General features: G+C 34.6%; 1 protein-coding gene, 2 long non-coding RNA genes and 1 pseudogene across 4 annotated transcripts; 2 read left to right on the top strand and 2 right to left on the bottom strand.

Annotated features, from left to right (window-relative positions):
- Window positions 1-31,495: 31,495 nt before the first annotated feature.
- On the bottom strand, window positions 31,496-32,710 carry LOC131631871 (1-aminocyclopropane-1-carboxylate oxidase homolog 3-like; annotated as a pseudogene).
- A 5,710-nt stretch (window positions 32,711-38,420) lies between these two features.
- LOC131631875 (uncharacterized) lies at window positions 38,421-40,995 on the top strand. Of its 2 annotated transcripts, none has more exons than XR_009292852.1 (6): window positions 38,421-38,521; window positions 38,637-38,905; window positions 39,001-39,163; window positions 39,900-40,246; window positions 40,349-40,415; window positions 40,626-40,995. It is a non-coding gene; the product is annotated as an uncharacterized LOC131631875 (long non-coding RNA). The 2 variants fall into 2 exon arrangements; XR_009292851.1 differs by having other exon boundaries at window positions 40,344-40,415.
- A 3,008-nt stretch (window positions 40,996-44,003) lies between these two features.
- LOC131631881 (uncharacterized) lies at window positions 44,004-47,549 on the bottom strand. The gene is made up of 3 exons (XM_058902649.1): window positions 47,384-47,549; window positions 45,857-46,792; window positions 44,004-44,464 (listed from the first exon to the last, which is right to left on the bottom strand). The coding sequence occupies exons 1-3, from the start codon at window positions 47,387-47,389 to the stop codon at window positions 44,183-44,185; spliced, it is 1,224 nt and encodes a 407-aa protein (XP_058758632.1). The 5' UTR covers window positions 47,390-47,549; the 3' UTR covers window positions 44,004-44,182.
- A 16,471-nt stretch (window positions 47,550-64,020) lies between these two features.
- On the top strand, window positions 64,021-64,717 carry LOC131631877 (uncharacterized). The gene is made up of 3 exons (XR_009292853.1): window positions 64,021-64,237; window positions 64,406-64,476; window positions 64,586-64,717. It is a non-coding gene; the product is annotated as an uncharacterized LOC131631877 (long non-coding RNA).
- Window positions 64,718-72,089: the final 7,372 nt, after the last annotated feature.

The following is a 72,089-nucleotide window of genomic DNA, read 5'->3' as shown; positions in this document are numbered from 1 at the left end:
GGATTACTGGGACCCTCGATAACAAAGGAGCAACAACAGTACTAATATCATTTCTATTTGTCATTTTCTTTTCACACCTTGTACATTCGCGGATTTAAGGCAATATCAATAAAAGCTTTCTTTTTTTTTTCATACCGTGCTTTCTCATCATTTCAATACCATTTGCAAAGGATAAATTATTTTCATAAACTTTAACTTGGATTTATTATGTGGAACTTACAAAATTTTTAATACAAAAGCGACGAAACGAAACTACGAAACCTCCGGAGGGTAACGTACGCCCCACGCCACGATCACTCTGATCTATCACGACTCTTTTACAAAGGATATTATTAGCGGGTCATTCAAATACAATCCGAACTCGGATTTATTCTGAATAAACATCCCACGCATTTCAAAACATCTAAGACAATTCAAAAGGTCAAAGGGTTCTAGTGGATTGGGTTAGGACTAATGGTGCAAAAGGAGACCAAAACCCGAAGCCCCGCTCGGAAACATTCTACGCATAAACATTACAAACCGGCACAAGCAAGGTCGTGGCGCAAGGCCAAGCAGGGTTAAACAAATTCAATGGGCTATGAGGAGATAAAACTTTGGGATCATCATACATACATACACATTAACATACATACGTGCAACATTTACACCCAAACATCGTGCATCTGCAATGATTATACATGCGTACGATCATCACACTATCAAACATTACTCATATACAAACGTTTCATACATCTACATTGTACAAACAACAGGATTACATGCATATACATGGTGTATATGAATTTACAATACAACTTTTACACAAGTGATCTTGCTAGCACTATAGCAAGTTAATCTTTGTTACACAGGTGATCTTGCTAGCACTATAGCAAGTTAATCTTTGTTACACAGGTGATCTTGCTAGCACTATAGCAAGTTAATCTTTCTTACACAGGTGATCTTGCTAGCACTATAGCAAGTCAATCCCTCTTACGCAGGTAAACTTGTCAGAACCATGGCAAGTAATCCCTTTTACGCAGGTAAACTTGTCAGAACCATGGCAAGTAATCCCTTTTACGCAGGTAAACTTGTCAGAACCATGGCAAGTAATCTCTTTTACGCAGGTAAACTTGCCAGAACCATGGCAAGTAATCCCTTTTACGCAGGTAAACTTGTCAGAACCATGGAAAGTAATCCCTTTTACGCAGGTAAACTTGTCAGAACCATGGCAAGTAATCCCTTTTACGCAGGTAAACTTGCTAGAACCATGGCAAGTAATCCCTTTTACGCAGGTAAAATTGTCAGAACCATGGCAAGTAATTCCTTTTATGAAGGTAAACTTGCTAGAACCATAGCAAGTGGATCCTTTTACACAGGTAAACTTGCTAGAACCATAGCAAGTGAATCCTTTTACGCAGGTGAATTTGCTAGAACTATAGCAAGTGAATCATTTTCACACAATGAACTGCAAGTCCTCGCTATGTAAGTCTCAGGCTTTAGCAGGACGATTCTCTGCTTCCACACGTGAGTACAAGGTAAACTTAGGGGTCTTCCATTATTTAATAACTCTTTGATCCGAAAAGCGTGAGACATACGTATTCTCACGCCATTCGATCCAAGATAATTAAATAGGGGCAGCTGTCATACCCCAGAATTTACCTGATCAATTTACGTCTGGTTAAAATTAATTCCTTAAGGATTTACCCAAAAAAAGGAGTCACGGGGTTTAACATATCTATTGTTAAACCCACCCTCTTATAAAACCTTTTTAGTTAAATTTAGATGTATAATTAACAAGTATTTTGGCCCAATCATTTGGCCCAATCCATCTAACTATAAGGTTTTGATCGTTTTAATAGTCTACTTTTATTTCGATTGTTATTATTATAATCATAATTAGATGTTGGGTTTAATTTATTTTTATTGGGGTGGTAGTATTGTTATTATTAATTGATGTTTAAATTAATATTATTTGTCTATTATTATTATTATCGGTTATTACATGATTAATTAGTTTATTAATTAAATTGATTAATTATATACTATTGATTTAATTAATTAAAGGGAAGGACTAAATTATGGTTGTTGGACCGGTAGTGGTATTGGGCCCAAAACAGTTTAACCAAGCATGTTGGGTCCAGGTCGTATGGATCAGGGGTAGTGAACCGGGTCAAACCCAACCTGGCCACTGTTCCCCTTCCCCAAAACTCCAATTAGGTTTGAATCTTACCGTTCACCCTTGAAAGCATAAACCTTACCTTAACATTTTTAAGTCACAAACATTACCCTAGAAAAAACCATAGGAAAGGGTTAAGGGTGCCTAACACCTTCCCTTGACCTAATTATAATAACTTGCTTAGATCTCTAAAACTTCGTAGGGTTTCCTATTCGCCCTGGTAGAATAGGTGGCGACTCTAAAATCTAAATTTTTAGGGCAGGTTGCTACATTAGGAATTGAAGTTGCCTACTCTCCTAGAGGCTATCTTCTCTCTCAATCCAAGCATATTGCCAAAATTCTTGAACAGACTCGTCTTTCTGATACTAGAATAGCAGATAGTCCTCATGAGTTGAATGTGAAATATGCTCCATCTGATGGTGTTTGTCATACCCCAAAATTTTCCAACCACATTTTTATACTCAAGCTCATCCAAGTATCACCAGCTCGATATCTAAGTGGATACACACTCTCGTAAACAAACAACCTACAACTAGTGTTTTTGCTTCTCTTCAAGAAAAATCAAGTTCTAACAATTCAAGTGGACCTCATAACCTCTCATATGCCTCAAAAATCCTCATGCCAATTTTCAAGCTCTGATTCAAAAGATTGCTCACCCAACGGCCCAAACGATCAATAATCGACTAGTTAACCTAAAAGTCAAACTATGGTCAAACCACAGTCAAAACTTCTGATTTTTTGTAAACATCCTCATTATGAAGTATCATTCATCATTTGACCAAGGATTGATCATGGTTCATCAAGAAAAGATCAGAAATCAACAAAATCAAAAGTTTCTAAATTAGGGTTTTCATAGGAGAAAGTTAACTGAACTTTGACCAGCCATAACTCCTACATGGAACATCATAAATTTCCCATCCAAAGCTGATTATGAAGGAAATTGAATTCTCTACAATTTTGTCTCTCATAAGCCAAGGCCGAAAATGCTTCATTTAAGATATATGGATCAAAATATTATAGGTCCTTTTTGAAAGTCAACCAAAAGCAGTTTTTTGTCAAAGCCAATATTATCAAGATAAAATCCTCAAATGGAAAAAATCTTCCAAAGTGGCTTGTAGAGGACATCTTGAGGTTTCCAAAGAGTCCTAGAACTCTTCCATACCTTAAAAATTGAGGGAGATATGCCTTGTCAAAGTTGGGAAATTTTGAGAAGAAAAATGTGAAATAAAAGGCCTCAAAATGGATTTTTTTTGCAAAGAGACCCAATCTTTCTTGGCCCAATCTCCATCCTCATGATATGTAGAGCCCAAAGTCCAATTGCCACGAATTTACTTGATTTATTATGGATTTTTATTCATTTAAAAAATGATGAAGATCAAATAAATCAAGGGAAAAATCAAAGATTTAATTTGGCTCATGGTTCTAATCAAATCCAATCAACATTAACTCCAAAAATCAATCAAATTTCGTGCTCCTCAAGCTTGCAAAGATTAAGATCATATTTGGCCAAATTTAGAAAGATTTAATGCATATTTTCAATCAAATTCCATTCACTCCAAATATATAAATTCCTTCCAAGTTCCTTGACCTAATTTAGTCTACTATATATAGGTGACTCATTGAAGGCCAAAGGGGACGAAAAATTGAGCAAGGGCTAGGGTTTCCAAAGGTGCAAAAAAAAATATTCAAGAGAGGTGCAAATTCTTTTTACAAGGTGCAGCTACTTTCAACGAGAGCCAACCATCTTAACTTATTCTTGAGGTGAGGAAGGGTAAGACTGCATCGTTCTCAAGTCTCTATAGTACCTATAATGCTTATATCACGTTCACCATGTTCATGCATAAATTGATTTTTCGTAGCTCTTACTGTATCATGGTTTAATGCTAACTAATCGTTTTAATGAGCTTTTGGTTTGATATAGAAGAGGTCTGGATCATTCATGTGAAGCTTTAGCGTCCAAAACGCAAAACACCATTGTTAGGGCAAGAACCACTATGCAACTCGTTTTCATGGTTCCAGATAGTTTCGTGCCAAACTAAGCACTCCATTGAACTCGCAGCCCTTGAATTAGGGGATCTGGGTTGCTTCTCGCTGTGTTTAATCTTTGTTTTGCAAGCTTCAAAATATAGCAATGGCTGCCTTTGAAATCGTGGGAAAAGTCGCAGGTAAAACCGCAACAGATTCCACAAGCAAATCCGCAGGAAACAAGGTGAGGGATGATGAATAGTATCCATGAATTGTTGATAGTGCGTTGGGTTGTCCTCATTGGCCAGTCTATCTTCATGCTCTCTCTCTTCCCACGCGCGTTGCTTCTCATTGGCTGGTCAAACCTTCAACTTCCTCTCTCCACCAATAATTGGCTGCAGCGTAATCACAGGGGGGCCCACACTTGACTTTTATTTTCAATTTCCCATTTGAATTAAACTTTATATATATTATTTGAAGAAGACTTGCAACCATTACAACCTGGGTTCGAACCAGGCATACGACATATAATTTTTTCTAATGATTCACTCTCAGATCCAGCGCATCCTTCCTACACATGGCTCACGATGCACTCTCAAATGTCAATCGTTGGATCTCCATGGTGCCAAATCGTACGCCCAAGAAACTGCAGTTCCACCATGGTCCATCATAAAGCCTTCACACAGGATCCAGAGCTAAGATTTCTAAACTTTTTTTTATATATAATTAATTGCATTTTTCTTATATCAATCGTTTTAAAAATTATAAATCATTATTAGTTATTTTATTTTTTTTCTAAAAATCATATAAATAAATAAAGATCATATAATTATGATATTTAATCGAATGTTCAACTTTTTTTTTTACAAAATAACTTTTAATTATTATTTAAACATTAAAATTATTTGTTTTACATAATTCTTTTTTTTTTTCAATTATTTCAAATTAGGATTTAGGTTTTTACTAGATTAATTTTGGTATAATTTTAAACCTTAGTCCGTAGGTATAACCTTAGGATTTCTTTGACCTTTGCCCCTAACTCTAAGAATCTCATTCTGGTAGGTGTTGCCCGTTAACCCTAGTCTAGCTTTTTACCTATTTCTTCTATTAACTCTGGTTAACTTTTAGCCCTTTCAGGGTTTGCCTTTTGCCTTGCCTGTTTATTTGTCTGCCTAAATTATTACCATTCTAATTTTTGATCTGTCACGTTATAATTGTTGAGGTTTTTAATGCACTAACATTTTTCTTCTTCGTGGCTAATTTTCAGGATTAATCAAGATCCTTCAGCCACGCGCCATCAGATCAAAAGCTAAGTTTCTAACTCTTTCTTTGTTTAAATATCATTTTAATTTCTATTTTGCTTTTTTGCCTAGAATAGGGTTTGCCCCAAATAGTCAATGATTCCCTCCTACACTAACCCATATTTTTTCCCTTTTAATTTTCAGAGTCAATCGAGAGTTCGAGGAAGATCAAGGAATTCAAGATTTTTACTAATTATTGTTTCCTCTTATTTTCTGCCTTTTATTCCCCTTCCCCGCAGGTGTTTATTGTAATAGCGTAGGACTTTATATTTTTCTGTTTTTAATTTCTGCAATTTTAAACTGCGTGGTTAGTAATCTTAGGGAGTGCAAGCCTTGAACTGAATCTAGATCACTAATTATAAGATAAAATATCTGAATTAACCACCTGATTGTGCCACACACGCACCTTTAGGGTAATCCCTCTGGTTGCCTTGTTGCCTTATTACTGTTGCCTTGTTGCCTTATTGATTATGCCTTAAAATAGTCAAGTCCCTCGATTCCGAGGATACCTAAAGCAAATGTTGCCTTTAAAGTTATTGAAACTCCCTCGAAGCTGCCTCGGAAATAAGATGATTGTCCCAATTGCTAAGGTATCCTCGCATGATGCCTAAAAAGTTAATGACTATTATATCCTTCCCTTAGGCTACTTGCCCTCTTTATGGCAAGGACAGTCTTATGGCGAACGATAACTTCGATGACCCTTCAACCTCCAATACAAGGACTTCCTACCCTCCTATGGTATGGATAGCCCTGAAAGGCTAAAAGACCTTTTTTTCTAATTTAAGGGTAGTTTCTATTAATTGCTTGCTCTTTTTCAAATTTAAATTCAAATCTATCTTTCCCACTCTTCTCAAATACTTTCCAAACAAGGATACGCTTATTTACAAGCTAAAGTCCTTAACGAATCTTTTTCTATTCACACCCTACTTTTCAAATAATTCAATCATTTTGAAAAACAAAAAGTGAGCTAAGAAATTAAGAGCCCATGGAAAACTGTGGATGCAAAGGGTGCCTTACACCTTCCCTTTGTATAACCTACCCCCCGAACTCAACATCTTATAAAAGTTCTTTTTCTGTTCTTTTAGCCTTTCTATTTAATTTGGATAAAATAAAAGTCGGTGGCGACTCTTGCTTACCGCGACATTTCGATAAAGTCAGTTCACCGTATTACAGAACTGGAGACTCTGCTAGGGATACTTTCGAAAAATAGGGGTTACCTTAAAGTTTAGGATCACTTTAATTGTTTGATTTGTTTGATTTATATTCTAAAAGTTGTTTTGGGTATTCTGTTGTGTGAAAGATCCTACACCCGAGTCTAGTGTACCTTAGGTATGTGGCAATAGACCAAGGAGACTATACGACATGTATCGTTATGGTTGATCTGATGGCCACCGTTAGTGCGACGCTTTGGTTTGTCCTGATGGCCCTTGAACATGATCGAGGAGACGTTTGGCTACCGTATGGTGTCATAAGCACTAATTCGCCCTTAGAACCTTAGTTGAACTTGACTTTGGCATATAGGAAGTAGCGAGATGGCTGGCTTTGGATTCCTGACTGAAGCCGGTTGATACTCGATGCTACACTCATTGAGATTGGACTCTAGGGATGTTTTTGGCTGGCCGATCGAGTGCCATGTTGAGATAATGCCCGCGAGAAAGATCAGGGATATGAGCACAATAGAACCCAATTACTATTCTAGGACAGGTTGAACCAACTAAACTTCAGTGGGGAGGATACTTACCTATGGACTTCACGCAAGCCTCTAAACCTAAGGACACTTGTGTGACTTGTTTGTGTTTTCTACTAACCTTTGTTTTCCTTGCAGGTTTCGTCTGTAGGATTTGTTTGTCCTTATTATCTTACGATATACCTGATGCATTGCACTCGCATAACATCATGACATCATAACATTGCATGTTAACTAACCCTTTCAAGGATCTTAGGAATTTAGGGTGCACAGCTTCAGGTGCTCTTATCAAGGACTGAATTCCTAATCAAGGGGCAAGAGGATTTACTTTCCTCTGGCCATTTGTCTTCCAAATTAGAGACATTGTACCTATCAAGGGGCAAGAAGATTTATTTTCCTCTAGCCATATACCTTCAAATTCAGAGGTATCCCGAATCAGAGGCGATGACCCACTCGATATGGTGAGCTTTATTCTCAAGGAATGACGTTCCAAGACGACAGTCAAAATTCTTCAGACAAAGTTGTGATTGATCTAATGTCTAAATGTTGCAAACTAAATTTCCTAAAGATCCTTGAAAATATTGCATTTGCATTCATAACATCGCATAGCAGGTTTCTTACAATAGGTCTTTCATCCTTCCTCGCTGTTTATTTCAGCATCATGGATCTCGAGCAATCAGTCAAAAATCTTCAGGCTCAGAACAACCAGTTCCAAGAGATGATCCTTAACTTGGCCAAGGGGCAAGAAGAATTAAAGACACTTCTGATCAAGAAAGAGAGGAGTCAACATAAGCTTCAAGGTAGTAAAGATAATCGGAAATCCAAACCTAAGCGATCATTTACTCCACTGCACATGCCGTTGTCTCAAGTTCTGCAACAACTGCTCAATCAGAACTTGATAACTCTATTGCCTCTATATTCATTTCCTGCTAATCCTACTCCTGGGTACAAGTACCATGCGAGATGTGCTTATCATTCAAATAGTCCTGGTCATGATACAGAAGATTGTTGGCAATTGAAGCACAAGATTCAAGACTTAATTGATGAAACGATCATTGGTTTCAACTCACCTGAGAAATCTCCTAGGGCTAATGTTGTGCACAACCCGAAAGGTCGTAATGAACGCAACCTATCCGCTGGGGCAGTTCCATAACAACAAAGGAAGTCAGACACTCCTAAGCGTCAATTCACCCAGATCAATATGTCATTGGCTCAGGCATTACGACACTTGTTAAAGTCAGAATTGATTACTTTGAAAAACCCTCCGAGGAATCCTAGTACTTCATCTTCTCGTTATAATCCTAATACAAGGTGTGCATATCACTCTAATAGTCCTGGACATGACACTAATAACTATTGGACACTGAAGAATAAGATCCAAGACATGATCGATGCTGGTGAAGTTGAGTTCAATCTTCCTAAGACTCTTGTGGTGGTTAGAGCTTCCAAGCCTAGTCATGACAAGCCTAATTAACGTCTAGAAGGATGCACTTTTGGATCATTAGTTCTACTTCAATTTGCAATTTCTTTCCTGTTTATTTAAACATTCGACTCATGATAGACATTATCTGTTTTAATAATCAACATCAGTGCATTGCATATGTTTGTCTTGAATAAATTATTTCGCTATCACTCATTTTAAATTGTGTATTTACTCTGCATATGTTTTGTGTTTATTCACCTCCTGCTAAGCTGTAAGCCTTTTGAGGGAGGATGACGAAAATGATACCGCAACCTCATACAGTATGCTTTTGAATGGACTATGCTGACGATGTACAGACATTGTTTCAATTCCTAAACAGTGGAGATATAAGGATGATAATCCCTCGTCAACCCCTTTTTAAGCCTAAGAAGCAGAAGTTTTCTTTCATGTGCAAATTGAAACTTTTAATCATAACCCGGGCAGGGTAGAATCTCAGTTAACTCAATTATACCAGTTGCCTTACACAAGTGATGATGGATTCCTGTAATTCTCAAGACAGGCCGTCAATATCCATAAAAAAGAAGAAAAAAGAGAAAGTTGTTAAGTCAAAACCTATTAAGGAGACTTATCAAAAATCGAAATATCCCGCTGACTGTAATCTCAAAATAAACAGTTCAAGAAAAAGTTAGGGATAACAAAATCAAAGTTAAAAAGGAGGTTGCTAAAAAAAAATTCTTTGACAAAAGAAAACATTTCAAAAGAGGTCACTACAAATCCTAGACAAAAAGAAAGTATTATAACAAAGGATGATTGCCTGTCCAAATTAAACCTTTGATACTTTAACCATCATCAAAATGTCAATGTTACGACTTCACGCTTCGCTAAAGACTTAAACGCAAAGTTAACTGAGCATAGGACCGAAGAACATCACGAAGATTGGGATGGGTGCAAATAAATTTTTGAGCCATTATCCTTTGTTTCTTAAACCGTGAACCAAGCCACGTTACAACCCTTGAAAGTCCTAACTGAAGCATGGTTAGTTCGAAAGCATACTGTCACCAAAAAAGGTATCCTGACTCCTTAAGGTATACCACAAATGCTGAGTTGATACTTCGTTTTTTACAAACATCACATTTTTATAAACATCATGCTTTTACATCTCCAGTTTTAATGTTTTTCAAAAAACAAGACAGACGTATGTATTGCATCTCATGAATTCATTATTAAACATATTCTGCTACATAATTTCAAATGTTAGCAACAGAAAGAATTTGCACAGGGTATGACTAATGACTCAAAGTTATCCCGACCAACAAAGATTACTCCAAGAAGCAATGTCTCCTACGTATACAAGGGGCATGGCACATTTTGCCCAATCAATTTGGGGAAATCAAGTCAAGATTCCAAGAATCTCTCAAATGCCAAACAGTCAAAGGCATACATCCCAAGTGGGTTTCAAACTATTTCCCGATAAATTTGGGGCAATCAAGTCAAGATTCCGAGAATCTCTCAAGGATGCCAAAACAATCAGGGGCATGCATCCAAGTAGACCTGAGGCTACTTCCCAATCAACATGGGACATGGTCCGGGGCCTATGATTACTAGGGGCATATCGCCCATAGTGCACATCTCATAAAGTCCTCGCGAGGCGAATCTTTCCAAAGTCCCTACTAGCAGGGGCAAATCTATGCAAGTACAGTTTGACATCTTGATCAATACTCAGTGGTGTGTCCTAATCAATATAAGTCCACGAATGACAAGAGCTGTAAATCACTGGGGGCAATATTCAAAGCATTCATGCCTTCCCACAAAGCCGGTTACACAGGATCATATCCCCACAGAGTAATTACTAAGAAGATATCTTCAAATGCTCTCGTCCCAACAAGGATTTAGTTCCCCAACGGAGTTTTACATCTTCGACACTGCTGATTCCCCGACTCTTTTCTCTTCTCCAAACGGGGTTATTCATCCTTCTTATCCCCAGTCAGGGTACATCAAGATCAATCATTCAAATGGCTCGCATCCCCAAGCAGAAATCATAAATCCCCAGCGGAGCATCTTCAAAACAAAATCAGACAACCAAATCACAATGACAACAGAGATTTATTTCTCAATTAAGACAGGATAAATCATATTCATACATCATATGTCATAAACATATTCATACATTGCATACATTACCTCATAATGAATTCATACATAACACGCAAGTTTCTCATTTATTTTGAGCGAGTCGTCGCATAATACATGCATCATGACATTACATAAAGGCTAACTTTACCTTTTTCAGGATACAAGTACAAGCAGATAAACAAAATCTCTAATTTTCAAAGATCTAATTCAGCTACTACGAACGGTACTGACACAGTCAACTCTCAAAGATCTAATTCCATCATCACGAACGGTGTGGACACGATCAACTTTTCCAAAGTCTAATTCAGTTACTACGAACGGTACTGACACGACAAAAGATCTAATTCAGTTACTACGAACAGTGCTGACACGATCATTTTCCAAGATCTAATTCATTTACCACGAACGGTGATGACACGGTCATTTTCAAAGATTTAATTCAGTTACTACGAACGGTACTGACACTGTCGACTCTCAGAGATCTAATTCCATCATCACGAACGGTGTGGACACGATTAATTCTCTCCTAAAGTCTAATTCAGTTACTACGAACGGTGCTGACACGACAATAGATCTAATTCTATCATCACGAACGGTGTAGACACGATCATGTTTCCAAGATCTAATTCAGTTATTACGAACGGTACTGACACGATCAACCTTCAAAGATATAACTCTATCATCACGAACGATGTAGACACAATCAACTGTCAAAGTCTAATTCAGTTACTACGAACGGTGCTGACACGACCAATTATCAAGGATCTAATTCATTTACTACGAACAGTAATGACACGATCAACATTCGAAGATCTAATTCTATCATCACAAACGATGTAGACACGATCATTTTCAAAGTAACGCGGTTACCACGAACGGTATTGACACGGTCAACGCTCAAAGATCTAATTCCATCATCACGAACGGTGTGGACACTATCAATCCTTTCCAAAGTCTAATTCAGCTACTACGAACGGTGCTGACACGACTAACATTCAACAACTACTTCCCAACACTTCAAATTCAGATATAGTCTAACGTATTTCATTATGACTTTCAAAACTTATCAAGATAGGTGGCATCTTAAAACCCACTTCATGTCCCCAACATCCGGATGGCATCTCTAAGCCCATCCCCCGACGGTACAAATTTCTGGGTATTCTAGTGTTCAATCCTCTTATACCTTCAGATTCCGACAAGCACACATGCGAATCTACATCTTCAGATATAAGAAGATTGAACAGGGGCAGCTGTCATACCCCAAAATTTGCCCACCATATTTTTATACTCAAGCTCATCCAAGTATCACCAGCTCGAGATCTAAGTGGATACACACTCTCCTAAACAAACAACCTACAACTAGGGTTTTTGCTTCTCTTCAAGAAAAATCAAGTTCTGAAAATTCAAGTGGACCTCATAACCTCTCATATGCCTCAAAGAATCCTCATCCCCCAAAAATGCTTCATTTGAGATATATGGATCAAAAGATTATAGGTCCTTTTTGAAAGTCAACCAAAAGCAGTTTTTTGTCAAAGCCAATATCATCAAGATAAAATACTCAAATGGAAAAAGCTTCCAAAGTGGCTTGTAGAGGACATCTTGAGGTTTCCAAAAAGTCCTAGAACTCTTCCATACCTTAAATATTGAGGGAGATATGCCTTGTCAAAGTTGGAAAATTTTGAGAAGAAAAATGTGAAATAAAAGGCCTCAAAATGGATTTTTTTTGCAAAGAGACCCAATCTTTCTTGGCCCAATCTCCATCCTCATGATATGTAGAGCCCAAAGTCCAATTGCCACGAATTTACTTGATTTATTATGGATTTTTATTCATTTAAAAAATGATGAAGATCAAATAAATCAAGGGAAAAATCAAAGATTTAATTTGGCTCATGGTTCTAATCAAATCCAATCAACATTAACTCCAAAAATCAATCAAATTTCGTGCTCCTCAAGCTTGCAAAGATTAAGATCATATTTGGCCAAATTTAGAAAGATTTAATGCATATTTTCAATCAAATTCCATTCACTCCAAATATATAAATTCCTTCCAAGTTCCTTGACCTAATTTAGTCTACTATATATAGGTGACTCATTGAAGGCCAAAGGGGACGAAAAATTGAGCAAGGGCTAGGGTTTCCAAAGGTGCAAAAAAATATATTCAAGAGAGGTGCAAATTCTTTTTACAAGGTGCAGCTACTTTCAACGAGAACCAACCATCTTAACTTATTCTTGAGGTGAGGAAGGGTAAGACTGCATCGTTCTCAAGTCTCTATAGTACCTATAATGCTTATATCACGTTCACCATGTTCATGCATAAATTGATTTTTCGTAGCTCTTACTGTATCATGGTTTAATGCTAACTAATCGTTTTAATGAGCTTTTGGTTTGATATAGAAGAGGTCTGGATCATTCATGTGAAGCTTTAGCGTCCAAAACGCAAAACACCATTGTTAGGGCAAGAACCACTATGCAACTCGTTTTCATGGTTCCAGATAGTTTCGTGCCAAACTAAGCACTCCATTGAACTCGCAGCCCTTGAATTAGGGGATCTGGGTTGCTTCTCGCTGTGTTTAATCTTTGTTTTGCAAGCTTCAAAATATAGCAATGGCTGCCTTTGAAATCGTGGGAAAAGTCGCAGGTAAAACCGCAACAGATTCCACAAGCAAATCCGCAGGAAACAAGGTGAGGGATGATGAATAGTATCCATGAATTGTTGATAGTGCGTTGGGTTGTCCTCATTGGCCAGTCTATCTTCATGCTCTCTCTCTTCCCACGCGCGTTGCTTCTCATTGGCTGGTCAAACCTTCAACTTCCTCTCTCCACCAATAATTGGCTGCAGCGTAATCACAGGGGGGCCCACACTTGACTTTTATTTTCAATTTCCCATTTGAATTAAACTTTATATATATTATTTGAAGAAGACTTGCAACCATTACAACCTGGGTTCGAACCAGGCATACGACATATAATTTTTTCTAATGATTCACTCTCAGATCCAGCGCATCCTTCCTACACATGGCTCACGATGCACTCTCAAATGTCAATCGTTGGATCTCCATGGTGCCAAATCGTACGCCCAAGAAACTGCAGTTCCACCATGGTCCATCATAAAGCCTTCACACAGGATCCAGAGCTAAGATTTCTAAACTTTTTTTTATATATAATTAATTGCATTTTTCTTATATCAATCGTTTTAAAAATTATAAATCATTATTAGTTATTTTATTTTTTTTCTAAAAATCATATAAATAAATAAAGATCATATAATTATGATATTTAATCGAATGTTCAACTTTTTTTTTTACAAAATAACTTTTAATTATTATTTAAACATTAAAATTATTTGTTTTACATAATTCTTTTTTTTTTTTCAATTATTTCAAATTAGGATTTAGGTTTTTACTAGATTAATTTTGGTATAATTTTAAACCTTAGTCCGTAGGTATAACCTTAGGATTTCTTTGACCTTTGCCCCTAACTCTAAGAATCTCATTCTGGTAGGTGTTGCCCGTTAACCCTAGTCTAGCTTTTTACCTATTTCTTCTATTAACTCTGGTTAACTTTTAGCCCTTTCAGGGTTTGCCTTTTGCCTTGCCTGTTTATTTGTCTGCCTAAATTATTACCATTCTAATTTTTGATCTGTCACGTTATAATTGTTGAGGTTTTTAATGCACTAACATTTTTCTTCTTCGTGGCTAATTTTCAGGATTAATCAAGATCCTTCAGCCACGCACCATCAGATCAAAAGCTAAGTTTCTAACTCTTTCTTTGTTTAAATATCATTTTAATTTCTATTTTGCTTTTTTGCCTAGAATAGGGTTTGCCCCAAATAGTCAATGATTCCCTCCTACACTAACCCATATTTTTTCCCTTTTAATTTTCAGAGTCAATCGAGAGTTCGAGGAAGATCAAGGAATTCAAGATTTTTACTAATTATTGTTTCCTCTTATTTTCTGCCTTTTATTCCCCTTCCCCGCAGGTGTTTATTGTAATAGCGTAGGACTTTATATTTTTCTGTTTTTAATTTCTGCAATTTTAAACTGCGTGGTTAGTAATCTTAGGGAGTGCAAGCCTTGAACTGAATCTAGATCACTAATTATAAGATAAAATATCTGAATTAACCACCTGATTGTGCCACACACGCACCTTTAGGGTAATCCCTCTGGTTGCCTTGTTGCCTTATTACTGTTGCCTTGTTGCCTTATTGATTATGCCTTAAAATAGTCAAGTCCCTCGATTCCGAGGATACCTAAAGCAAATGTTGCCTTTAAAGTTATTGAAACTCCCTCGAAGCTGCCTCGGAAATAAGATGATTGTCCCAATTGCTAAGGTATCCTCGCATGATGCCTAAAAAGTTAATGACTATTATATCCTTCCCTTAGGCTACTTGCCCTCTTTATGGCAAGGACAGTCTTATGGCGAACGATAACTTCGATGACCCTTCAACCTCCAATACAAGGACTTCCTACCCTCCTATGGTATGGATAGCCCTGAAAGGCTAAAAGACCTTTTTTTCTAATTTAAGGGTAGTTTCTATTAATTGCTTGCTCTTTTTCAAATTTAAATTCAAATCTATCTTTCCCACTCTTCTCAAATACTTTCCAAACAAGGATACGCTTATTTACAAGCTAAAGTCCTTAACGAATCTTTTTCTATTCACACCCTACTTTTCAAATAATTCAATCATTTTGAAAAACAAAAAGTGAGCTAAGAAATTAAGAGCCCATGGAAAACTGTGGATGCAAAGGGTGCCTTACACCTTCCCTTTGTATAACCTACCCCCCGAACTCAACATCTTATAAAAGTTCTTTTTCTGTTCTTTTAGCCTTTCTATTTAATTTGGATAAAATAAAATTCGGTGGCGACTCTTGCTTACCGCGACATTTCGATAAAGTCAGTTCACCGTATTACAGAACTGGAGACTCTGCTAGGGATACTTTCGAAAAATAGGGGTTACCTTAAAGTTTAGGATCACTTTAATTGTTTGATTTGTTTGATTTATATTCTAAAAGTTGTTTTGGGTATTCTGTTGTGTGAAAGATCCTACACCCGAGTCTAGTGTACCTTAGGTATGTGGCAATAGACCAAGGAGACTATACGACATGTATCGTTATGGTTGATCTGATGGCCACCGTTAGTGCGACGCTTTGGTTTGTCCTGATGGCCCTTGAACATGATCGAGGAGACGTTTGGCTACCGTATGGTGTCATAAGCACTAATTCGCCCTTAGAACCTTAGTTGAACTTGACTTTGGCATATAGGAAGTAGCGAGATGGCTGGCTTTGGATTCCTGACTGAAGCCGGTTGATACTCGATGCTACACTCATTGAGATTGGACTCTAGGGATGTTTTTGGCTGGCCGATCGAGTGCCATGTTGAGATAATGCCCGCGAGAAAGATCAGGGATATGAGCACAATAGAACCCAATTACTATTCTAGGACAGGTTGAACCAACTAAACTTCAGTGGGGAGGATACTTACCTATGGACTTCACGCAAGCCTCTAAACCTAAGGACACTTGTGTGACTTGTTTGTGTTTTCTACTAACCTTTGTTTTCCTTGCAGGTTTCGTCTGTAGGATTTGTTTGTCCTTATTATCTTACGATATACCTGATGCATTGCACTCGCATAACATCATGACATCATAACATTGCATGTTAACTAACCCTTTCAAGGATCTTAGGAATTTAGGGTGCACAGCTTCAGGTGCTCTTATCAAGGACTGAATTCCTAATCAAGGGGCAAGAGGATTTACTTTCCTCTGGCCATTTGTCTTCCAAATTAGAGACATTGTACCTATCAAGGGGCAAGAAGATTTATTTTCCTCTAGCCATATACCTTCAAATTCAGAGGTATCCCGAATCAGAGGCGATGACCCACTCGATATGGTGAGCTTTATTCTCAAGGAATGACGTTCCAAGACGACAGTCAAAATTCTTCAGACAAAGTTGTGATTGATCTAATGTCTAAATGTTGCAAACTAAATTTCCTAAAGATCCTTGAAAATATTGCATTTGCATTCATAACATCGCATAGCAGGTTTCTTACAATAGGTCTTTCATCCTTCCTCGCTGTTTATTTCAGCATCATGGATCTCGAGCAATCAGTCAAAAATCTTCAGGCTCAGAACAACCAGTTCCAAGAGATGATCCTTAACTTGGACAAGGGGCAAGAAGAATTAAAGACACTTCTGATCAAGAAAGAGAGGAGTCAACATAAGCTTCAAGGTAGTAAAGATAATCGGAAATCCAAACCTAAGCGATCATTTACTCCACTGCACATGCCGTTGTCTCAAGTTCTGCAACAACTGCTCAATCAGAACTTGATAACTCTATTGCCTCTATATTCATTTCCTGCTAATCCTACTCCTGGGTACAAGTACCATGCGAGATGTGCTTATCATTCAAATAGTCCTGGTCATGATACAGAAGATTGTTGGCAATTGAAGCACAAGATTCAAGACTTAATTGATGAAACGATCATTGGTTTCAACTCACCTGAGAAATCTCCTAGGGCTAATGTTGTGCACAACCCGAAAGGTCGTAATGAACGCAACCTATCCGCTGGGGCAGTTCCATAACAACAAAGGAAGTCAGACACTCCTAAGCGTCAATTCACCCAGATCAATATGTCATTGGCTCAGGCATTACGACACTTGTTAAAGTCAGAATTGATTACTTTGAAAAACCCTCCGAGGAATCCTAGTACTTCATCTTCTCGTTATAATCCTAATACAAGGTGTGCATATCACTCTAATAGTCCTGGACATGACACTAATAACTATTGGACACTGAAGAATAAGATCCAAGACATGATCGATGCTGGTGAAGTTGAGTTCAATCTTCCTAAGACTCTTGTGGTGGTTAGAGCTTCCAAGCCTAGTCATGACAAGACTAATTAACGTCTAGAAGGATGCACTTTTGGATCATTAGTTCTACTTCAATTTGCAATTTCTTTCCTGTTTATTTAAACATTCGACTCATGATAGACATTATCTGTTTTAATAATCAACATCAGTGCATTGCATATGTTTGTCTTGAATAAATTATTTCGCTATCACTCATTTTAAATTGTGTATTTACTCTGCATATGTTTTGTGTTTATTCACCTCCTGCTAAGCTGTAAGCCTTTTGAGGGAGGATGACGAAAATGATACCGCAACCTCATACAGTATGCTTTTGAATGGACTATGCTGACGATGTACAGGCATTGTTTCAATTCCTAAACAGTGGAGATATAAGGATGATAATCCCTCGTCAACCCCTTTTTAAGCCTAAGAAGCAGAAGTTTTCTTTCATGTGCAAATTGAAACTTTTAATCATAACCCGGGCAGGGTAGAATCTCAGTTAACTCAATTATACCAGTTGCCTTACACAAGTGATGATGGATTCCTGTAATTCTCAAGACAGGCCGTCAATATCCATAAAAAAGAAGAAAAAAGAGAAAGTTGTTAAGTCAAAACCTATTAAGGAGACTTATCAAAAATCGAAATATCCCGCTGACTGTAATCTCAAAATAAACAGTTCAAGAAAAAGTTAGGGATAACAAAATCAAAGTTAAAAAGGAGGTTGCTAAAAAAAAATTCTTTGACAAAAGAAAACATTTCAAAAGAGGTCACTACAAATCCTAGACAAAAAGAAAGTATTATAACAAAGGATGATTGCCTGTCCAAATTAAACCTTTGATACTTTAACCATCATCAAAATGTCAATGTTACGACTTCACGCTTCGCTAAAGACTTAAACGCAAAGTTAACTGAGCATAGGACCGAAGAACATCACGAAGATTGGGATGGGTGCAAATAAATTTTTGAGCCATTATCCTTTGTTTCTTAAACCGTGAACCAAGCCACGTTACAACCCTTGAAAGTCCTAACTGAAGCATGGTTAGTTCGAAAGCATACTGTCACCAAAAAAGGTATCCTGACTCCTTAAGGTATACCACAAATGCTGAGTTGATACTTCGTTTTTTACAAACATCACATTTTTATAAACATCATGCTTTTACATCTCCAGTTTTAATGTTTTTCAAAAAACAAGACAGACGTATGTATTGCATCTCATGAATTCATTATTAAACATATTCTGCTACATAATTTCAAATGTTAGCAACAGAAAGAATTTGCACAGGGTATGACTAATGACTCAAAGTTATCCCGACCAACAAAGATTACTCCAAGAAGCAATGTCTCCTACGTATACAAGGGGCATGGCACATTTTGCCCAATCAATTTGGGGAAATCAAGTCAAGATTCCAAGAATCTCTCAAATGCCAAACAGTCAAAGGCATACATCCCAAGTGGGTTTCAAACTATTTCCCGATAAATTTGGGGCAATCAAGTCAAGATTCCGAGAATCTCTCAAGGATGCCAAAACAATCAGGGGCATGCATCCAAGTAGACCTGAGGCTACTTCCCAATCAACATGGGACATGGTCCGGGGCCTATGATTACTAGGGGCATATCGCCCATAGTGCACATCTCATAAAGTCCTCGCGAGGCGAATCTTTCCAAAGTCCCTACTAGCAGGGGCAAATCTATGCAAGTCCAGTTTGACATCTTGATCAATACTCAGTGGTGTGTCCTAATCAATATAAGTCCACGAATGACAAGAGCTGTAAATCACTGGGGGCAATATTCAAAGCATTCATGCCTTCCCACAAAGCCGGTTACACAGGATCATATCCCCACAGAGTAATTACTAAGAAGATATCTTCAAATGCTCTCGTCCCAACAAGGATTTAGTTCCCCAACGGAGTTTTACATCTTCGACACTGCTGATTCCCCGACTCTTTTCTCTTCTCCAAACGGGGTTATTCATCCTTCTTATCCCCATTCAGGGTACATCAAGATCAATCATTCAAATGGCTCACATCCCCAAGCAGAAATCATAAATCCCCAGCGGAGCATCTTCAAAACAAAATCAGACAACCAAATCACAATGACAACAGAGATTTATTTCTCAATTAAGACAGGATAAATCATATTCATACATCATATGTCATAAACATATTCATACATTGCATACATTACCTCATAATGAATTCATACATAACACGCAAGTTTCTCATTTATTTTGAGCGAGTCGTCGCATAATACATGCATCATGACATTACATAAAGGCTAACTTTACCTTTTTCAGGATACAAGTACAAGCAGATAAACAAAATCTCTAATTTTCAAAGATCTAATTCAGCTACTATGAACGGTACTGACACAGTCAACTCTCAAAGATCTAATTCCATCATCACGAACGGTGTGGACACGATCAACTTTTCCAAAGTCTAATTCAGTTACTACGAACGGTACTGACACGACAAAAGATCTAATTCAGTTACTACGAACAGTGCTGACACGATCATTTTCCAAGATCTAATTCATTTACCACGAACGGTGATGACACGGTCATTTTCAAAGATTTAATTCAGTTACTACGAACGGTACTGACACTGTCGACTCTCAGAGATCTAATTCCATCATCACGAACGGTGTGGACACGATTAATTCTCTCCTAAAGTCTAATTCAGTTACTACGAACGGTGCTGACACGACAATAGATCTAATTCTATCATCACGAACGGTGTAGACACGATCATGTTTCCAAGATCTAATTCAGTTATTACGAACGGTACTGACACGATCAACCTTCAAAGATATAACTCTATCATCACGAACGATGTAGACGCAATCAACTGTCAAAGTCTAATTCAGTTACTACGAACGGTGCTGACACGACCAATTATCAAGGATCTAATTCATTTACTACGAACAGTAATGACACGATCAACATTCGAAGATCTAATTCTATCATCACGAACGATGTAGACACGATCATTTTCAAAGTAACGCGGTTACCACGAACGGTATTGACACGGTCAACGCTCAAAGATCTAATTCCATCATCACGAACGGTGTGGACACGATCAATCCTTTCCAAAGTCTAATTCAGCTACTACGAACGGTGCTGACACGACTAACATTCAACAACTACTTCCCAACACTTCAAATTCAGATATAGTCTAACGTATTTCATTATGACTTTCAAAACTTATCAAGATAGGTGGCATCTTAAAACCCACTTCATGTCCCCAACATCCGGATGGCATCTCTAAGCCCATCCCCCGACGGTACAAATTTCTGGGTATTCTAGTGTTCAATCCTCTTATACCTTCAGATTCCGACAGGCACACATGCGAATCTACATCTTCAGATATAAGAAGATTGAACAGGGGCAGCTGTCATACCCCAAAATTTGCCCACCATATTTTTATACTCAAGCTCATCCAAGTATCACCAGCTCGAGATCTAAGTGGATACACACTCTCCTAAACAAACAACCTACAACTAGGGTTTTTGCTTCTCTTCAAGAAAAATCAAGTTCTGAAAATTCAAGTGGACCTCATAACCTCTCATATGCCTCAAAGAATCCTCATCCCTCAAAAATGCTTCATTTGAGATATATGGATCAAAAGATTATAGGTCCTTTTTGAAAGTCAACCAAAAGCAGTTTTTTGTCAAAGCCAATATCATCAAGATAAAATACTCAAATGGAAAAAAGCTTCCAAAGTGGCTTGTAGAGGACATCTTGAGGTTTCCAAAAAGTCCTAGAACTCTTCCATACCTTAAATATTGAGGGAGATATGCCTTGTCAAAGTTGGAAAATTTTGAGAAGAAAAATGTGAAATAAAAGGCCTCAAAATGGATTTTTTTTGCAAAGAGACCCAATCTTTCTTGGCCCAATCTCCATCCTCATGATATGTAGAGCCCAAAGTCCAATTGCCACGAATTTACTTGATTTATTATGGATTTTTATTCATTTAAAAAATGATGAAGATCAAATAAATCAAGGGAAAAATCAAAGATTTAATTTGGCTCATGGTTCTAATCAAATCCAATCCACATTAACTCCAAAAATCAATCAAATTTCGTGCTCCTCAAGCTTGCAAAGATTAAGATCATATTTGGCCAAATTTAGAAAGATTTAATGCATATTTTCAATCAAATTCCATTCACTCCAAATATATAAATTCCTTCCAAGTTCCTTGACCTAATTTAGTCTACTATATATAGGTGACTCATTGAAGGCCAAATGGGACGAAAATTTGAAGGCTAGGGTTTCCAAAGGTGCAAAAAAAAATATTCAAGAGAGGTGCAAATTCTTTTTACAAGGTGCAGCTACTTTCAACGAGAACCAACCATCTTAACTTATTCTTGAGGTGAGGAAGGGTAAGACTGCATCGTTCTCAAGTCTCTTTAGTACCTATAATGCTTATATCATGTTCACCATGTTCATGCATAAATTGATTTTTCGTAGCTCTTACTGTATCATGGTTTAATGCTAACTAATCATTTTAATGAGCTTTTGGTTTGATATAGAAGAGGTCTGGATCATTCATGTGAAGCTTTAGCGTCCAAAACGCAAAACACCATTGTTAGGGCAAGAACCACTATGCAACTCGTTTTCATGGTTCCAGATAGTTTCGTGCCAAACTAAGCACTCCATTGAACTCGCAGCCCTTGAATTAGGGGATCTGGGTTGCTTCTCGTTGTGTTTAATCTTTGTTTTGTAGGCTTCAAAATATAGCAATGGCTGCCTTTGAAATCGTGGGAAAAGTCGCAGGTAAAACCACAACAGATTCCACAAGCAAATCCGCAGGAAACAAGGTGAGGGATGATGAATAGTATCCATGAGTTGTTGACCGGGCGTTGGGTTGTCCTCATTGGCCAGTCCATCTTCATGCTCTCTCTTCCCACGCGCGTTGCTTCTCATTGGCTGGTCAAACCTTCAACTTCCTCTCTCCACCAATAATTGGCTGCAGCGTAATCATAGGGGGGCCCACAGTTGAATTTTATTTTCAATTTCCCATTTGAATTAAACTTTATATATATTATTTTAGTTTTGTTTAATAAATGACTAAAACATACAACACACTTGGCATAAGAAGAAGACTTGCAACCACTAACCTGGGTTCGAACCAGGCATACGACATATAATTTTTTCTAATGATTTACTCTCAGATCCAACGCATCTTTCCTACACATGGCTCACGATGCACTCTCAAATGTCAATCGTTGGATCTCCATGGTGCCAAAACGTACGCCCAAGAAACTGTAGTTCCACCATGGTCTATCATAAAGCCTCCACACAGGATCCAGAGCTAAGATTTCTAAACTTTTTTATATATATAATTAATTGCATTTTTCTTATATCAATTGTTTTAATATTTATAAATCATTATTAGTTATTTTATTTTTTTCTAAAAATCATATAAATAAATAAAGATCATATAATTATGATATTTAATCGAATGTTCGACTTTTTTTTTACAAAATAACTTTTAATTATTATTTAAACATTAAAATTATTTGTTTTACATAATTCTTTTTTTTTCAATTATTTCAAATTAGGATTTAAGTTTTTACTAGATTAATTTTGGTATAATTTTAAACCTTAGTCCGTAGGTATAACCTTAGGATTTCTTTGACCTTTGCCTCTAACTCTAAGAATCTCATTCTGGTAGGTGTTGCCTGTTAACCCTAGTCTAGCTTTTTACCTATTTTTTCTATTAACTCTGGTTAACTTTTAGCCCTTTCAGGGTTTGCCTTTTGCCTTGCCTGTTTATTTGTCTGCCTAAATTATTACCATTCTAATTTTTGATCTGTCACGTTATAATTGTTGAGGTTTTTAATGCACTAACATTTTTCTTCTTCGTGGCTAATTTTCAGGATTAATCAAGATCCTTCAGCCACGCGCCATCAGATCAAAATCTAAGTTTCTAACTCTTTCTTTGTTTAAATATCATTTTAATTTCTATTTTGCTTTTTTGCCTAGAATAGGGTTTGCCCCAAATAGTCAATGATTCCCTCCTACACTAACCCATATTATTTCCCTTTTAATTTTCAGAGTCATTCGAGAGTTCGAGGAAGATCAAGGAATTCAAGATTTTTACTAATTATTGTTCCCTCTTATTTTCTGCCTTTTATTCCCCTTCCCCGCAGGTGTTTATTGTAATAGCGTAGGACTTTATATTTTTCTGTTTTTAATTTCTGCAATTTTAAACTGCGTGGTTAATAATCTTAGGGAGTGAAAGCCTTGAACTGAATCTAGATCACTAATTATAAGATAAAATATATGAATTAACCACCTGATTGTGCCACACACGCACCTTTAGGGTAATCCCTCTGGTTGCCTTGTTGCCTTATTACTGTTGCCTTGTTGCCTTATTGATTATGCCTTAAAATAGTCAAGTCCCTCGATTCCGAGAATACCTAAAGAAAATGTTGCCTTTAAAGTTATTGAAACTCCCTCGAAGTTGCCTCGGAAATAAGATGATTGTCCCAATTGCTAAGGTATCCTCGCATGATGCCTAAAAAATTAATGACTATTATATCCTTCCCTTAGACTACATGCCCTCTTTATGGCAAGGACAGTCTTATGGCAAACGATAACTTCGATGACCCTTCAACCTCCAATACAAGGACTTCCTACCCTCCTATGGTATGGATAGCCCTGAAAGGCTAAAATACTTTTTTTTCTAATTTAAGGGTAGTTTCTATTAATTGCTTGCTCTTTTTCAAATTTAAATTCAAATCTATCTTTCCCACTCTTCTCAAATACTTTCCAAACAAGGATACGCTTATTTACAAGCTAAAGTCCTTAACGAATCTTTTTCTATTCACACCCTTCTCTTTCTCTCATCGTCTTCATTGGAACTTCGTGCTTATTCTAATGCGGATTGGGCTGGCGACCTCACAGATCGTAAGTCTACCACGGGCCTTTGTGTCTTTCTTGGAGATTCTCTTATTTCGTAGAAGAGTAAGAAACAAGATATTGTCTCTCGTTCTTCTACAGAAGCTGATTATCGTGCTATGGCATCCACCACTACAGAAATCGTTTGGTTGCGTTAGTTACTTTCTGATATGGGCATCACTCTTTCTGAACCAACTCCTATTTATTTTGACAACAAAGGTGCAACTCAAATTGCCCACAACTCGGTCTTTCATGAACTTTATTCGTCATCATCTTCTGCATGGGGCAATTACTCTACTGTTTGTCTCCTCCATTTTGTAGATTGTTGATTTGTTTACGAAGACGCATTCCATTAAACGTTTTCGTTTTCTAATTGACAAAATCTCGATGCTCTCTGCTAATGCATCTTGAGTTTGAAGGGAGATGTTAGATATTACTATTAATAAAATTATCATATTATTTTATTGTATCTTTTAAGGGAGTTTAGTCTTTTCTAGCATTTAATATTTATACTCTGGTGTAACTCTTATTCTTCAATTTTGTGTTCATTCTATTTTGGAACACTAAATCAACAGGTCTTTCTCATTCTCTATGTTTGTTTACGTTTACTATTTTTAACCATGATGACCACCATGGTGTTCACCATGCAGGTAGCCACGAGTGGTCCACCTCTCAACAGTCAAAAGACCTAGTCTTGCCCACTTTGTGAGCATTGCGTTCGGCATGAAGTTGTATAGGTCGCCACAAGCTAAAAGGTGCTTCAGTTGAATTGGGCCTGGACTGGTCCTCCCACTCCCTTTTTTCTCTCAAAAAAATAACACACGAATCCAGCAGTTGGTTCTTCATATTTAGGTCTTAGTTTCTTTAAAAATAGGACATTATTTTCTCACTTTGAGGTATCCAAGCTTAGTACCATAAGCCATATACTTTCACACTTGTAATATTTAAGCCTTCACATTTGAGGTTTAGAGCAATTGATCGTGTACCAAAGCTTGGAGCATTTTATTTCCAGTATTTTATTTCAGATGCATTTACTTTGAAGCCAATTTAATCTTCTCGCATTTACATTCCCAAAGTTATTTCCTTTGTACCAGATTCAAGCCTCCGTTTGGAGCAAGTTCTTATTATATTCCGTATTTATTTATTTTATTATCGCCTTGCTTTATTTGTTGTACTTTTACTTTCCTCGCACGTTCTTCGTCTTAATCAAACCGCTTAACATGTTTAATCTCAATTGCAAATCAACCGCTTTGTTAATTGTTATAATCATGTTAAGCTAATTTATATTTGTTGGAATGTGAGGAGAGTCGATTTGACGGTATTCTAAATAGTTGTTAATTAAGGAACTCTATTGAGATTGTTTTGGTTTTAATTAGAACTTTTTTAAACCATAATTTTGTCGATTGCTATGAAAGTATAAACCTTTATAAGTCAGGTAAGATCAAAATTCGTTCGGTACAAAAGATCCAAGTTAATTTGTAATTAATTAATTAATAAATACTGTGAAAGTCATTTGTTATTCAATTAGGAAGATGATTATTTTGATAAAATACTATTAAACCTATTTTCGGATGCATTTGTAAGTTTAAGGTATGGTTTGCTGATGCTAATATCGGAAACACTTTAAGGTATCATTTTCCAATCATAAGCACTTTTCAATCAAATTAAGAATCAAATTACTTAAAAAAGATTTATTTCTTTAACGCAATATGCATCATCCACCGTGACAATGGATGGTATAATTTATAGGGTAAAATCTGATTCTGAATACGTAGAAGCTATAGTTCCCGTTCAATTAGTTCTTTTCAAAATAGAAAATATTATCCCATAGATACTTAGTTTACGAACACCAAGAGTATCAACTAATTGATGAGATCCATATTCTATCATTTATTTTCCTAATATTAAATTAAGTCTTTTTATTTACTTTATTTTGTGCAACTTCAAATCCTATTTTATCAGTCTTAAATAAACACCATACGATAGAAACGATAGATTGACTATTAGGTCTTTGTGAGTTCAAAACTCTTTATATTACTCTGATACGATCCGTATACTTTCAAAAAGCACCGGTCAAGTTTTTCTATATCAAATGGAACTATATCAAATGGATGTTAAGAGTGTTTTCTTAAATGGAGTCATTTCTAACAAAGTGTATGTCAGACAACCTCGTAGATTTGGGGATTCTGTCCACCCATACTTTGTTTTTAAAATTAAGAAATCACTCTATGGACTCAAACAAGCTCAAAGAGCTTGGTATGAGAGACTGAATAACTTCCTGCTGGAAAATAGTTTTAAAGAAGGTCACATTGACACTACATTATTCAGAAAGACTCTGAATAAGGATATCTTAATTGTCCAAGTTTATGTTGATGACATAATTTTTTGTTCTAATAATGCCTCTCTTTGCCATGATTGTACTAAACAATCGTTGTTGTATGTCTTTTAATAAAATAAAAATGCAGCAGTAAAACAACAACAAGAAGAAGAAGAACAACTAGAACAACAACAAGAACAACAACAAGAACGACAACAAGAACGACAACAACAACAAGAACAACAACAAGAACGACAACAACAACAACAACAACAAGAATAATAAGAACAACAACAACAACAACAACAACAACAATAACAACAACAACAACAACAACAACAACAACAACAAAATAAATATAATCGTTAAACATTATATCTCAACAACAACAAAATCATTAAATATTTTACCTGACACAACAACTAACATTGTTAGCTTGAATCCATGTTTTCCTTGTCTCATTCAAGTTTGAGAAGAAATAATGGAGTTATGAAATTTATTAATGAAAGAAATTATGTTTTTGAGTTTTGTTTATGGAACAAATAATATTTTTGAGCTTGGTTTAGTGGATAAATAGAGTCTCGTAAATGGAAGATGATGTTTGGAGGTAGAAGATGAAATTCTTCTAAGTTCGTCTAACTTTGTCTAGGGCAAAAAGAATGAATATAAACCATTATATATATGGGAAAAGTGGATAGTGTACTCCATACAACCACACTTGTATTAAACAACCGTTATTGTACGTTTTTTAATAAAATAAAAAAATGCAGCAGTAGAACATCATCAACAACAACAATAACAAGACTCAAACTCATGATCATGCGCCACTTTTTACCACGAATGAATTCCAATCGTGGTGAAAAGTAGGGGTGGCAAAGCGGGCAGCCCGCCCCGCCCGTCATATGCCCGCCAAGTTAAAATGGGCATAAAAACCTAGCCCGCCCCGCCAAGGTGGCGGGTTGGCGGGCGGCGGACTTGTCCGCCTATTTATTTATTTATTTCTTTATCATTTTTTTTAATAGATAATTATACTTTTTACATTTTAATTAAATTTTTCACATAGTTTTTAGAATAATTTTTTATAGAGTATCTTTTAAACAAATTTTATTTAAAAAATATTAGATATATTCACAAATAAATGTATAAAATAAAATTATCAAGAATTAAAAATACTAGAATTAACTAAAAAAGAGTGGATTTTGACGGAGCGGCGGACTTTGGCGTGCGACAGACTTTGGCGGGGCGGGCTATGGCGGGCGGCGGGCTTAGGTGAGGGAGGGCCTAAAATCTCAACCCAACCCGCCATCTTTTGGCGGGTGCGCGGGCCGGTCCGGCGGGCGACAGTCCGTTTTGCCATCCCTAGTGAAAAGTGGTCTAAAATTTAAAAAAAAAAAACAAATATGTAGGCGCCAGGATTCGAACTTATGACCAGGCGGCACTTTTCACCACAGTTAAAAAATTTTACTGTGGTGAAAAAGTGGTTTAAAATTAAAATAAAAGAAAAACGCTTAATTAAATAGATTCTACTACGTTGAATCCTTTAGCTGATGTGAAATGGCGTTACGAAATATACTTATAGTATTGTTATTAATATAGGCATTTAAAAATATGTGTTAAAGAAAAGGCTCCTCAACTTCTTCATCGTCTTCCTTATGTTGGCAACTTTCAGTCCATTTCATATCTTTCGTGTACACTACTTTTGCTCAGATTTGAGTGTTCTTGAATTTTTTTTAATGCTCTTGCTTCATCCTTTCAACCATTCTTATCTAATAGATCATTTTCATCATGTTCACAAACTTTCAAATTCTGAAAAATCCTAAACGCATGGGTAAAGCTGTTTTACATAGAGAGAGAAAACATTGGGTCATTGTTTTACCTAGATTCATTTTCATCATTGTTTTACCTATATATAAATAATGTGATGGTCAAAACTTCACCCTTTTAAAAATAAATAAGTAAAATGTTGCAATTTCAAACTTGCAATAATTATATATATGAATGGTGAATGATGTGTACGAAAATAATATAAGTTTTATAAACTTGTGATGGTGAAAACTTCACCCTTTTAAAAAATTGATTTCTTAGAATAAATAAAAATAACATTTTATTATTTTTATAGAATGAATAAAAATGTATAAAGAGTTTTTTTTTACATTTGAATTATAGTAGATGCAATGTTGGGGTCTATGTCAATTGTCATTGGCCTTATTCATCAAACAACCCTGGTGTGAGTGAGTGGAAACACATATATTGATGCATGAGAGAATCACATTTTTATAAATTTATATGATAGTATATTGTTCAAACTATAAATCCAGTAATAGCCAACAAATACAACAACAAAATCTCATATCTCATTGTGTAAGATTAAAGATGATCTATAGCTACACCTGCAATATAACAAAGAAATCTCATTTCATCATTGAGTTTAGAAATAGAAGGAATAATTAGCTTTTCACGAGCTAAGTTGTCATCACAGTAGTTAGGTCCCCAGAAGGCAGATGTGGCATCCCAATTTGCACCGTCTTGTCTTGTAGCTAACTGAGGTATTGCAACCCTAAATCCACTTATCAAAAAATTGTAATTATTATTTGCACATTTTTTGATGGCTTCGGAAGAAGGGTATTCTTTGATCAAACTTTTGATATAATTTTGGGCTTTTGTGGCTTTTTCTAATGCCATCTCTAGGTATAATGTGCAAAGGGTAAGATAGTTATTTGATGAAGTTATTCTAGGGTTTGGTTCTAGAAGTTCCAAACATTTTTGTTCATTCTCCTTTGATCTAGAATCTGCACATACAATTTTATATAATTTGGGGCTGGAATTTGGAATAGGTGAAGGTGATGGTGATGGTGAAATGGCATGAGAAATAAAGATGATTGAAATGGAGAGTAACAAGAACAAATGTGTTGAGGCTGTCATTTTTACGTTTGTGATGGATGATGTAAATTACTCTATGGTTCTTAATTTATAGCAATTGGTCAAAATAAATAAACTTATTGCCATTAAAACTTTTTCTATATTTAATTAAATTATCATTTTAAAATTATATAAAATCAGTAAAAAATAATAACTTGTAATAAAGAGATGGATATGTCAGTTTCAATGTATTAAAAAGTCAATTTTTCTGACTAGGTTATTAAACAAAAAAAAAAAAGTTGACTATGTCCCATATTTGAAAAATATCAATATAGCTATTTTTATCTTTTTTAAGTACATATAACACATTTATATTATTATTATTTTAGAAAATAGGATATGCAATGTAAAATAAATTTACACGGACAACCAATTACTGACGTGTTTTTTGGTAAATGACATTTAAATTTTAAAGGTGAATTCTTATCTACCCAACTCAAAAAGTTGGATAAAGTTACATTCAGTGTAAAATGTCTTGAAAATAACAAATAATTGTATTATTTTATAATTAATTAAATATATTAAACTTAAATGGGATCTTTTCATTGGTTGAAGGTACACTACCAAACTTTTAGTAATGGATAGAGAAGTTGTCCCCAATTTTAAAACATTTTAATGATATAATAGGCGATTATTTTTTATTGAACGACGGTCACAATTAAAATATATTTGTTAAACTCTATTTTTTAAATAAATTAATTATGTTCTCTAATACAAGCAACTGTAGAGTCAAATCTTTCTAGTAGGAAATGAATAATAATGAATGATAAAACTCTTTCATAAAAAATGTAACAATATTGTCAATTATATTGAGTCTATGTGTTGAAAGAGAATTATTTTATCTATTTTAAGCGCTCTTAAATATTTAATAATTATAGATACAATTAATCAGCACTTTAATTAATTTTATAATATAGTTTTTATATAAAAGGAAATTTCTCAATAAAATTGTAAATTTGATGTAATTTTCTAAACAGCTTTTTAGATATATTAAATAATTAATATATTTAATTTATATATAATCAAATATGTTAATTATTAAATATATTTTTTAAAAAATTCTTACAATAAATGTTAAAGGTTGTACAATGTATCTGCTCCTAACTTACAAATTGTACATTGATTTTAAAAATTAAAAGAATTATATCAAATAGAATATTATTAAATATATTTAAATATTTTTTTTTATATAAGAATTACTTGAGGATGAATTTATAAAAATAGCTTGTACAAAACAACATATTTCATAATAAATGTTTTTATATAATATTTTTTTCTCATATTAGGTATCCTCTTATAGATTTTTATACTTTTTAAAGCAATGGTTAATTGTGTTGTTTCAATGATAAAATAAATGTAATTTAAAATAACATTATTAATAATAGATACTGTGATAATGAAGGGAATATAATACTATACATTACTAGTCAGAGATCTGTGTCGTCTCAAATTATTTTTCCATTTTGAATATAAATATAGTACATTTTAATTTGAGAGTTTAACAATAGAGTTTAACAAACATTATTAATAATAGAAAGAAATAATAAATGCTATATTTATATTCAAAATGGAAAAATAATTTGAGATAAATAAAAATAGAAAAGATGTCACATATTGTGAGACTGGAGGGAGTATAATACTATACATTACTAGTCAGAGACCCGTGCTGTCGCTCGGGTGCATTAATTGTGGTGTAGTATTTTTTGAACGATACGAAAAAATGTGAAGTAAAGAAGTTTGACCAAATTGCATATATAAAATGAAAATTAACCATTTAAAAAAAGTTTTACTAATAAGATATTAGTAGTATGAAAATTAGGTTCTAAGTTAAAATAATGATTCACAATTCAAATCTTGTAATGTGTAAGAGCAAAAGTACCATCCAATCTCTTTATCATAGTATGTTGCATAATCAGCAACTATGGTTTTTCTGTATTTGGGAGGATTTTCTTCTGATAAAAGCTCCTTCATAGGTCCATAGACTTTTGAGGATGACCTATAACCTATTTGGAAAAAACATACAACATATATTCTTAGACCAACATGATTCTTCAAGTACTCTGTGTTCAACACTCTTGGATCTGTCATTTGTTATAAGCTACATTTCAAACCAACAAATAGTTAGTATTGACTATACCTCAATTTGGAAATAAACACAAAAGTATGCAGGAAACTTGCCTGCATAAGATCTCCAACATTAACTATGAGAGCCTCTGGTACACGTTTAACATCAATCCAGTTATCTTGATAAAGAACTTGCAGGCCACCAATATGGTCTTGTAGAAGCACTGTGAAAAAATTATTATCATAATATTTTGGTGTTCCAATAGCCAATTCTGGTTGAGGACATGGAGGATAGTAGTGGCAAAGAGCAATTATTCCTTTAGCACATTCCATATCATTCAAATGGTTTCGGTTTAAACCTAAACCCTCTGATAATAGTTCAAACAGTATAGTCCATAAATTCGTCATGTACTTCCCATATTCAAGTAGTATATCTCTGCAATGCAAGAATAAGTAAGCAATTAGAAGAAAATAATATGCGGCAAGATATTGTAAGTAGTAGATTAACTTCACACTGCAGGAAAATGTGGCATACAAACATACCTGCACACTGCAGGCAGATCTTGTGGTTTGGGAGTATCAGGAGCCAAGTAACAATTGAAAGTATCTCTCCAATTAAGTGCTAATGAACTATAGATATCAAAATTGCTAATATAAATAAAAGATCTACTATGATATCTTGTATAAAAACCTTTTTTGACTTCAATGTCTTGCTCATGAAACCTCTTAACACCATCTTTCATTTCTTCAAGAACAGTCAAAGGAATTCCATGATTAGCAACCTGAAAAAAACCACAAGTTTCGCATGCTTCCTTGATTCTGTCAGCAATACCTTGGTGAATAATTGGATCTTTAATATCAACATCTGCAAGGTATATGACAGGAATAACATGGTTTTTGTTGTTTGATTTTTGATATTTGTCAGGTTGGTGATGGAATAAGCTTGGAATCTTGTTAATACCTATCATTCCATGAGATGTGAGTTTATTGCAGTTCATATTGAGTTGTTAATGCAATCAAATATATATGAAATACATATGCATCAAACATTTTATAAAACACAATGAATAGAAAATTATCAAAACTGATTGAGATACAAGTTTATAATGATTGAGAGAATGCAGTCGTTTGAAAATGAAATGAAGTGAGTGCTAGGAATAAAACTATAAACTAAACAATTCCAAAGATATCATTTAGAGAAAATAATATTTAAGAAACAAAGAAAAAAATTATGAACTATGAACAACATTACAACATCATCTCAATTCTCATCTAACAGTAGAAGCAACAGTGTGTCCCCACAATCTAAGACTATTTTTCATGTAAATTTCATTCTTCATAGCAGGAACTTTGCAATCAACTCAACACTTACTTACTCTCTCTCCTCATTAGCAAATATGGTCACCACATGTAAATCCTGTGAAAACAACAAACAATAAGCAAAATAAATATGGTCACCATAAATAATAAGAATAGATCTAAGAATATTAAATACTAATTCAAGATATATTCTCATAAACTCTTTCCCATAAACTCTTTTCAAGATCTAAGAATAGATCTAAGTTGTATCCAACTATGAACAGAGTAAGAAATAGTGTTCTTAGAAGTTTCAGATGCTACGTTTTTCAAAGCCCGTGTAACCTCAAACTAAACAACAAGCAATAAGCAAAATAAATATGAAAAAACACTTGGTATATAATATTGGTGAAATTTGATGATTTTGAGTCAAAAAACCTTCCCCAATATAAGATTCAAAACCTACTGATATAACACAATCAAAATAAAGTTAGCGAAAATTCATTAAAATCAGAAGATCTTAAAAGGGGAAGATTGGAAAATGGTAGGGAAAGAGAAAAGAAAATGTCTTCGATTCTTCCCCGTGCTCCATCACTTTGATCTTCTACCTCTCGTGCTCCATGTCTTAAATATCTAAGTGGTGTACCTTCACCATTTTCTTGTTGGAAACCCTAATTTTTTTCATATCATATTACATGTCTATGGTATGAACATCTAACACAGAAAAATGCATAAGAAATAATGTAATCTAGAGGAAAGAACAATATAATAGGAAAAAATATACCTTTTGAGAGTAGTAGAGGAAAGAGAAATAGAGACAAGGGAGAAAAAAGGCGACAACGGTAAGAAAGAGAAGACAGAGAGAAAGAGAAAGAAGAAGAAGAAGAAGAAGGAGAGAGAGAGAGAGAGAGAGAGAGAGAGAGAGAGAGAGAGAGAGAGAGGAGAGAGAGAGAGAGAGAGAGAGAGAGAGAGAGAGAGAGAGAGAGAGAGAGAGAGAGAGAGAGAGAGAGAGAGAGAGAGAGAGAGAGAGAGAAATTTGAAATTGGACCAATGGGAATCTAACACTTGTTGAAAAAGGTAAAAAACTTTGTGTTGTATTTAGTTGTTTACGAAAATGCCATTTTTCCTTTTTAAATACAATTTGTGCGAGGAACAAATTGGTCAATTTGGTCCATTGATTAGTAAATGTTAGATAATAGAAACCTACAAGTTCAATTTTTTTAATATTATTATTATTATATTAATCAATGATAATAAGGAGAAATGTTTTATTTTTTTATTTTCAATCTTTCTTTATTTTAATCAATAACCAACCAATTGACTCAAATTTTGTAATGAAAGAATCTCTTGGGAATTTCCGGTGGAGATTAAAATAGTTAGAGGATATCTATTAAACTCTATTTTTTTTATAAATTAATTATGCCTTATACATGCAGCCAAATCTTTCGAGTCCGAGATGAATCACAATAGATAATAAAAAATTTATATAAAATAATTAACATTGTTGTATATTAAAAATTAGATTTGAAAAAGAGATTTATTTTTATCTTATTCAAGTGCTCTTAAATATTTATGTAACTCATGATTATAATTAATAAGCACTCTAATTAATTAATATAATATAGTTTATACATAAAAGGAAAATTCCCAATAAAATTGTAAATTTGATGTGATTGTCTAAATAATAAAATTTATTTTATATATATTCAATAATTAATGTATTTAATTCATATATAATTAAACATATTAATTATTAAATATATTTAAAAATATAGTCTTCTTTTACCATAAAAGTGAGGGGCTGTCAACGGAACTGGTGAAACACTTCCAAAGGGTCAGCAAGGACGACACCTGGGGAATTCGGTTCGACCGTAGACAAGTTTTGATAAAATGACGGCAAGAGGAGTTTTCAAACTACGAGTCATGAAGCAGAACGTGGGGAAAGTTTGGGGAAGAGCTTCACAAGAATTCCCAACGTGGGATATTAGTAACCGTCGACGGTTACTTTTATGCTTTATCTATTTAAGAAAATTATTGTAATCAGTTTAAAGGGTCGCAAATTTATTAAATTGAAACATTCACTCAAAGGAGGTGGGGAATGGATGAGACAAATAGAATGGAGAAAAAGAAGTATATGAGACAGTGTGTACACAGTATGTAATAGGTGCACATTTTTAGGGTTGAGTACTTGGATAGTGAAACAATACATTATACAATAAAACAAAAATAAAATATCCACGGATGGCTCTTCATTTCCTAATATATTAAATTTCTTTCATAAAAAACATGCAAAATTATATAATTATATATAAAGTTAAATAATATGGTTGGGATCGGGGAATCCACAGGGCGGAGGATACTTCCCCAATCCCCGCCCTAAAGTATCATAAGGGGAACTTTTTCCTCGATCTCCATCCCTACGTGCAAAAAAATCATCAACTTCGAAACTTCGAACAGATAATTTTTTCACAGTAATCTCCGTTAACAGATGCAAATTGACACCCCTACTCCTAGACCTTCACAAAAATATACCGATACAATTTTCATTACCGCATATCAAACATCACATTCAATTATTGAAAATACATAAAACTCAGTGCCACAAGTTAATGATTTTTGTAATGAAACCCAAAAATATATTAGAAGACTCTTTTTCTAAAACCATTGGTTTCAAAAGGAGATTTTGACTTAAATTTAGTTTAAAAAAAAATGTATAAAAATTTTTTTTATAAAAGTTTCAAATGAAAATTTTATTTGAATAGTTATTCTTAAAATGTGATTTTAGGTATTAGATTTATGGGAAAAAAATTGGATATCAAAATTTCAAAAAATCACTTAATTTGGAAGTTATTTCAAATAAATTTTCATAAAGACCATTTTTAAAATACAACTTTTTAAAAAAAAATAGCGATTATGACTAAAGTTTGGTCTTCAATAATGTATTTTATGTTATAAGAGGTTAAAATTAGTGTTTCATTTTAGAAAAAACGAATATAAAAAAAGTTGTAATATTTTGAAAAATAATTTTAAAAAATCTATTAAAAATTACAAAAAAAAAATCTATTTTTTTTAAACTGAAACAAACATGCCAATTATGGTCTTCTAAAAGTTACTTTTAGAAGGATCGCTACTAAACTCTAATATGTAAGATTGTATAAAGAAGAAAATACTTAGGCCCTGTTTGAATTAGTTTTAGTTTTTAGTTTTGAAAACTCTCCTTTAAAAATTGTTTTTAAGAATAAAAATGTTTGGCAATCTAATTCTTGAGAACTCTTTTAGAGAATAGAAAATAAGAAAACTTATTTGATAATATAATTTTTAATACTTTATCGGAGAAGTTTCCTCAAATCCTATGGCATCAGCGTCCCTCTTTGATGGATGAGTAAAGCATTCCAAAATAAAATGATAGATGCAAAGCCATGGCAACATCCATGTAATAGATGTATGATGGAACTTAAAGTTTGAACCTTTGAACTATAAGTTCAAGCAAAGAAAGTAACAAAAACTTTTTAACATGAAAAGCATATAACAGAAAGTTTGAACATGAAAAGAATATACCAGAAAGTTTAGGGCAAATGAACTATAACTTAAAGTTTGAACCTTTGAGCTATAAGTTCAAGCAAAGGAACTATAACTTCTTGATGTTCATAAAAAATAATGTTCATGAAACAATAAGGTTAAACCAAACAAAATGATGTTAATAAAAAAGTTTAAACGAAAAGCTTCAATCTTTGATGTCATATAGGTGCCATGGAACATAAAGCTTCAACCTTTGATGTCATATAGGTGCCATGGAACATAAAGCTTCAACCTTTGATGTCATATAGGTGTCATGGAACGTAAAGCTTCAACCTTTAATATCATATAGGTGCCATGGAACATAAAGCTTCAACCTTTGAAAATGAAGTTCATGAAACAAAAGGTTAAACCAAACAAAATGATGTTCATAAAAAAGTTTCAACAAAAAGCTTCAACCTTTGATGTCATATAGGTGTCATGGAACATAAAGCTTCAACCTTTGAAAATGAAGTTGAAGCAAAGGAAGTTACAGAAACGTTAAACCAAATAAAATGATGTTGTTGGAAAGGTCAAGAACACTCATTATCAAACCAAAACAAAAACGAAAACGTCAAGAAAACACATGTGTAAAAGGAAAAACGAAGAGAGAGAGCATAGAGATAGTTTACCTTGGTTTTTCAGAGAGAGTGCTGCTTAGAGTGAGCTTCAAGAGAGAGAGAGAGTTATGGTTAGAGAGTGAGCTTCAAGAGAGAGAGAGAGTTTTGGTTAGAGAGTGAGCTTGTGTTTGAGAGAAAGAGAGAGAGTGAGCTTCGTGAGAGAGAGAAAGAGAGAGAGTTGAAAAGACAAAGTTGGTAAAAGATCTCCAACTTTGGGTGTTTTACAAAACAAAAGATAGGTAAAAATATTCTAAAATCTATTGGGTAATACAGGTGGCAAGGTGAGAAATGTTGTGGGAGGTGGAATAAATCAATGTTTATGAAAAGACAAAATTATCCTTTTTGTAGTGTATTTTTTTAAAAGTAGATGGGCAATATTGTAAGTGTGCTTGCCTTTTCTAATAATTGCTTGATAGTTGATAGTTGAAGAATGCAAATCTACAATATAAGAAAGTTAAATGTTCTGGAAAAGACCGAACTGTCCCTTTGCTTTGTTAGTGAACCACGTGGATGCCTTAACCATTTTTCTTTTCTTTTGCTTCTACTTTATGTGCCTAGGGTTGCTTCTATTTTGAAAAACGTTCTCTCTCTTTCTCTACCTCTCTCTTCCTCTTCCTCTTCCTCTTTCTTTTGTCTCTCTTTCTCTGATATCGTTCTTCTGATGATTTCCGAGCAGATGAACATGATGTTGATGACGATGATGAACACGTTTGCTGATGATATCATGATGTTGATTTTGAACCGTTGATGGTTGTTGCTAACTGTTACGGTCGAGAAATTGATGATGATGTTGGTGACGCTCAAAGTCACAGCAAATCGGTGAGATCTTTCTTTGTTTATCGTGTTTTAAGTTCTCTAATCTCTCTTCTTCTCTCAATATTTTCTGAAGGGTTTGTGTAAAAAATGAGGAAGATGATGATAAAATAGGGTTTCATGAATGTTTGTGTTGTATCCTATTTACTGAATATGAACTGAGTTCTTTTTCTTTCTTCTCATTGTTTTTGGAAAATTTATATACATGAGGATGATGATGATGGAATTTTAGGGTTTTGGTTATGTATTCTGCTGCAGTGAAAAAATGTGAATCAGGTTCTCTTTACTGTGAACCAAAGTTTATTTGTGATTTGTAGTAAAGATTAGGCCCATGATTTGAATCATTCACCTTAAAAATTCTGATTCCTTTACATAAACCCTAATGATGAATTGTGAATCTTCTATTGTTGTTGTTTGGAACTTAATTGAATTTCATGTTTGTGTTTTTTTTTGCAGAGTGACTGTGGATAATTCTTCAAGTAGAACAACCACTTTGATAAAGCTTTGAAATTTAAACGTTATAAGGTCTTAATCTTTCGTTAATTTCTGAAGGGTCAATTTGGTTTACCGATTAATAAGTTTCACACTGTTCAATATTTTTTCTATGTAATACTATGGGGTGTTTGTATGATTTGTTCAGGAATACGAAGCTGCAAAAAATACGAAACAAATTGTTTCGGTAGCTTCTGTTAGCTTTTTGAAGGTCTTCACTTCATTTGAAACATAAAGAGATGTGTTGCATTGCAGGTTATAAATAATTTTTTGAAGGTTTACTTTTCATCTTATGTTGGTTGTGAATTATACTAATATAATCAATGTCGAATTCCGTCTTCGACAATTAACTCAATGCCACCCTTTAAGGTAACAGCACCTTCATTAGGGCTTCAAGCCCACTTCCTATGAAATCAGGTAAGTGTTTCATTCATTTTTACAATGCTGCAAAATTGAATATCAAGGTTTATGGTGTTTAATTATTTTTTACATTATGAATTATTTTTAAACAGATTTTAGATTTTTCAATCAACTTAAGATTGGTGAAAGAAAAGATTAAGATAATACTACTGTAAGAGAACTCAGCAGAGAGTGGCCTGGAAGTGCATATGATATGTTGTCCCAAATCTGCAACCACTTTTGTGGTGAATTGTGTGAAATGTCTTTCTGATGCTGGTAACTTCATAAACGTTTACAAATTTTATCACATATACCTTATAGGCTTTGATACAATTGAATATTAAAAGCTTACAAGTTGATACACATGTTTTGGAAACTTATGCTGACATTTTGTCGATTTTTCCTACTCTTCACTTTCATGTTTTCCCTACTGGATTTTGAATTTTGCTACTAATCATTTTTAATTTAAATTTAAGTTACTCCTTTTGCTGGCTGTTTAATTTATTAATATACGCATTAAGGTGAGTCAAAAATGTATTGTCATGGCAACTAATGTACGCATGACCCGTGAACTAAGTTAGCCTGAGTTGCTTTGTATATTGTCATGGTTTTTTTAACTGTTTGAGTCATGATGTGTCTATTTTTTAACATTGCTTTGTGAACATTCATTGAATTGCCTTGCATTTGGAGCTGAATATTTGGATTTGTTCCATTGTGTGTTTTTTAAGCTTTTAACCACATTACATGACTTTTCCAACTTGACACACTTACACTGCATAATCTTTGAATTTCATTGATGTGTATTGAAACTTGGTGATTACATGAACAACATGTCTGACCAACACTTTTCTTTGCACCTTGATATTTTGGTTTCAATCTTAGCCCATAGTGTAGACTCATGAAGTTACTTGGATAAGTTTGATATTGGTGCTTGGCTTATTTTTTTAGGAGAGTTTTGTACGCATGATGATGAGGTATTGATCTGGTTGCAATTTGCATTTGTCCTATATAGGTTGGAGATGGTTGTATGCTGATGTGGGACTTGATCTTGCTTTTGGCATATGAAAATGACATGGATGTGTGGCTGTTGCCTGTTTGTAGGTTGTGAACATTCTTAGTGGTGCATTGAAATTATGAAGGCAACCCAATTATGAATCTAGAATTGGATTTAATATCAACTTGAAATTTAAATTATAAATCTAGAACTAGCTCATGTCTATCAAACAGACTTGTGAAGTGAGGTTGTGAAAAGCAGTTTAGAAATCAACCAAGTTACTATCGCAATGTAGGATCAACTTTGCAGCAATAAGGACATTTGCATGACCTTATATACTGTTAAAATTTGTCAAACAAATCCGGGTAAGCTAGTGAGATTACGTTGGGGTGTTCTACTCTGCCACTGATATACTGTTAAACCATGTTCATGTTGTTTTGATCTAATTTTTTTCTTTTTTAGTTCAGGAGATTTAGAGGTAACTATGTACAAATGTGGAAAGTCCATTAAGGAGAGATAGAGGTAGCTATGCAGGTATGTCAAGTAGTGCAATTTTGTTTTGAGCTGCGATACTTTTTTATTGACGAAGATGATCAATCGATGTTTTTTTCATTACTTTATATCATATTTCAATACTTTATATCGTCTAAGAAGCATCAAGATATCAAATACGGTGGCGTTTTCAACGTCTCCGGAGAATTAGCATCACAACCCATCAAACTAAGAGACGCATCTCTCATGCAGGCAACCGAGAATCAAACCTTAGGACAAACCCAGAAAGGAAATCCCGCCTCTGTCATGCAATCAACAGCCGCAGTAAACACAGCTGTCGATCTTCTCAACTACGACGACATCTCAGACATTTCCAGAAACCAAGGTGTGAGCATCTCCGAAACTGAAGTTCGTGGAAACCGTGTGATCACTGAGTCGGTTGGGTCACAAGTTGTATGACAGTTTGTTGAACCTGATGTGCCAATGAACGGTCTTGGTTTCTTGGATTGTGACTATATTCCTACTGGTACATCATGTACTTGAATTGTGGTTTAATCAATTATTTGTTACTAAAAAAAGGCATTACCTGCCTATTCTAGATAAAATCTTGGAATTATTTGAATTGTGGTTTAATCAATTATTAGATAAAATGAAGTGATAAATAATAACTTCTAATATTATTGATAATAATAACTTGATAAGTTGATACTGACTTGATGTAAAAGACTAAACATTAATCCCTATTTGCAGAGGTACAAGACTTATCCTAAATAAATAGAGATAAATCATGACAATAACTATAAAATTTGAAAATTAATCTTAGAAGATACTCTAACATTAAAAACTGACCATGGAAGATATACCAACATGTTCTAAAATATTATTATGAGATGTTATCTCATATAAATTACTAACAATAATCATGCAAATAAAAAGCTATATAGTTTCATTTAGGTTAGGGGAGCAAGCCATTCCATTCTCTTCCGGCGATCAATTTATTCCAACTGAAAAATGAAATGGCACTAATCACAAAGGCATTGAGAATGAGATATGGAAAAGCATGAGATCTAGATCAATCAATTGTTGCTTTACTTGCATGATTTACAGGACCAAATTTCTCATTGAAAAAGCACATTCACAATAAAAATGATCTTGACTGTGTTAGATAAAGTTTAAGATATCTAACTTAGACTCTCATTACATCAAATCCACTTTAAAATACAAATTCAACAATATCTCTTACATTTTAATGAAAACAAATACATAAAGAATAAACTTGACATTTACTAAACTTATAAGTTTTTACAGCCGAACAAATCCAATAAGCTAATTGATTTTAGGTTAAATATGTTTTTAATTCTTATAAAATTACTAAAAACTACTTTTAGTCCCTATAAAAAAAAGTCTATTTTTGGTTTCTATAAAATTACTTTTGCACTCACTTTTAGTCCCTCTACAGGAACTAAAAGTGAGTACAAAAGTAATTTTATATGGACGAAAAGTCGACTTTTTTTATAGAGACTAAAAACTAAATTTGAGATATTTATAGGAACTAAAAATTTATTTAACCGTTAATTTTACAAAACAATAGTAAATGGCACATATAAGATCACTTCGAGTTTACTTAAGTATTTTTTAAAAATATGTGGAGAACTATTTTGCTAAAACAATTTGATGAATAGTTGAATTATATATTATTGATGTAAAGTTTGGTAAAACAATTTTATGAAAAGTTAAAATATATATTTATATATTAAGAAAATATTGAAACCAATTTATTATTTCTTTTAAGAATAATAAATTGTTTTTGGGTGGCAATTTTCCTTTTTATTTTATTTTATTTTTTTAAAATTATTTTATTACGTTGAAAAGAAAAGTGTGCGTAACACACCAATACTCGTGTGAACACGCGTGTAATACACAAACACCCGTGCGCCCACACGGGTAACAATAAAATATAAAAAATTAAAATATATATTATTGATATAAAACTATTTAGATAATACAATTATGTTTATTTTTACATACTTTTTTCTTTTAAAATTAATTATTTATTTTGGTTTAATAATTTTGTTTTTTATTATCAAAAGCGTGTGTACCCTACCAATACTCTGCACGGGTAAATGTCAGTACTTTGTAAACGCACGGGTAACCAGTTTTGAGAAATACATTTTATTTTTATCTACTTTTCACAATTATTTATTTTCTAAATTGGTGTTTAAACTTTTTTATTAACAAAACTTTGATTTAATTAACTTATAAATTTATCTTTGACTACTTTTTTATTTTTTCTTTTTAATAATTTAACTGTTTTCCATTTTATTTGAATTTCAAAATCAAACTGGTGATAATTCCACGGTCTACACCAGTACATGTTCGAACACACGGGTAACACATCAATACCGTAGTAATCAGGTTAAATTTCATGTGAACGCACGGGTACCAGACATTAGTCTTTTATTAATATCTTTTATTTTTCTCAATTCAAATGCGCAAAAACGACGGGTACCCGTGCGAACGCACGGGTACCAGACATTTTTCTAAACATTCAATTATTATTATTTTCACTGATACCGAACATTTTTCTATACATTCAATTATTATTTTTTCACGAGTACCAGATATTTTTCTAAACATTCAATTATTATTTTTTCACGGGTATCGAAATTTTTTCTATAAATTCAATTATTATTTCTTTCAGAGGTACCCGACATTTTTCTATACATTCAATTATTATTTTTTCACGGGTACCAGATATTTTTCTATACATTCAATTCTTATTTTTCACGGGTACCAGACTTTTTTGTATTAAAAAATATACATCTAAAACAAATGCGCGTCCCGTATCAGAACCCGTGCGAACGCACGGGTTTATTACTAGTATTACTAACGTGCCGTGTTTTTTAAGTTTTGAAAACTTTGAAATAGAAAAGCAAAATAGCTGAAACCACTTTCGATTTTTTAGTTCTCAAAACTAGTTTTCTAAAAACTGTTTTCAAAATTGAAATTTTAAAACTGATTAATCAAGCAGGTTTTCAATTTTCAAATTTTTAAAAACTAAAAAAGAGTTTTTAAAAACCAAATCAAACAAGCCCTAAAACACGTGTTCTCACATGTGTCACACACAAACTACAGAGTCAAGCCATGTGAAGCATGACATTGATACAAATAGGCATTTGGTTCACAATACAATTGTAAAGCACATTTAAGACATGTTTATTAAAAGTAAATGACATATTCATCCCACAATCACATCGGATTTGGATCCTCTCATGCTCTTTCTCTCATGCTTTCTCTCCTTTTCCTAATTTAACATGTGCATGGTTATGGTAGGCAGAATTGCGAATCATGATCGTAGAACTGTCCGATTAAAAAGTATTGTGAATGTGATTTGAAAGTTGAAGTTTTTTATAAATAATTTATGTTTCTTAAGCATATTTATGAATAAATATGCAGTATATATAAGTTTGTAAATTGGTAAGATCTTAATATCCATGTTACGATTCCCCGATTCACGATTTTGTGACCCCTCCCCAATCCTATGTAGGATCTTGATTCTGACTACCTTGAGCCTATGACTCATCTCTTTGATATAATTGAACAAATATCCTAAGGAAATGCACAATCATAGAACAAAAAGGGCTCTACTAATATGAATGATGCAAAAGATTAACAAATAAGAAAGAAATCAACATATCTCACCAAGATTAAGAAACTGAACATACCACAAAACTTCTCAACTAAAAATTTGTATGCCAACCTACAAGTTATCATTTTCTAATATCCTTCTTCCTCATTCATTCTCTGCGTTACCCTTTTTTTTCATTTTCCTTATGCTCACTAACTTCATTATTCAGGGCATTCTCTGCACCATTCTTATTCAGTGTAGCATTTACTTCGGTTTTATCCGATGGAGTTGAAGCTTGTGCCCCACCCTTGGTTTCGTTATTTTCATTCTTTGCAACTGTTTCTGCACTAGTTTTCTCTATGGCACTGACTTCCAAAGGCCCTAGCTTAGCTTCAAGATCTCTGACAATAGCTTTTAGAGATCTTACATCGCGGGCTTCTGCTAACCTATTGCTTGATGATGCCTAACACAAGACAAAACAAAATTGAATATTGATTATGACAAGAAAATTCAGGTATCTTTTTCCAAAATGATATGGGAAAGATAAATGGAAACTAATGTAAAATCTTACAATTTTTGCTACAAATCAAGCCTAACAAACTAAGTATTAAAAACAAATTCATTCTCAAGAAATTTTGTTATTGGATTTATCTGTTGCAAATATTTTTTAGTCATACATAAAGGAAATTCAACAGAAATTGAGAACGTGATTGAATCTGAGATCTGAAGCAGAATTGTCACATCTGAAGTAGAATTGTCACGTCTGAAGCAGAATTGTCACGACGAACTTCACAAATAACCAAACTTAATACACTCATAAGTATTGAAAGTTTCAAATAAGCAGGACTGTCAGATGCAAGTGCAAAACAACTAACATTGACAATGCATAAAAAATAATTGTGACAAATACAATCTTTGGACATTTCTGAAGTTGTGGCATTAGCTTATACGGCTGTTGAAGTAAGCCACAACCAATGGTAAAACAAACTAGCATATATTTAACCGACATGGAAAAAGCATCTATGGTAAAATAAATATTAACATAATCTTTCAATAATTATGAAGTTTTAAATAAAAGATTCTCATATAAGTTGAATTTAGCTTCTCTGTCTCACATTTTTATCTTCTCTCATTTAATGAACATCTATAAGCTCGTAAGCAATTTTATATAAGTGAAGAACCATAACCCTATTTTAATAGATAAGCTCACATAAATAAGAAAGTAATCCAAACTGAGCCTTAGCTCAAGAAGTATCAACTTTTTGAGTGTTTGGGGACTACTTAAACTGATTTGCCGGGACTCTAACCCACCCTCCACATTCCTACAAAAGGTCTTAGTCTCTCAGACCTCTTTTGAAACTGAAAACCAGTACAAGGATATTTGACAACTCACTTAGAAGTTCAGAATGATAAGTGAACCTTGAAAACTTTTTATGGTGTTCAAGAATAAACAAAAAAAAAAAAGGTAAGCAGAAAGATGCTTAGTGCCTATACTAAAAAACTTACTATTTAGTATAAATTTTGTTTCTGTGGTGATAAAATGTTGAACGGGTGATAGCGTTAAAGCTACTACTATCTGAAGCTTTTGCTTGAACACGTGATAACAGTTTTGTCACCGCGAAAACAAATACATTGTTAATTGATCCCCATTCATTAATGAAAATAAATGGCAGTATTCCTTTAACAGTCCATCAATAGTTAAATTGGAAATCTTTTCAAGTATTTAGAATGTTTTTAAACACAAAAAACGTTAAGATTGAAATGTTGAATAATAAAAATAGTACTGAATTTCAGTCACGCAAGGTTTTAGTTAAACCAAAAACATCCTATGTCTCTATGGTTATTATCGACTAACCTGTACAATTCGCTCTACTCGTCGATTAAGATCTCCGCCGGATGCATCCTTGTGGATCCCTTTAAGCAAATGCAATAAGTGGGAATGAAGATCATCTGAGCAATGTTTTCCAACGCTACATTGTGCAATAGCCGATCGACAACCGACTGCATAGAAAGGACAATTCACAAGCTTCATCGGACAAACAGTTATGCAGTGCCTATCCATCTCACGTCTCACAATGTTATCCGTACACTTCTGCTCACATGGAATTACTTTAAAAAGACATTCTGAATCATGCTCCTTCAAATAAACAGCGCTAAACCTCGCATTGCATCCCTCGTTACGGCAGATAACGGGTTTGAAATTGCAATCATCAACATGGTTGGCAAGCTCTTCCGCGTTAATAAAACTCATGCTACAATGAAACGAGTTCTTGAAATCAACATTCCTAAGCAAATTTTCAGCAACTTTTTCTCTTCTATCCAACAACCAAAAACCCTTTGTTTCCATCTCCTGAACAAAATCATCTATGTTATCCTCTCTCTTATCGCTCAGCAACCATCCCGAAACCTGACTCAACAAATTCCTCTTCGAATTAACAAAGTCATCCACAAAACAAGAAATAATATCGAAAGGATGATCCGAGACTTCACCATCCGCACCATCGTCAAATATAACAGTCTCAGCAACAAACGATTCACTTCTCTGCGTAAGATAATCAATCATTTCTTTCCTCAAATCATCCGCAACTGAACCAGCAGTGCTAAAGGGATCTCCAGTTGTGTTATCAACACAAGCAGAGGCTAAACCTGGCAGGAACATTTGAGCAAGCTTGTGAACTATTTCTGTATCATGTAAATCACAATGGAACATTGGACCTCCCTCTTTCTCATTCTCAATCTTCTCCGGCGAAAGGTCCACGTCAGCGTTAGGCGCCTCCATGCTTGATATAACCTACCACAAATTTTACAAAAAAAAATCATTGTCATCAATTGTTTTAGGGTTAAATAAGTTTTTGGTCCCTATAAATATTGCAGTTTCATTTTTAGTCCCTCCTGGGTTTTGGCAACGGTTTTAGCTGGTTTTGGCAACGGGCTTTTTTTAAAAACAGTTGCCTAAAGATAGAGAGGGACTAAAAATGAAAACTGCAATATTTATAGAGACCAAAAACTTATTTAACTCATTGTTTTATTATCCTGTAGCACCCTGACACCTCTGGAAAAAAATACTTATCAGTATCGAAGTATCGACGTGTCAGTGTCGTGTATGGTGTCCGTGCTTTATAAAGGCACAAAATAATTTCCAAAACCTAATTTTGTTTTCCAATTCTTGTGATTGATATCAAAATAGTCTAATCCAATGAACAAAACACAAAAATTTCAGATGAATATATACTTGCAATGTACGATCCAAACGGAATACACAAATACAAACAGAAATAATGCAATGATAAAAAAAAAGTTGAAAATTTATAAGAAATGATAATTGATTTCAATAATAATAACATAATTTCAGAAAAAAGGGAAGAGGGAAAGAGAAACTAACCGACATGGATTGTGATGTGAGATCTAAGGGATGAGTGTGGATATGATAGAGAGCATGGCTGATTGTGATGATGATGCAGGAAAACGTGGCTAAATTTAGGAGAGGAATCAGGGTTGAGGATGAATCTCAATAACCATAACCGTTATGTTTTCTAATTCTCTTTTACTTTTTGCATAAGGGTGTGTTTGGTTAAAATAATATTTTATAATTAAAATGATACAATATTAAAAGAGAGAGTTAAAAAGTCACTGACACAATGTAAAATAGTTTTACTCTATCATCCAATAGAGAATCATTAATATGTCATATTATTAAAAAAAAATTATTTAATTGGATACATGGTGGTGATTGGTTGACAGTGCATCACCTCTTTTATCTAAAAGTTATTTTATATTCAAACATTATTTTTATTTTGAATGTGTATTTGTTGAACCATTTTGAGAAATTATGATGTATCGGAAGTCTTTGGGTATTTTTAGTTGAAGATACTTGGCAAAGCTGCAAGCTGCATTAAATGTTAGTTTAATCATTGAGACATTTCACTAGTTTCCTTTACACGTGGTCCTAGACTCATAGGTTAAGATGTGGCGCTTTCCCCTAAGATTCTCGAGTGCACTTAAGTGTCATTAGATTTTCGATGTGTAATTTCGCTCGTTGATTTTTTGTCTTTCGCTTTCTTTTATTTTATAGTATCGATTTGATTCATCTAGCTTTATTATATAAAGTTTGTCGTGATCTTTTAAACAATTTTTCTTATCTCCCGTAAATGGACCTTATATTTCTTCGCAAACTCTTTCTTCTTCTCTTAAGTTCTAGTGATTTTCGACATTACTATTTTTCCCTATTATTTGGGTCTATTCTTCTTTGTTCACCCTCATTCTCAAGTTCCTCTTGCTCTTAGTTGCTCATTCGTTTCACTTTTTAGTCAGATATCATTTCTAGTCCATTTACCTTACATTTGTTGTTTTAGCTTTCTTGTATTTATCATGGCAAGCATATAAAATATTCTTGAGAACATAATGAATGAGCCTGATGGTGGAGATTCTTCATTATCAACATTATATGAGAATCCAAATGTTTTAAATGTTGATATCCTATAAGTTAATGTTGATCTGCAGAGAGTGGTGATGGATCCCTCAATGCCTCTAACAAAGGACTAATGATTATTTTGAAGAATATGGAGAAGGGAAATCCAATATCTAGATTTAAGGAAGGTGGTTACTCGTCTTGCTTCCTCCATCAGATCTTATATGAATTCGGATGCGGCTATAGAGGCTTGAGATGAGCGACGAGCTTTCTATTTTATCACTACTTTTAAAGCGACATATGGTAGGAACCCTAGTGACATAGAGATTAAGGATCGTCTTATTTTTCATGACAACCAAGAAAAAATGGTTAAATAGGGACACATGGGCTTAGTGGAACCGGTGTAGGCTCATATGTATTGTTGGGTGGACCCCAAACTGGTTAAATAATTTCTAACTTTGATAGTGCTAAGAAATTGGAGGAGGATAATATGGAAGCAGGGCATTCCTTTAACAGGTTGGTTTCACATGTTGATATTGTCAAGAGGATCTGCATCCTTTTTATGGATGCTTTGTCCCCTTCTGTGAATTATTTTTCTTAATTGAGGTCCAGGTTTCCTTTAATGGGTTTCAGGAGTGTTAGAACAAGATTTGGTTCTGCACTTTATCTTTAAGTTTTGATGATAACAATACATATATTTTATATGTAAACAATTTTTTTCTAATGTTTTCTTGAGTGTGCAGATCAAAAGCTCTTTATGATTAAGGACTGTTGTCTAAAGAATCATCAGATATGTTGTCTTCAGAAAGAGTGTTCGCTTCTACTTCTGAAGAAACATCAGTAGTTTTATGGAATGGTGAATGTTAATCAGCATGGGATCTTCTGTGTACTTCTCAAAAAGTTGCTGCTTCAGAAGTATCAAGTGTCTCCAGAAGAAATAGGTCTACAAGAAGTTGTTGCTTTAGATCAGAAAACAAAGTCTACATCAAATGCAAGTTGTTGCTTCAAGATCAGATGTCAAGATATGTTCGTCAGATGAGTTATTACTCGTTACTTTGATGACATAGTCAAGATCAGCTGATATTGATCAGAAATACAAACTAGTTATCATGATTCTATGTTCTGATATCAAGATGTGTTCCTCATATACGTTGTTGCATTAATATCTGAAGACATTGTTCTATTCTGAAAGACTCTAACACTATTGCTCATAATGTGATATGGTTTCTTTCTCACTCCTCAAATCAGTTATATTACTTCAAATACAGATTTGTTTTAAGAAGTCCCGCGTCGTTCTTCAGAAAAGTTGCTGTTAATATTTCTGAATGACAAAGTTTTGTTCATATTGGCTCTGATGTTTTCATGCTATTCCAACAAAGTAGTTTATGAACTACTCATCAGATAAATACTAAGAAGAACAAAGAAAAGAAAGTGATCTCATCCAAGTTCACTACTTCAGATCATAAGTACATCATATAAAGATAAGATCAAGAAACTTTCTTTAGAAGATTCAGTATAACGGTATGCTTGAACTACTCCACTATTACCAAGACGTTCGTACGATTTAAAAGTTGTCTTCTATGCCATCATGTAAAAGCTGCAAGGTACATGCTAAGGAAGTAACATTTTATACTATCCAACATCTACACTTGATTCTATCCGTCGGAAAGTAACCGTTGTCTTCTAGAAAAGACTCTTCTATCCTTACAACATCTCTTTCTCTGAAGACTATAAATGAAGATCAAGACTTCAGAAGAAAAAGTGCTGGAAAACAGCCAAGACTTATTGCTTAATGTCAAATGCTGGTTGCTATTACGAAATCCAAAAATACGCTCACAAATGCTAAAGCATGCTACTACTCAATGCGAAGAATCCAAATCTCAATCAAAGCAAAGCAAAAGTTGTGCAACATTACGAACGCTGAAGCTGAAGAGGAAAAAGAAAGAAGAGAAAGAAGATTACTACAAGATGCTACCCAATATTTATCATATACATCTTTGTAGAAACATGTAAAAGCAATGAGTGTTTGCTCATATCTTGCTCGTGTTGTATTTATACTTAAACATTTGTGTAATCTGCTTTATAAAAGCAATCTTGTAAAGAAAAACATTAATCAATTTCTATTGATTCCTTGAGTGACTATTCTTAGTTTGTATACTCAAGAAGACTTTAACAGTTTGTCATCGTGGGAAATCTTCTTTAGGGGACCAATTGGGTCAAAATTCCTAAAGGAGTCGTTGATCGTTATATCTCTTAGGGTCTGTTTGGTTCAAATGAGGGGGAGGGGAGAGGAGGGATTTTAATGGATGGAAAGGGAAGGGGGGAGGGATTTTTATTAATTGTATGTATGTTTGGTTCAAATGAGGGGGGAGGGGAGAGAAGAGATTTTGGGTAAAAATGTGTTTGGTTCACGAGGGGAGGGGAGGGATTTTGGTAATAATTTACATTTTTATCCTTATGATTTTATATAACTGACATGATATTCAAAGGTGAAATTTTCATAAATAATTTTTTGAAAATAATATTTGAAATATTGAGTGATTAAAAATTTATAACTTACCACATAATATTAAAAAAAATTGAATACACTTAATACATATTATAACTTTCGGCGCAAAATTATCTATATCTTGATAACAACTTTTGAATACATAAAATAATTTATTGTTATATATATATATATATAAACAAAATAAATGAATGGTTTAAAATTTTATATAAAATATATAATAGAATATATAATAAAATTAGAAAAAATTATTATAAATAAACATAAAGTGTGATTTGGAGGGATTTTGCTCCCCTCCCCAACTCTCCCCTCCAAAAAATTGAACCAAACATAATTTATTATAAACATTCCCTCCCCTCCCCTCCCCTCCCCTCCATTTACCTCGAACCAAACACACCCTTAGGGGTCCAGTTGGGTCAAAATCCTTAAGGGATCACTAACAAAAATGACCAATGTTTGGTTGTTAGTCATTGGCAGTTGGCCCGTGCAATTGTAATCATTTCTATGATTAGTGGATTAAGTCATTTTCTAAGGCAAAATCACATTGGCGGGTGGACAAGACTAACCTTTTCTAAGGGGAACCTGGATAAATGAATATGTCATCTTTCTCTTTATTGCATTCATTATTGTTTCTCTCATATGAACAATCTTTTTAAAGGGAAACGTTTTGAAAACCCAATCCAACCCCCCCCCCCCCTTTATTGTATTTTTCTCTACCTTCAAGGAGGAGTTGTTAAGTCATATGAATATTACTCTTTCCCAACTACACTCGTCAGTCTGGGCCTTCGCTAAAGTCTTCCAATACCGGTGTGAGTATCAGGGTAAAGAATCGCTCCTTAGTATCTTTTTAAGTTGGTTTGTGCGTCACACACTTCCAAGGATCCCCACTGTGGGTAGGGATGGAAATAAATCAGGCATGAGACAGAGCTATGATAAACTTTTAAGGAATGAGTCTGACCTATGGCCTATTATGGTATGTTTATTGGCCTAACCTGCCTTTTTAAAAGTTTGGTCTGGCCGGAAAGGCTATTTAAAAGCATGTTTCATATTAAATCCTTTAAATAGTTTATTTTTTATATATATTTTTTAATAGACAACATGGATTTTACTTACTATTTAGCTTATTTTATAATAGATATTCATATATAGGTTGGTCTATCAGGCTTCATGTGCTTTTTTAATAGTCTAAATGTAACACCCCATAAAATTCTTTATTTAATTTAATTAATTTTTTTATTAAATATTAGAATTAAATGGAATTATTTGAGATTAGGGATGAAATAAGGCTAATGGGCCAGTGTTGTAAGTAGCAGTTGGGGGGTGTATCAGTTGCAAAGCCCTTTTTCTAAAATAAAGTTATATTTTCATAAAAAATGGAAAAGAGGAGTATTTTGGTGAAAAAAAAAAGAACCAAAAGGGAGAAGAGAAGATTGAACGTGAAATTGGGAGAAGAGCAAGTGCGAAGAGAAAGAGCATCCAAGAATTCGACATCGAGGTAAGGGGGGATTCTTCTCATTAACCTCTATTATGGGTTGTATGAATGATTCGATGGAATTTGTATGTTAGGATTTCGAATTGGATTATATGTCGGGTTTGGGGTTTTGGGATTTATAGAACCTTGATTCAATTTAGGTTGTGAATGATGATTGGTGATGAATAATGATGTTAAACATGATTAGAAGTAGGTGTAAACGTGCAATTTATGTCGTATGTGTGGTTTATTTTTCTGAAATTCGTACTGGTATGATTGAGAGTATTTGGGAGGCATAGCATACTGTTTTCTGCAGGTTGGGGTTTCTGAAATCACCGGTTCGCGCCGCGTGCACAGGGTGGCGCCGCGAACAGGTGGGCAGAATGTCAGGATGTTTTGATACGCACAGGTCGCGCCGCGTACCTGTGTTGGCGCCGCGAAGGCGTAACTTTTTCCTCGCGTCGCGCCGCGTGTAGGTGTTGGCGTCGCGAAGGCGTAACTTTTTCCTCGTTTCGCGCCGCGTGTGGATGTTGGCGCCGCGTGCTGTGCTGTTTGGGATTTTTGTTAAAGTTTAACGATGTATAACTTTTAACTGTTAGTCTGTTTGAAGTGCCGTTTCGAACATAGTGAGACTAATTCAGTGAGATATGCAATAAAACAGTGTTTGAGTTGTGACTCGAATTTAATTTAAACACTTGATTTAATTGGTTGTGGTGGATTATATTGTTATTGCATTGGTTGATGATTATGACTGTTCAGTTGTTTGGTGTTGATGATTAGCATGCGGTATGTGATGCATGCATTTCATAATCATGTTGTGGGCTGTATCCCTTATGGTGGTGGGACAGCGGTAGCTGATTCCCATTGTGTGGAATTGGTGAGAGAAGTAGCCGAATCTTTATGGTGGTGGATCGGTGAGATGGGTTATCCCATGTTTGGTACCACATGCATTTAGTTGCATTGCATTAGGTTGATGTGTATAATTGTAACATGAATGGAAGTTGTCCAATGTTATGATTTGTGTGTATTTTGGTATGAATGTTGCTATATTATCTGAATATAATTGATTTGGGTGAATAATGTATGGATGAAGTTGTATTGTTTATATACCTATAACATTTGTTAATGCGAATGAAACTCACCCTTACTGTTGTTATTTTTCAGATTGAGGAGTAGCTTGTGTACTTGGTGAGGATTAGCTCGTCAAGTAGTTCGTTAGAGTCAGTTGGGTCAGTGTCATGCTCTGGTCGTGTAACACCGGGAACGTTATTTTAGAATTGGCTGATAAACTTCTGTTTTGTTTATGGTTTATGGTTGAATTATGAGTCTTCGACTCCCGATGTTTGATTATTCAGTTGTTAAGAATATTCCGCTGTGTTAACATGCTACCTGAATAATTTTTGGTTTATCGTTCCTTTATGGCATGACATGAATATTGTTTATTTTGTTGGCGTTGTAATACTCTTCTTCATGTTTTACTCTGATTTTAATGTTAATTTCCGCGGGGTTTAGAAGGGTGTTACACTAAATATAGCCTATTTAATAAAATATAACTTTATAGGTGAGGGCAGGTCATACATAGATAGGTTAGGCTATAGGCCCCTGTAGGCCGATCTGACTTATCCCATCCCAAACCGTGGGCAGGGGATGATTTCATTTTGTAAGGCATTTAAGATGTTTGACGTTTGGATGGACAGTTGGAAGAACATTAAAGATCGCTTTATATTGGCCACAAATCAAACTCTAAAGGCCCACTCAATATTATGCATGGTCCCTGAGGGAGAGCCTATTTTGAATGGCATCTCTTCCTCGACGTCAGCCAAGTGTAAAGAGGATGTCCAAAAATACTGGTTCTTGAACAATTTTAGTCAAGAGTCACACGACTATGTCGTCCCTTCTAAAAATTTGACCCTGAAAGAGATGTTAACGAAGGAAGATTCGGTTACCTTTCGGGAGCATCTAGATTTCGAAGAAGGTAGAGGTCCCAAAGATCTGGGGCCTTCCATACAAGAAAGGAGTCTTATCAACACCTGAGCAATAGTAGACATTGCTGACACCCAGTAAAGGAAAGAACTCTTGGGTGAGGAGAGTAAAAATGTTTTATACTCACTTTTGATATTTCTTAGATGTCTACTAACTATTTGTTCTTTGTGCAGATACCATGGCGTATTTTAGGAGATTTTTCCATCTAAAAAAGGATAGGATGATGGTTGTTGTGCTCTAGACCCTTATGCCTACTCTAGTCCCTACTCAAGAGAGGCAGTGGCGGACCATCCTTACGCAAATGTCGAGTTCTTGTCCACTGGTCAATACTAGTCGACTTCCTCTAAATAGGGTAAAAAGCATAGTAAGAGGTCCAATTATCAGTCTTCTTTGATGGTAGTGGAAATAAAAAGAGGGGTTCGAGATAAAAATCCTTCTAATAAAGAATATCAAGATAAGAATCTAAATCTTTTAGCTCTGGCGCTCTGGGGATGACTCTTACTTCTCTTCAAGTGACTCCTGCTAAGTTTCCAACCATTCTCCCTTCTTATGTGCCTCGTATTTCACAATAAGTATAGGCATGTGTCGTTTAGAAGAGTTACGCTTACATCAAAAGTCTCTTCAACAGTAACAAACTAGAGTTGACAGAGGAGATCACCTTTCACATTTTTCGTGGTGCTTCCTTAATGACTCTGGCATTTTGTGGCTAGGAGAAATACTTTCTCAAGTTAACTCTTTCAAAGAGAACGAGCAATAGAAAATTATGTATGAAGTTGTTTTCTGTGAGAGGACTTCCTTTAAAAAATAGTACTCAGGGTTTAGAAGTAGGTGGATAAACTATAGAAGGATGCGAAGAACCTATAGAAGGAGGTGGAGATGTTGACTTATCTCCAAAAGGAATTGGATGCCATAATACTCCTTGTGACTTGCCTTCCAAGGTGACCAGCATGTAGAGGTATTTGGATGATGATGAAAAGGCCCTTAAAAATGAGAATACTATTTAGGAGACTTTGTCCTCACATGTTACTCTACCTAGGAGGCTTTGGAGAAGGAGAATGAGTCTCATAGGGAGCAGGTAGAGGCGCTGAAAAAGGAATGTGATAATGTTGTTAATGATGATATCAAGGGATACTTTAATGCTTTCATGGACACCTGCGGCCAAGTTGAGGTATTGTGCCAAGGCATTCAAATTCATCAAGAGAAAATGAACCCAAAGAAGAAGGTTGTTGATGGAGATATTGTCAGTGATCATGAGGAAACTGGAGAGGAAGAGAGCCCAAGGAGGAAGTGGAGTGATCAGTAATCTTTGGTCTCGTTGGGGCTTTGTTATTTAATTTGAACAAGATTTTATTTGATAATGATGTATTTGTTTCTCCTTGTCTAGTGTATAGCACCATTTTTTGAATTCCATTGCTTAATTTCTGATGACTTGGTTTTTTCGTTAATCCTTATGCAATTTTGTTTCATCGCTTTATTCACCTGCAGTTTTGTTTCATCTATTTATCCGCCTTCGATTTTGTCCATCGCTTTCTTTTTGTTTGTGGATTGTTTGTTCTTACATGTGCCTTTGTCGAGATTTAGCATAAGTTTTGACGTAGGCGAGGACCATGCCTAGCCAAAGTTCGGATTCTCTTCTATGCCTCCAAGTTAGAGCCTAGTTTGGGTTTGACATATCAGGAGCTCCACCACCTACACTTTTGAGCGGATAGCTACCAAGATGGAAGTGTTTCAGGTATGGCTTAGTGAGCCATATTTGTCTGTGTACCCTGCTTTGTTTTAAAATAAAACAATAGAATTAAAAAAAAGCATTGTATTATTCATCTTAAAGTATTACATGAGAGTATAAGTATTTATAATCTCTGAATGAACTTTGGATTACTTAGTTCTAATATTGTTTACGCTACGTAATGTTCCACATCCTCAGGATGAATTCTCTAGTCAAAGTCCATAGAGTGTAGGCTCCACTTCCTTTGTTGGTCTTGATCATGTACACTGTAACATCCGAGGTCGAAGAGGGCGTAGAGTGGTCACTGGTGCCGAATTTACATCGGAATGAGAGGGATCCTGAGCCTGTGCAGGGAAGGGACTACATGGTTGAAGGAAGGCTTATACGAATTGATTGGTACTACCTATACCAACAAGATGCATCTTATTTTCAGTAGCCTAACAAATAAGAACTCCCTAATTAAGGAGGCTTGACTTGAAGAAGTATTTAGATGGATGACCTTTTGGAAAGTTTCCTAGAAAGCGTGTGCGTGAGGATAAAGCACGATGAAAAGATATTTGTTGGTTTGTGGGGTCAATCGGTAATCCTGAAAGTAGTCTGGGGAGTTACAAATGGTATTAGAGAGACCTCTCCTTGTACGATGTGGTTCGAGAACAAACCACGCAGAAGCTCGTGGGCATGTAACACCCGAGGCCGAAGAAGGCGGATATTTGTTGTCGATGTCAAATTTGCATCGGAATGAGAGGGATCCTAAGGCTGTGCAGGGAAGGGACTTCATGGTTTAAATAAGGCCTATAAGGATTGATTGGTACTATCTATACCAATAAAATGCATCTTCTTTTTGTTAGCCTAACAAATAAGAACTCCATAGTTAAGAAGGCTTGACTCAGAATATTATTTGGATGGGTGGCTTTCTGGATGGTTTCTCGGAAAGCGTGTGAATTGTTACACCGCAGTTTAAAATTATGTGGTTTATAATATTTACCTATGAATATTGTATAATTATTGTGTTTATTAGATTATTGGTGAGAATGTAAGACCTTGGGTTAGAACATATATTAGAATAATTAAAATAATAAGAAAAATAGAATATTAGAATGAGTAGAGATGTTGAGGGAATTGAGGATATTTCTTAATAATAAAAAAGGGGAAATAGGGAAAAGAGATATAATTTTGTTTATACATGAAATTGAGAAGAGGAGAAGAGTGTTAGAGCAATAGGAGACTTAAGGAAAACAATCCATCCTTAGAGCTTGGGAATCAAAATTCCTAAAATAACAAGGTAGTGGTGGGTAATTGCTTTCAATTATGATTGGTATAAGGGGAAGGTAGATTAAGGTTTAATCTTCTTTGTGTTATGATGAATTGTTGATGAAATTATGGTTATAATTTTGTTTTCATATGCCATGATATGAATTGATATTGTGTGTGATGTGTGTTGTGATTATGTCCTTGAAATCAAGTGAATCTATGAAAATTGATAGAATATTGAGTGAATGAGAGCATGAATCTAAGTAGTTAAATCATGAAAAAATTAACAGATAGATCTTAATTACCATAATATACGTATTGCTCTTGTTAGACAACTTATATCGATGATTTTGAATGAAATTTGGACTGGTTTGGGGGTTGAATATGAGGTTTGGGTCAAAATCCCGTAGCATTGAAAAACTAGAATTTTTGGAAAATTATGTCGGACCAATCGATTACTCCATGATGAAAATCGATTGCTCCATTGAAAAACTAGAATTTTTGGAAAAATATGCAGAACTAATCGATTGTTGGATAATGCAAATCGATTGCTCCTTAAAAAAATTACATAACAATAGCGTCAACAAATCGATTGTTATATGATACAAATTGATTTCTCTTTTGAAAAATTATGTAATAGTAGTGTCAACCAATCATTACTCCATGATGCAAATCGATTGCTATAGTATTCTGATCCATCTAATGTTTTGATCATAACTTTTGATCTGTATGTCCAAATGACGTCTCGTTCAAATCGTTAGAAATTTAACGCACTGAACTATAACATGATATTGATAGCGAATTGTTTGAGTATTATCTCTATGTATAATATGTTTGTGAAGTTGATTATTCATATGCTACGTTGATGAGTTATTGCACTGTTGTGATAATATTGTGTTATGATCACTTGTTATGATGATGAAGATTGATGTTGTCATTGTGGTGCTGATGTTAAAGATTTCATTTCTGCATGTTGTAAATTATGCATTCATGTTGTCATAACTTCAGTCCTAATTATGTTTTGGCCTTGATTCTATAGTGGTTTGAGTGCAAGTAGCTAATTCTTCCTATGGTGGGAAATTAGTGAAGTGTTACCTACGATTGTGGTAACGATTATTGTTGTGATTCGGTTCAAGAGTGAACCAAGTCCTATGGTGGCGGATCTTGTATCCTATGGTGGTGGAACAGGGAGCGAAATGTACCTTTGCGTTCATAAATTGGTACCACATGCATTGATTTAGTGTTTTTGCATTGCATTTTATATGGCATTGCATAATTTTGTCGGTGCTATATGACATGGTGATACTTGTATTTGTTATGTGATATATGTGAGCCTTGCGATGGAAGTTGTATATGAGCTACTTATGATGTTTGGGGTGTAAGTTATGATGTGTGTTGTTGACTTGTTACTTATAATTATTGCAATATATTATTTCTTATGTCTTTTATAATTGATTATGATTACTCACCCCTTCTGTTTGAATGTTGCCTCTACGTGGATAACATGCAGATACTCAAGGGTAGCTTTCGTGGAAGTAAGTGGAAGCTAGTTGTGGAAACATTCTTTTGTTTTCATTTTCGTAGTGGTTTCTACTCTAATAATGTAACATCGGGTTAGGTTGACGTTTGAATTTCCTAAACTACTATGTTGTTTACTTTGGAAACAAATTGTTGAGCTATATTTAAGATGTTTTGAGTTGGATATTAATAATACCGCTATTGAGTGTAGCGCGCGAAAACGACCCCCTCACGCTCTTTCCTCTTTATATTCTTTTTCGGAAAGGGGGGACAGTTTGCTTTTCCTTTTATTTCGTTTGGAAGGAACACAGTTTACGTTACAGGGAACTTTTAATTTATCCTACGAGGAGGAAGGGAAAAAAATATAAACAGACCCTAGGTTTTGGTAGGTGTAGGGAGCACCTGAGAGATCGAAGGATCGGGAGGTCGGTTATGCAGAGGGAAGGTATTAGCACCCTAAGTATCTGTAATATTCTATGGGAGCCCTTCTTGTGTTTATTCTTCTTTTACTATTTGGATTATGCTACTTGTTGTTTACTTGGAAAGTTTCTCCTTTGTGTGAGTAGAGAGAGTGAAAATTGTTTGAAAAGATGGGAGACCTAAATAGGTTTTTTGGTTTTGTTTGCTCGCAAAGACTCTTGCAAATCTCATGCCTACATATCCCTAGAGGAAGTTAGAGCAACTGTAGTTTGGGGAACTAGTAGACAATGATTGAATTTTTGGTGTCTTGTTCAAAGCTCAAGATTGAAGCTAAAAGTTTGATTTATAGTAAGAGAAAGAAACAAGTCATCATCAACGGAGAGATATCTCTCCTATTTCACCACAAACATTTTGAAAGTAAAAGAGAAAATTCTTTTCATAATAAGTGAGGGACCTTACTTGGGTGTTCAAGTATGTCAATTACGCCATCCTATATGTCATAAAGGAATTTTGTTCTGATATTATCACAAGATGTGTAGTAGTATGTAGCTACAAGACGTTGGTGTTGGCATGTTCAGATGATTTTGGAAATTGTCGAAGTATGATACTTTTAGTAAGTACAAGTTTTAGAAGAACACTATTGTAGTTGGTAATGATGGTTATACTCCATTATGATTGTCGGCTATCTATTGACAACTTAAGGACTTGATCACCCTTAATCTCTTGTTAATAGTAGACGGAATTGTATTGGATGGTATGGACTTATCTTGCTATCTTAATGGTTTGTAAAGTTATGGATGTGAATGAAACTTTGTTGAAGCTTGGAACTATATAAGTTGATAGGGACTTTTATAAGGACGTTGAATTAAGATGAATGATCAGAGTTGCGCAGCTAAAGCGTGAGGTGCCAGAGTGTTGTGTTTTCTTGTGAGTAATGCTGATTGTAATAGGATGTTCTTGTAAGTTGTTGTTCGGTGATGAGTTGTGTAGTTGGTAGTCAAGTTATGTTAATAAGTTGGTATCATACTAATTTTGTTGATGTAGCAGTAATATGTTGTTGGTTACCGTAGGTGATGAGTAATATTCCAAGGTATGTATTGGATTTGGATGTTGTTGAGTTGTGATTGCTACGAAAAACGGTAGTAGTCGAGGTGTAGCCAAACATGACTTAAGGATCGGAGACTAAGTTGGAATGAAGTCGAGGATGTTTGCGGTGCGTAGAATTTTCAAGGACAAAAATATTCTAAGTGGGGGAGAGTTGTAACGCCCCGAATTTAATTATTTATTTAATTAAATTATTGAAGAATTTAAATTATTGGAATTAGTCGAAGTTTGGGTAATTATCAGTATTATTCTCAGAGGCGTAAATTGGATTTAATTATGAAATATTATTTAGTCGGTTGGATCGGAGAAATAATATTAGAATAAATATTATTATAAAGGAGGTATTTATTTAATTGGATTTTGTGGTTGTGTGTTAAATAGCAATTGGAGGCGTGAAGTTTAAGCCCATTAGATATAAAAATAATATTATTATTATTATTATTGGATTAAATGGAATTGAGAGGAAAAAAAAAAAGGGTTTTGTGAAAGAAGGTTGTACGTGGAGAAAAAGGAAAAAGAATTAAAACAAGGGTTTAGCAAAGAGAAGAGAAAACATAGGAGTTGTTGTGACAGTGAGAAAAACACCAAATTGAAGCCATGGATGAAGCTTGGCTGCAACTGGAAATTAGGATCTGATCGGGAAATTCAAACTGCCGTTAAATCCAGGTAAGGGTGGGGTTCAAATTTTATAACCGGGAATATGATGGTTGATATGTGGGATTGGGGCTATATGAATCTTACTGTGTTTTATGTTGAATTTGTTGGGTGTTGATGAATTTTTGTTAACTGCCATTGATGAAATTGTGATGAGAAAAAGTTGTTCATGTTCTTGCTGTTGTTGGATTGTGATATTGTAATTAAATACTAGTTATGTGGTATAATTAGTTTTTCGAAATCGAAGAGTTTTCTGGAAAAGTTGGATGCAACTGGTAGAAATTATAAGACCAGACGATACAAGAGAATGCAGGAAAATAATATGAGGGAGAAGGGGGTTAAGGGACGATCGTCCCAAGTTGGTGAAGGAAGAGAGCGGGTCCCACATGCCTTAGGGGACGGGCGCCCCTTGGCTAAGGGTGGGCGCCCCACATCTCAAATACTCTCTCTCCTTGTTATTGCTTAGGGAGTATATACAGGACAAACATTTATTTATGTGGCTCCACGTGTATTTTCATTTAGCATTTAGGTGATGGATTAGTATGTTTAGTAAATAAATATATGTAGTTGACTCAATTAAACTTTGATAATTGATAATGGCAGGATTATCTTATGGAGTAACAGGATAATAATTAAGCAAAATAATAGTAATAAGTAGATGAACTAGTTACTAGAGAAAAATGATAGTCTGTGGCAGAAAATTAGTTCAGTGTAGCAGAATAATTTTAGTGAGTAGAAATCAATTATATCAGCAGAATAATTTAACAGGAGACTTAAATGCATAGTAGAAATAGCAGAGTAGTGTTAATAACAGTCCCGATTTAGCCGAGTAACCGAATTAAGCGGTATAATTAGTTGTCCGGAATTAACCGAAATTTGTCGGGGTAGTTAGTATATATTAATAGACAATTATGGTTGGTTTGTTTTGTTGAAACGATGTTGAATACTTTGATTTGCAGGTACAGCTAGGTAAGTTGATTTGCCCGGTTCACGGACTTTGTTGATTGTAGGTCCTATGACCAATGTTGTGTTGATTGTTGAACGTGTGTGTTGTTATGAGATTATCGATGAGTATGTGTTGATTTCTTTGTTGTTTGGAATACGTTTGTTTATAAGTTGTTGTTGATTAAGTTGTAGGTCAAACGACCAATGTTGGACTAAGTTGATGCAAGTTGTTTCATGTTCAAGTTGTTGTATTCGTTGTTGTTGTTCTGGTCGTCACTGTGATTGATGTTGCATGGCATACATTGAATTGTTTATGTTGGCCTTGATGGCACCACGTTGAAGGCTTACGTCTTGTTGAAATGCCTCGATAACCTGGCATATGTTTAAGTTGGGAGTTTTGCTCCAAATGGTACCACATGCATGTGCATAGTTTGTGTCGCATTTTGAGTCATTGTGAAGTTGTTGTTGTTATGAGTTGTTGTTGATATAAGTGGTGTTGGTTTGAGTTGTGAAATAATTATTGTGATAATTGTTGTTGCTGATGTTTTGTTATAATTGTTGTTACAAATTGTTAGTAAAGTTGTTGTTATAACTGCTGTTGTTAGTTGTTATTATAAATGTTGTTTGAAAGTGGTGATAATTGTATGATCTGATCTAATATATTAATTATCATACTTTTGTTTATACTTTTCGATATCTCACCCCTTCTATTGATGTTTTCCCTACCATGGGAAACAGACAGGTACTCAAGATAGCGATGGAAGTTTGAAGTGATTTTATGAAGTCTTTAGTTGTTGTTAGTCGAGTTTGTGTCTTGCTCTGATACGTAGCACTCGAGATGGGATCATGATTGTATTTGTTGTTTTGTTGCTGTATTATTATTATGGCTGTTGAAATTCAAGTTTAGTAATAAGAAGTAATTACTGTTGTTTAAAGTTGTTTTTAGTTGAATAAAAGTTGATGTATCAATTATAAGTTGAAGTTTGATCTAGTTGAATAAAATTGTGTATCAATTATAATAAAAATCCAATCGAGTCCATCCATTAAAAAATAAAATTCATCCAATCCATCCATTAACATATTTATAATGGATGGATATCAATCCATCCAAAAAATAATTTAAAAATTCTTAATTTTTTTTAAATATCATAAAAAAAAATAATTTAAATATTCTAAAATATTTTTTAAATTTCATAAAAATATCAAATATTCTAAAATATTTTTTTTTCGGAAAAAAAAACTCGGTTTTTTTCATTTTTCTGATAAAACTCGATTTTTTTGTTTTTCTGAAAAAAATTGATTTTTTCGATTTTTCAAAAAAACTCAATTTTTTTGTTTTTCCTGAAAATTTTTGATTTTTACATTTTTTCGAAAAAAACTCAATTTTTTGTTTTTTTTTAAAAAACTCAATATTCTAAAAACCTCAATTATTATGTTTTTTTACGAAAAAACTCAATTATTCGAAAAACCTAAATTCTTCGTATTTTTGAAAAAACTCAATTTTTTAATTTTCCGAAAAAATATGATTTTTTTGTTTTTCCGAGTTTTTCGTTTTTCCGAAAAAACTCGACTTATAAAACCTAGCCTAGCCTATTTCCACCCCTAGAAGCGAGTGAACTATCCTAATCGCGTAAAAAAGTATTATTATTATTGAGTGAAATACACAACCAGTTCACGAGAATAACCAAACCATTCTTTTACAGCTATCTACAATATAAGAAAGTTTTATGATCTGGAAAGTACATATTTGCCCCTTTGCTTTCTACTTGAGCCACGTGGATGCCTTGGTTGTAATTCACGTTTCCTTTTCTACTTTTTGAAACTTGAATAAACTTCTTCAGTCTTTTTCTTTACTTTCATTTCACCAAACCCAACACTTTTTCATTTTCTACTTTTCTTTTCATTTTCTACTTTTCTTTCTCTCTCTTCTATTAAATTACTCCCTTTTCTTTTTTCTCTTTTCTATCTCTCTCCCTTCTCCTGATGCTTCATCTTCCTCTTTTTCTTTTTTCTATGTTCATCTTCTTCATTCTTTTGGTTAGGTCTTCTTTGATCTGCGATATTTAAAATGCAATATTTATTCTATTCGTTTTATGAACATTATTTTGTTTGCATTTCACTAATAGTTTTGGTGCTAATTTTTGCAGATCTGAACTATAATGAGATTGAACAAAACTTCCAAATCTAAAATGAGATCATGTAAAATTGAAACCTCGACCTTTATAATTTTGGTTCCATCAAAAACATGTAAGAAGAAAAACTTTCAGCTTTTTTTCCACTTCATTAATATTTATTTGTTCACTTTAATATTTTTTCATGTTGTTTTACTCTTTCGGCGGACCTGCAATTTTCATTTCTAACCTTATTTTTATTTTCATCTATCTTTTTCTTTTCCTGATATTTTTTTGTGTGCAGAAAAGATTAATTTTTTACATCCAAGAACTACCAAACATACAAATCTAAGTTTTACTTCCTTCTTCTCACAGGTAAGAAAATTTCTCATTTTTTTTTTAAAAGAACTTTTTAGTTGCTCTATTTCATTTTTAGTGTAGATCAATGTCTTATTTTTGTACTATTTGTTTGTGACATTTACAGTTGTTTTGGTAAGTTTGTGAAAATTCAACTAAAGGGAGAATTTTGAAGGTGCTATCTGAACTTGCCTATTAAGAAGATCATGTATTTGTTGGTTCTCAAATCCATAAAGAAATTGTCATTTTTATATGATTTGTTCACCACCTCCAAAATTAATTAATTTTCTTTTGTGATAAATTAAAATTAATGTGATATTGTAAATCTAAATGTATAGTTTTTATTTATACATTTATTTTGGCTTTATTATAATAATATTTGATATTGTAAATGTTAATATTATTATTAATATATGTCTTATGTTTGTATTTTATTTATCTTTGGCAATTTATTTAGTACAAATTAGGAAACCTTAAAATCATTTTATTATATAAATAAAAAATTGATATGATTTAGAAAAATTTGATAAACTTAAAGAATATTGATTAGGTAGATTTGTATCAATATCCCATAATTCAGTATATCAAAAATGAAATTTTTGAGAAATAAAATAAATTTATACCACTAAAATATTTGAAAATAAATACTTATTAAATAAAAGACATTGAAGAAGACTAAGGATGAGAATGAAACAATAAGTTGTTTTATTGTTTGTGTTGTAAAATGAACTCATATTGAAGAGGGTAGAATAAAAAAGGAAGAGAGAGAAATTGATTTTCAGTAAATGCTTTTATATTATGATGAATACTAATTTATTATTATTATCAATATTTTTTGACCATTTATATTCATGACAACTTAGACTATTTACAATGGTTTTCAAATTCAACACCCTACTTTTTCACTTTCTATACTCCACATCATCTTCTCTCTCTTCCACCTAATAATTCAACACACATTCCACTTTTACTCACTACAATAGTTTTGTTTAATAAAATTCAACACCCTACTTTACCACCATTCACAACACATTGAAAATTCAAATAATCACAACAACCAATAGGATTTTGCAAAATATTGTATGTGGCCCCCACTCTCATTCATTCTACATGTTGAATTCTTTCAACACAAAGTAATCCACGTCATATTAAACAAGCTATTAAACATATTGAAGGATAGAAAAACACTTAGAAAGGGGGGGATTGAATAAGTGTGACTTTAAATCTTGGACGATAAAAATAAATTGCACAATTATTTTTATCCTGGTTCGCTGTTAACGAAGCTACTCCAGTCCACCCCCGCAGAGATGATTTACCTCAACTGAGGATTTAATCCACTAATCGCACGGATTACAATGGTTCTCCACTTAGTCCGCAACTAAGTCTTCCAGAGTCTTCTGATCACACACTGATCACTCCAGGAACAACTGCTTAGTTCACTCCTAAGACTTTTCTAGAGTCTACTGATCAACACGATCACTCTAGGCTTAGTTCACTCCTAAGACTTTCTGCTCAGCCAACTGCCAAGACTTCCTGCTCAGCCAACTGCTAAGACTTCCTAGAGTATACTGATCAACTGATCACTCTAGTTCCTTACAACTTAATGTAATCTATTCAAGAGTTTACAAATGCTTCTTAAAAGCGATAATCACAACTGTGATATTTCTCTTACAATTTAAGCTTAATCTCACTAAGATATTACAACAGCAATGTAGTGAGCTTTGATGAAGATGAAGATTCTGAGTTTTGATTTGAACAGAGTTTCAGCAAGTTAATTTGAATTGTATTGGTGCGAAATCGTTCACCTTGCTTCTCATCAGAACTTCATATTTATAGGCGTTGAGAAGATGACCGTTGAATGCATTTAATGCTTTGCGTGTTCCGTACAGCTTTGCATTTAATGTTATACGCTTTTGTCAACTACCTCGAGCCTTGTTCACGCTGTGTCTACTGACGTAGCCTTTAGTAGCTTTAACGTTCCTTTTGTCAGTCAGTGTAGTCTGCCACGTGTACTTCCTTCTGATCTGATGTTTGTGAATACGACGTTTGAATATTATCAGAGTCAAACAGCTTGGTGCATAGCATCTTCTGATCTTCTGACCTTGAAGTGCTTCTGAGCGTGATACCATCTTCTGATCTTCAGTGCTTCTGATCTCATGTTCTTCTGATGCTTCCATAGACCCATGTTCTGATTCTGCTTCGACCATCTTCTGATGTCTTGCCAGACCATGTTCTGATGTTGCATGCTGAACCTTTTGAGACACATCTTCTGAGCGCTGAATTATGCGTACTCTTTATATATTTCCTGAAAGGGAAATTGCATTGGATTAGAGTACCATATTATCTTAAGCAAAATTCATATTATTGTTATCATCAAAACTAAGATAATTGATAAGAACAAATCTTGTTCTAACAATCTCCCCCTTTTTGATGATGACAAAAACATATATAAATGATATGAATTTGCGATCAGAAAGAGTAGACGGCAAAAGACAAATTACACAGCTATAGCATAAGCATATGAATATGTCTCCCCCTGAGATTAACAATCTCCCCCTGAGATAAATAATCTCCCCCTGAAATAAATACTCGAAGAACTTTAATAAAAGACTTCCCTGATTATTTCGGTAGAGACGATCATATAAGCTTCTGCCTTCAGAGAATTCATAGCTTCTGACTTCTGCTTCCATTGGACAGCTTCAGAACTTGAATTTCTTTAGATCCTTAGAACACTCACAGCTTCTGATTTCTGCTTCCATCGTGGACAGCTTCAGAGCTTGAGTTTCTTTGATCTTCAGAACATTCACAGCTTCTGATTTCTGCTTCCATTCAGGACAGCTTCAGAACTTGAATTTTCTGGATCTTTTAGGACATTCACATCTTCTGATTTCTGCTTCCCTCGGATAGCTTCAGAACTTTGAATGTCTACCAACATCACTTCATGCTAGATTTGTATCAGAACATTGTTGAATGTACCAGAGCATCATCTGAGCATCTCTACATCCTGAAATGTTACAGAACAAAAACTAAACGACAAAAGTCAGCATGAACGAGTTAGAACATAAAATGTATATTCAAATACATGATATGTATCAGAGCCAAATGTATCAGAGCATTTAGGCTAAAAACGTGTATCAGAGCAAATAATGTATCAGAGCCATAACATTATATGTATCAGAGCAAATAGAATTTTGTCATAACAGGATAGACAATGATATTCAAATTCTATTATCAGTGCTTCTGATTCATTCTTCTTTCTTGCTTCTGATCTCTGAAGCTTGACAGCACTCAGCTTGCTTCAGTTTCCAAGAGCTTATTCCTTTTACAGAATAACACTTCTTATGATTTTGCTTCTAGTGTTTGCTTCTGAAGATTCACTTCACTTCTTTGTACCTGCAAAACACTTAAACCATATAGAACTTGCAGTTCTTGTTAGTGAATGTGTGGGAGCCTTTACCCAGCAACTGATAGATTTAATCAAATCATTTATCATTTATCTTCTCCCCCTTTTTGTCATAACATCAAAAAAAATAGAAAAGATTCAGATGAATAAAACAGAAACACATGGAGGAAGAAGATGATTTCATTAAGGTTCAACCAATGTGTACAGAAGTACAAGATGAAAAAATCAGATGCACAGAAACAAAACAGATGCAAAGAAAAGAAAGAAACAACATAGACTCAATCTAAGATGGCCCTAGTCTTGACAAGATCTTGGCCAGCATCTGTTTGACATCATTGTTGTGTCCTTCTTGCCTCTCAATGAAAGCATCATACTTCTCATTGAGTGAGCTTTGCTCATCCTGTCTCCTCTGAATTTCTTCTAGAGTCCTTGCGAGACGAGAAGGTTCATCAAGAGAAGTTTCACCGCTTTCAACCACAGGAATGACATGTTGATCTGCAGCTTCCATAGAAGTATCATTTGCTGGGATATCCTCAACAGGGTCTGATTTAGCAACATGATCTTCAGCATCTGCTTCTTGCATAGAAGCATCTCCATACTCTGCAGCAGGAATTTCAGAGTCTCCATTCTCTAGAGCCTGAAGAATGGCAGCTAAATTCCTGGGAGCAGAAGGACCTTCAACTTCTGGTGGGTCAACGACTTCTGGAATGACCAAGCTTGGGTCTTTCACAGACGGGTTTTCCCTCAGAAAGTCAAATAAGGTTTTGAAGTCTCCAAGCAGAACAGGATACTCAGGAATCCAGATAACCATGTCCCTGCATGGGTTTGCTTCCATTGCAGCAGCCAGTCTCAATACTTCCAATTCATCCACAAAGGGCTTCTCTTCCAACAGATATCTGCCTCTGAGACGAGCAAACCAGAAGTCTTCGTAATTCCGCAGAATTCCACGAGGCCGTGGGGCAGCAGCTACACAGGCTTCCTGAAGTTCTAAAAACAGAGCATCTGATTCTCTGCGAAAGATCCTCCAGAAGTTCCGCATAGCAACATCATTCAATCCAGAACCTTCAGCGAGTCTGAGAGTATCAAAGATACTTCTGAGATTCCTCTTTATGTTTTCAAAAACTACACCAATAGGATATACAGGGCGGGATTTTATTTGGGTTTTTGAAAAGGCAGGGTTGGAGGTGAAGTATGGAAGAGGTTCTCTATCCAACCTATAAGAAGATTCTGCTTCAGTATCAGAATCTAACACTACCACTTCAGCTTCAGGACGAGGCTTGGGAGTGTAGTTGCAATCACGGAGCAGCTGCTCATGTGATGCAGAGGTTGGAAAAGGAGAATCACAAGGATTGTTTTGAGAGGTGGAGGGAGTATGTTCAAAAGTGGTATTGGAAGAAGGTTGAGATGGAAAGAGAGTTTGAAGGGGTTGTATATTCAGAACAAGATTGTCAACAGCTTGGTCAGAGACAAGATTAGTGGAGGGTGAAGGAGACGGAATGGATTGAGGAGATGGTGGAGTAAGAATATGGACAACAACGGGTGATTCTGATGAGGCTTTTTCTGGTTCAGGGGTAGGTACAACTTCTATTGGTGTAACTTCTGAACGAACAACAGGAACAGAGATAGGTTCAGAGATGCATATACCTTTGGAACCTTTCAGAAGCGCTTTGGTCACATCCTCCGTTTTCTTCAGCTTTTTACTCTTCGGCTCTTCAATAATCTTTGCTTTGCCTCTAGAGATTTCTTTCCTTCTGACATAAGCCTGAACTTCTTGTTGGTTTTCAGCTTCTTGAGGAATATTGTCTTCATCAGAGCTTTGAATAATCATCTTCCTCTTCTTGGTTATCTTCTTTTCAACAACTTCAACCATCTCATTATTTTTGTTTGACTTCTTCTTCTTTTTCTCTTTCTCAAATTCATCAGATACGGCCTTAACAACATTAGCAATCACCTTTTTAGAAACCTCTTGTTTCTTAGAGACAGCAGAAGGATAATCATGCTTTCTTTTAGTCCTTTCTTCCCTCTTGCGATTTACTTTGAAAGGGGCACCTTTGTCTTGATCTTTAAAACTCTTGTTCTCTTCAAGAGATTTCAGATAAACAGTTTTGACTTCAGGTACCTCACTATTGAAGAAGGTTTCAAAGTCAGCCAGTACTGGTTCTCTTATGGTTCTTGTTCCAGCTAGAGGTTCAGGAACTTTGAGAGCAGTGTCAATGATTTTCATCTTCTTTAAAGAGAAGGCATTCAGACAAGCCCCAGTGGTGACAGCAAGATCTTTGATGATACCTTCAGACTCCAGACTTTCAACAATCTTGGAATGTACCAGAAGGTTTGTAATAATCCTACCAAAAGGAATGGTTGTTCCAGCATTTTCCTTTCTGAAAGCATTCCTGGAGTCCTTTACTGCTTTCCACATATGGTTGAAGATAATGTAAATCGCATCAACCTTCTTCTGAGTGGCAATGCAATAAAGAATATACCTTTGATCATTACTGATGAAGTCCGAGGCATGAGTTGATTTCCTATGGTAGAAACACCCGAGAAGGATCTTTGTCCAGATTCTGTAGATATCTTTCAAATTCTTGACATGTGTAGTTTTCTTGACATTTGAATAGAGAGTGGATAGAATATCTTCCACATCTTCTCTTTGATCAGACTCAAAAGCCCCTTCAGGATTTTTCAGATCAAACATCACTCTTAGGATGTTTTCAGTAACAACGACTGACTTTCCATGGACGAAGGAGAGTATAGCTTTTGGTGCAACCACAGCATGTACCCAGAACTCTTTGACAAGATCCGGATAAACAGGACCAACGAACTCAGCAAACAATGAGGTCCATCCTTGAAAGATGATGTCTTCTTTAAGATGAAATTGATTTTCTTCAAGGTTATCAAAGTCGACCATGAGTTCACACAAAACTTCCAATTTATTTTTGGGGATGGAGCATGCAACAACAGGAGTGAGTTCCTGGTGTGTTTCATCGTGCATATGAAGAAGAGTAGATGACCCAGCAAAATGAGATGAAGAAGCAGCCATTGAACAGAATGAACAAAAAAAACGAGCAAGAGAAGCGAACTGGGTTTTCGATTAGGGTTTGTAGAGAACGGCTAAGAACTTTTCAAACGAGAGAATGCAAGGAGAGAGAGAGAGAGAGAGAGAGACAAAGGAGCGAAAAGATGTATGATATGATTTGAAAAAACATATATAGAGACGAATTAAAAAAAAATAAATTGAACAGTTCCAGAATCAAGGGAAATCAATTTTATTAAATGATGAGTGACATGAGGAGAGAGAGAACGTGGTAAATGACATGATTCAATACAGTTACCTAGGTCGGCGTCTTTTCAACTGCACGCTTTGTACTAACCGTACAGATACGTGTTCATCATCAGATAATAGATGACAGCTGTAAATATCAGAGAGATTTTACGCCTTCGAATTCTGATTACAGCTTCTGAGTTGATCAAGTTTCTCTTCTGGAAATACTCCTTCTGAAGTGTGCTGATATAAGTCTGAATGATCTTCTGATCCATTACCTCTAATGTACACAGCTTTTGGAGGATCACTTCTTTGTTCTGCAACTTCTGATAAGACAAAACTGTATCTGCAGAAATTCTTAAGCTCTTTGTCTCATCAGAGACAAGTTTATCATCAAAACAGATGTTTATTGATTTGTCCACAATCAATGTTTCAATGTTGTATATTCTGTAGCATCAAGAATGAAACATCAATGCTTTAGAGACAAACAAAAACAGATGGTTCCAAGACTAATAAACTTTCTTTTCTGAAATCCTACAAACATAGTTTCTTCAACAGATTTAAGAACCAGAACTTGAAAGACAATCTTTCTTCCCTTCAAGTGTTGAGACCAACTTGAATCCAGGTGTCATGTCATGTTGAATGTTGTCTTCTTTGTTATCAAGAGAATCTGCAAAAGAAATAATCTTTTTCTTTGGTACCCACATCTTCTTGGGTCCTTTCTTGTTAGATTTTCTCAAGTTCTGATTGAACTTGGGTTTGACATTGTAAGCAATAAGAGGAACAGCATGATAATTTTTAATGTGAGTTTCATGATATTTCCTAGGTTGTGTCACATGCTTCTTAGTGTGTGTAATGTGAAAACTTTGTGCATGTGAAGTGTGCCTAATATCATGAGAGTGGCCATACTTGAACTGATCATACAATGGCTTGTATGTGAGTTTCATTTCATCAACAGGTTCAAGTTTG

Source organism: Vicia villosa, unplaced genomic scaffold, assembly GCF_029867415.1.
Source record: "Vicia villosa cultivar HV-30 ecotype Madison, WI unplaced genomic scaffold, Vvil1.0 ctg.000879F_1_1, whole genome shotgun sequence".
NCBI classification, from domain to species: Eukaryota; Viridiplantae; Streptophyta; class Magnoliopsida; order Fabales; family Fabaceae; genus Vicia; species Vicia villosa.
This window is presented reverse-complemented; position numbering and strand designations above follow the sequence as displayed.

Coding starts and splice junctions, on each gene's coding strand:
- LOC131631881 (XM_058902649.1), bottom strand. Junction 44,465..45,856: donor GAGTAGAGCGAATTGTACAG/GTTAGTCGATAA, acceptor GTCTTGTGTTAG/GCATCATCAAGCAATAGGTT.